Source organism: Perognathus longimembris, chromosome 11 (genome assembly GCF_023159225.1).
Source record: "Perognathus longimembris pacificus isolate PPM17 chromosome 11, ASM2315922v1, whole genome shotgun sequence".
NCBI classification, from domain to species: Eukaryota; Metazoa; Chordata; class Mammalia; order Rodentia; family Heteromyidae; genus Perognathus; species Perognathus longimembris.
The window spans coordinates 3095529-3146075 of NC_063171.1; the positions used below are offsets into that span (position 1 = coordinate 3095529).

General features: G+C 42.0%; 1 protein-coding gene and 1 long non-coding RNA gene across 3 annotated transcripts; one reads left to right on the forward strand and one right to left on the reverse strand.

Annotated features, from left to right (window-relative positions):
- The first annotated feature begins 2580 nt into the window (after positions 1-2580).
- LOC125359008 lies at positions 2581-8648 on the forward strand. Its single transcript, XR_007212470.1, has 3 exons — positions 2581-2591; positions 4784-4788; positions 8520-8648. It is a non-coding gene; the product is annotated as an uncharacterized LOC125359008 (long non-coding RNA).
- Positions 8649-8689: 41 nt separating this feature from the next.
- Aldh7a1 (aldehyde dehydrogenase 7 family member A1) lies at positions 8690-47963 on the reverse strand. 2 transcript variants are annotated; one of them, XM_048356435.1, is made up of 18 exons: positions 47745-47963; positions 45976-46029; positions 40161-40226; positions 36875-36955; positions 36105-36228; positions 33523-33655; positions 31960-32004; positions 28113-28190; positions 25883-25980; positions 24486-24527; positions 23375-23469; positions 20891-20975; positions 18505-18611; positions 15381-15497; positions 13590-13687; positions 13348-13421; positions 10733-10808; positions 8690-8830 (listed from the first exon to the last, which is right to left on the reverse strand). In XM_048356435.1, exons 1-18 carry the CDS (start codon positions 47934-47936, stop codon positions 8776-8778), a joined length of 1620 nt encoding a protein of 539 aa, XP_048212392.1. In that variant the 5' UTR covers positions 47937-47963; the 3' UTR covers positions 8690-8775. The 2 variants fall into 2 exon arrangements, with proteins under 2 accessions (XP_048212392.1, XP_048212393.1); XM_048356436.1 differs by lacking the exons at positions 8690-8830; positions 10733-10808; positions 13348-13421; positions 13590-13687 and adding an exon at positions 15185-15270 and having other exon boundaries at positions 15327-15497.
- Positions 47964-50547: the final 2584 nt, after the last annotated feature.

Here is a 50547-nt window from a genome sequence, read left to right on the forward strand (position 1 = left end):
ACAATAATAATAATAATAATAATAATAATAATAATAATAATAATAATGTAATAATATGAAGAAATAAAATTTCCTTGTTTATTCATGTCTAAGAAGATATGCTAAACATACTTAGGCAATCAGTATATACAGGAAAGTTTCTGTTAAGAATAAAGAAACATTCTGGTCTCAAGGAAGTTACTTACATGAGAAAAGTTTACCTAGGAAATAGAGAAAATATTAATCCTTTAAAGGAATCCAGGAAAGGGAAAGTGGACTCTGCAACAGAAAAATAGCACAAAAATATTTTTATAAGAATGCTTAATGAGTGTCTTCACCTTATATCTATGGGTAAAAAAATAATGATAATATTAACCAGGGTGTCTTCATTTCCTTCTGTGTTGCTGCAGTGTGTAAAAGCTGCTTTTGCTGGACCCATGAATTAACTAAAAGCAGGAGCAAAGCTTGGCATGGCTGCCTCCATTCTGTTCTCCACACTTGTTCTAAGCGTTTCTCTCTGCAGCTTTCTGTGCAATCAGCTTGGAATCTAGGAAGGATAGGACTAATCAATAACTTCTTTAGACAAGGGACTGAAAGTAATCCTAAGGAACAAGACAAACCTCCTCATGACAGACCTCCCACAATGACAACTTCTCTGGAACACCTCCTGACATAAGGATCAACCACACCTAGATATGACCATGGGGTTTGTGACAACAGTGCCAAAACACATTGGAGAAAGGACAACTCTTCAACAACTGGTTCTAAAAAAAACAAACACCCACCTATAGAAGACTGAAGTTAGATTTCCATTGAAATCACTTCAAAATGGGTCAAAGACATTAATTTAGGACCTTGAAACTTTTATGGTACTAGAAGAAAATATAGGGAAACACTTCAAGATTTAGGAATATGGAACTATTTTCTAAGTAAGATTCCTATAGCTGAGGAAATAATAATAAGAATTAGTAAATGGTATTAACTCAAATTTAAACCTTCTGCCCAGCAAAGCAATCAACATAATTAAGAGACACCCTTCAAACAAGTGACTAATATATATAACATACAAATGACTAAAAAAATTAAACACTAAAAAAAAAAAACAGTCTCATCAATGAAGGGACAAATGAACTAACAGACAGGAGTACAGTCAACAAGAACAGGACAAAAATGTTCAATGTTATTAGCCATTGGGAAAATGCAAATCAAAAAACTTCACTGAGATTTCAGTTCATCCAGTCAAGTGGTAGAGTGCTAGCTTTCAGCCAAAAAGCTCAGTGACAGTGACTAGTTCAAGCCCTGAGTTCAAGCCCCAACACTAGCACCACCCCCCGCACCCCCCACACACAATGGAATTGTGTCATGTACAGAAAAAAGAACTAGAGATCATTGTATTAGGTGAGGTAAGCCAGACTCAGTGTCTGGAGACTTGACCCAAGTTTGAATGCTAGCCTAGCAATCATGAAGCCCTGAGCTCAAAACTTAGTACTACAAAACAATCATGTACAAAAAAGAAAAAGAAAAACTAGACTCAGAAAGCCAAATACCACATTTTCTCTCATATATAATATCTGGTTCTTTAAATGAAAATAAAATTTAAAATAAATAATAAATAGATCTGAAAGTAGAAAGGGCCTAGTTGGGAAGAGGGAGGAAGCCACTGGGAAGGGGAACAAGAGAGGGTAACTGGGAGTTAATATGATACATTGTTTACATGTATAAAAATGTCATCATGAAAAGTATGATTTTGTGTAATTGGTATATGCTAATAAAAAACAATAACCATAAAAATCATTTTAAAGGATTTCAATGTTGTTGTTTTTTTCAAAAGATGTGTTCCTAAGGTGGTATTTCCTCATATTATCCCCAGAAAGGGCAAGGCAATGTATCATTTAATCCCCAGTAAGAGCACAAGGTCTCAGGTCCTACAGAAGAGAGGAGCAAAGCTATACCAGGGCAATGGCTCATGCCTAGAATCCTAGCTATTCATGAGGCTGAGGCAGGGGATGGTGAGTGTAAGGACAGCCTGGATTACAGAATGAGACCTTCTCAGTCTCAATTTAGTGGGGGGGCCCACTAAAGGAGATCAAATTATCTCCTCATTCCATTTGGGATTTTCACAAAGAAAGCCAAACAATCTGAATATTCAGTGACCCATTTGAGTTCTAGACATACAGTTTCAAACTTAATCAAAAGGTGTTCAGCTCACCACAATCTAAGATCAAGTCTGGAAACTATCTCCCCTAAATAAGTCCGTTTGGTATGAGGATTATTGTGAGCTGCAGACAGATTTATTATTTTTTTTAATACTCTCTTGTACTCCCTGTCTTATCTGAAAGCAGGCCACAAACTCACTGCCCTTTCTACTAGGAAGGACAGGATAAATGTGGGAGACAGCACCAGAGAAAGCCATGTCCCCAACTTCACTCACCCAACTTCACACAAGCTCTTTTCCTCTGTCTTGTCATTTTCTAAAGTACATTTCCTTTGTTAGCATGCCATGATCCCACAGTCTAACCAAACCTTGAGTTACTCATCTCTGAGTACTGCTCCACTGCCCGTGTCATCACAGCACTCATGCTAACAAAATGCTGCTTGTTTTCCTCTAATGGGTCTCTCAATAGTTCCCTTTACAGCAACCCTGTCAGACAACCTCTAGAGTAGCAGAAATAAAGGTCGTTCTGAGGAGCCTCACAGGATGACTTCCTGAACCCATTTGGCATAGCCAAAGGCAGCTGTGGCAAGCTTGCCATGGTTCAGGACCCCGCAGGGAACCTCCTGGCTCCCTGCACTGTGCCTACCCAAAATACACTCCAAAGGCCAAGGCCTTTGTCAGCCAAAGAGGCTAAACCCAACTATGTGTGCTCCCTTAGGCTTTGTTTGCTAAAAACTACGAACCTTGGATTGTCAGTAAGCCCCAACTGTCCAGATTTCTATGCCCCTCTTATGGCAATGCTGGGATTTATACACTTGGAGCTTCTGCTTGCCTGGCTTGCTTGCTCTGCTGGAGATCTATCATTTGAAATACAGCTCCACCCTTACATTTTACTACTTATTTTGAAGATGGAGTCTGGAAAATGATTCTGCCAGGACCAGCCTCCAACTGTGATCCCATAGATCTCAGCTCTCCTGAGTGAGGGACCTAGGATTACACATACGAGTATCTGCACCCACACAGACTTCTGGGCCTCTCTCTTTATAAAGCTAGTGTCCCAGGGATGATATAGGCCAAGACCAGCTCAGCACACAAAGTGGGAAACCCTAAGCACCTCCACCAGTAGCACCATGTGTCTAGCACTCATTACACAGAATGTTTGCACTTTCAGTGTCACATCTGTACTCCTTTGGAAAGAAAAGTGTGTTGGTGAGATTAGCTCCATTTTATGGGAGTGTATTAGGCATTCCCAGTGCTATACAGCCCAGTGCTGGGAATGAAATCCGGTCTCTTGATAACCCTAAGACTATATAACATGACAAGCTGCTGAACCAGAGAGTAGGAAGTGAGCAGAGAGGCCAAGAAAGGGGGAAGCTCACATACAGGTCACACCTGCTCCAGGACTCTCACCTCCCTCCCCTCACAGCTGCTTTCCATCCCGCCCACTGGCTGCCCAAAGCCAGCATGGCCAGCTGTTCCCCGGTCTAGTCATCTCCTCCACCTCCTTCTAACCAACTTGGAGATTTCCCCTGAAGGCCTGCCTTCAGACACTCACAGCTTGTATTTTTTGCTGCAGGCTGAGGGATGGGTAGCTCTGAAGAAAAGACAGCTGAATCCAAATGAGTCATTAATTGGCAGGTAACCAGAGTGGGAAGGATATTCCTGCTAGCAAGTAGAGCTTAAGGGCAGCACGTTTTCCTCAGCACCTACTCTGCTCTCTGGGGCTTCCCTAGGCAAAGGCTTGTTTCTGCACCCTCCCTGGCCTGACATGCTGTGTGACTGAGTTCTGCCAGTGCACGTGATGTGAGCCACTTCCAGTCACACTCTGAAAGGCAAGGGGTGACCTTCCCCCAGCTACTAGCTGCACCACGGATATGGCTGGGAGCCACCCTGGGCTATGCAGAGGGACAACAAAGGCTTGGACACCACATCCTTTGCTCTTCTTTTATCTAACAGTTCTGCGGCCACGAGGCAGTTGGGAAAGCGCTCTGGGTAGAGGCACGGTGTGGGGGACATGTACAAGCCACGTGAGGAAGGCCTGAGAGGAGAAACAGGGCCAGCACCACCAGACTGGAAGGGTTGGGGTGCAGGTTGGTTACAGGGGGATGATAGGCAGGAGAATGAGCCAAGGTAATGGCAGCATGTTTCTCACTACTGGAGACAAGAAGAGGCCAAATTAAAATGGTTCCCATGATGCTGATGTGAACACATTGCCAAATGATCATCCATGCGCATGCCCTCCTGCTGTGGACCAGGGCAGGGCCCCACATCAACGGGCCCACCCACTGCAGTCTTAACTTCTGACAATGATATTTAACAAGAAAGACCAGGACTCCTTGGAGAAGTGTCTGATTCTAAGCTGGGGCCTGGAAAGGTGCAAACTCAGCTTTGTGTCAAAAGGCTGGGGACATGTCAGAAAGACACAGAAGCCAACTTTAGGGGATGCTGCTGAATAAATCAGGGACATTTAAGTTTATTAGTAGTAGTAGCCAGATGCCAATGACTCACCCCTGTAATCCTACCTTCTCAGGAAGCTGAGACCCACAAGATTGAGGTTCAAAGCTAGTCTGGGAAGAAACGTTTGTGAGACTCTCTCCCTCCAATTAGCCAGCAAAAAGCTGGGCTGAAGACATGGTTTAAGTGATACAGCACAGGTCATGAGGAAGCTAAGCCAAGCAAGCAGGAGGCACCAGGTCAAACCCTGATACCAGAAATCTAATCCACAGTGCTGAGATCAAACGCTAGATCTTGTGTGTGCTAAGCAAAGGCTGACTTATGTTTCTCAAATTCTGAGCATCAAAACATGTAATTAAAAAAAATAAGGGCTGGGAATATGGCCTAGTGGCAAGAGTCCTTGCCTCATATACATGAAGCCCTGGGTTTGATTCCCTAGCACCACATATAAGAAAACAGCCAGAAGTGGTGCTATGGCTCAAGTGGCAGTGCTAGCCTTGAGCAAAAAAAAAAAAGCCAGGGACAGCGCTCGGGTCCTGAGTCCAAGCTCCAGGACTGGGGGGGGGGGGGGGGGGGGGGGGAAGGAATAAGTGGATCATATGCCACTGGATAAAAAAGGAAAACATAAGTATATGCAAATATAAATTCATGAATAAATGGAAAGTTTGGAATATATACATCGTTTTCAAAATACTCTCTTGCAAGGCCTAGTAATTTATAAAGAATAAAAGAAATCCTGACCCCAGCCAGTGACTCATTCCAGCTACATACTCAGGAAGCTGAAACTTGAGGATTGTGGTTGAAATCAGCCCAGGCAGGAAAGTCCATGAGAATATCTTATCTCCAATTAATCACCAAAGAAGCCTAAAGTGGAGCTGTGGCTCCCTGTAACTCCAGCACACTGAGGCAGAGGTGGGAATATTTTGGAGACCAGGGTGGGCTACATAATGAGATCCTATTTCAAAACTTAAAGCAAGATCTGGACACCAGGTCATGCCTATAATCCTAGCTAGTCAGGAGGCTGACATCTGTGGTTCCAAGCCAGCCCAGCAGACTCCTATCTCCAATTAACCAATAAGTCAGAAGTAGAGTTGTGGCTCAAGTGGTAGAGTGCCAGCCTTAAGTGAAAATCCTAAGACAGCACCCAGGCCTTGAGACCAAGCCCCAGTACTGGCACAAATGAACCAATGAATGAATGAAGACAACACAGAGGTTTCTGCTACAAAGGACACCATGAGACAAGTAGCAAGAGTTGACTAGGATCTGAAATGTAAATGCTGCATCATTCATTCATCCATCATTCTTTCATCACTGTACTGTAGCCACACAGGAAATATCATAATTAATCTATCTTGGACAGTTAGGGGAATAAAGGAGTATCAGATTGACAGAGCATTCTCAATAATTTAAGGGGGAAAAAGTTCTAACTACCATAGTTGCAATTTTTAAGTTTATGCCAAAAATAAAAATACTACCATAGTTGCAATTTTTAAGTTTTTGATATTAAAAAAACTGTTTTTAAATCCTAGTTACTAGGGAGGCTAAGAACAGGAGAATTAGGGTTCAAAGACCAGCTAGCCAGAAAAAAATTGAGACCTCCCTTCTATAGCTGGATATAGTGGCATGTTGCATGACATCCCAGCAATGTATGAAACAGATCAGGAGGACCATGGTTCAAGGAAACCCAGGCAGAAAATTTATTGAAATTCCATGTCAACAGAAATGGAATACAGTGTTAAATGCTTATAATCCCAGCTAAGATGGGAAGCCTAAAATAGATGTATCAATTAGGAGTATAAGAGTACCACAATTCCCAGTGCACTATTCACATTCATAAGTGCACCAATCTTGCTACTTAGATTCATAATTTAACCCTATCACATACCAGCTGTGTGACTTGGGGTAAATTCCTTAACCTCTCTGTACCTGTTTCTTTTCAAATAAATGGGAACCATTACAGTATCTGCTTTGTAGGACTGTCATAACAATTACATAGACTTACATTTTTGAACACTTGATGTGAATAAAGCAAAAAGAACATCCTATGAAGCTGTTCAAAATGGAAATCTCAGGCATGATCACTGTAAGGATGAGAGGAGACTGGTAGCTGAGTGCTAGTGCTATAATCCTAGCTAAAGAGGCTGAGATCTGAGGACTGAGACTTGAAGCCAGCCTAAACAGACAAATCCAAGAGACTCATCTCCAATTAACCAGCAAAACATCAAGCTGGAGGTGTTCCTCAAGTAGTAGAGGACCAAGCAAGAGCCTGAGGCCCTTAGTTCATACCACAATTCTAGAAAAGTACAGGAAAACAGAAAATAAAACAACTTAATTATATTTAAAATAGAAATCTGCAATTATATGCAAACATTGAGGTTTGTTTTTATTCAAGATCACTAGGTGAAATCTGCAATTATAGACAAGCATTGAGGTTTGTTTTTATTCAAGATCACTAGCAGAAGTAGGCTACAGGAAACAGCATAGCAACCATGCTGGGAAGGAAAGCTTAGAAAAGTAGGAGGCTGAGTTCATTAATTCTCCTGCTACTGAAGTCACCTCATTCCTGGACAAGCCAGCTCAATGCATGTTGCTCCATGGAGAGGCTTGCTTTGGTCAGCAGTGCCACCTACAAGTCAGTATAGTAAAGACAACTGCCCAATATCAGCCAGAGTTCCAAACCCTACAATTGCCAATCTAGAAGGATTTGCAAGCAAATAGCAAAATGTGAGTGGTTAGTTGCCAGATGTTTCATATTTAATCGATCTGTGGAAATAAACAGCCTCTATATAACTTACTCTAGTGTGGTTTGCTCTTTGGGGCTGACCTCTAAGGACTCATTTATTTGAACTTTGTCTTCTGGATTTTTTTTTTTTTAAGTCTAACAAGCATACTTTCCAAAACATCCCTTTACTGATGAAGCAAGGATTGGTTTACTTTGTAACAGAGAAGCCAAACTGCTATATCCTGTATTAAAGATAAGAAGTTAAAAAAAAAATACCAAGTGCTATGGCTCACGTTTGAAATCCTAACTACTCAAGAAGCTGAGATGTGAGCATCTCAGCTTGATGCCAGCCTGGGTAGAAAAGTTTGTGCAAGAAATGGCGAGACAAAGGATGAAAAAATTAAACAGCATCACTAGACACTATGTTGAAAATGAACTATACAACTTATTGGGGTGGGGGACCAGGGGAAAACTGGGAGAGGTGATACTGTTCAGAGAAATGTACTCATTACCTGTACATCACTTTTACAATAACAATAAATAACTGTGCAACTCCATCTCCAATTAATCAGCAAAAACAAGACTGGGAGTGTGGCTCAAGTGGCAAAGGGTAAACTAAGCATGCAAGCCAAAGGGTTTGAGATCATAAGTTAAAGTGCCAATACCAGCAAATAAAATTAAATAAAAAGGTCAGGTCCAAGGATCATTTGGATAATATGCATAGAACTTTAAATTGAATCTAACAGGGAAGGTAAAACTCATTTGTCAACTGGGAATGGGGATTATAACATATACTCAAAATCAAACTGATTAATAACTAAAGTATCAATAGGCTACAGAGAGGAAAGACTTGATTCTTTTAAATCCAGAATTCTATACCCAATCAGTCAGTATGAGGACTACGTACCTCCCTGTTGGAGTGCCACTCCTACTTCTTGCCAATGTTGTGACTTGGCTGCTTCCTTACCCTGGGCTCTGATAGACTAAAACAAAACTCTTCCACTGTGAGACAGTCTCTGTATAAAGTATTCCAGTAAAAGAAACATACAATAGCTGGGAAACATAGTATCCAGGGAAGAAGAGGCTCTAAAAGAGCAGAGCAGCAGAGAGAAGGAGAATGACAGCTGAGCAGCAGCCACACTGAAACAAGGGACCAAGGGCACCTGGAGAGTGGAACATGGTGTACTCCTCCACAAATTATAAAGTGAGTAACTCTGAGAAAACACAATAGACAACTGGTGATATAAAAATCCATCCAACCTGGTTTTTTGTTTTAACAAATGGGGCTATGTGTTATAAACATTTTATTCTGGTTTGTTTAGTAATGACTGTCTCGATTTGGTCAGGGATTCAGGGTCCTTAGAGATGATTAGTCACACTCATGTTCAAAAAGCTGCATTTTATTCAGGGTAAACCTTCATTTTCTCAGTCCGTCCTCCTTGGAGCAGCCACAGGAATGCACACGTCACTGAAACTTGATTCCCTGGGCTAGTGGGAGGTCCTTACTGTAGTTGATTGTGCTGACAGAAACAGGAAAGAAATTAAATAGACATCACTCACATGATACAGAAGGCTTTCATGCCACGAAAAAAAATGCAGGTGTGCTTATGTTAAGCTAAGTTCATGGAAAAAATAGGATATAAGACAACATTAGTATGAATTCAGCTTTATAAAAATATACACACAGCCTGGAAGCACATAGCACACCCTAACTCAGCTTTTCTTTTGAGCAGGACACAGAATATAAAACTGTTACTGTCTTTCTTTCAATAAATGGTGTTTTGGGGGCTGGGGATATGGCCTAGTGGCAGGAGTGCTTGCCTTGTATACATGAGGCCCTGGGTTCAATTCCCTAGCACCACATATACAGAAAACGGCCAGAGGGGGCGCTGTGGCTCAAGTGGCAGAGTGCTAGCCTTGAGCGGGAAGAAGCCAGGGACAGTGCTCAGGCCTTGAGTTCAAGGCCCAGGACTGGCCAAAAAATAAAATAAAATAAAATAAATGGTGTATTGGATTATGAGGAGAAAAAACAAATATCTTAGTTGGGCAGAAAGAAAACAAACTATAATAATATAGAAAATAGAAGCTTCTTTGTAGCTAGTCAGCTGGAGCAGAGGAAAAGGACCCCACTCAATGGGTTTGGAAAAGTCATCACTAAGTATTCATCTAAAGGAATGCCATTGATCACAAATGGCAACACCAGCAACACTGCATGTGTGTGGGACTCAGTGAGCCACAGTCAAAGCTCTTTGGATGCACCCAGCAGGGGCACTGTGGCTAAGGCCAACAGAGCCTAGGATGACAAAGCCAGCCAGGTCACAGCACTGGCAACAAGCAAGGAGTGACACTGGAACAGTGGCCCAGGGTTCCTCCTAGTACCCCTTTAACAACCCAGCCCACACAACCCAGCACCCACATTCTGCTACTGTACTTAAATAAAAGCTATTTTGTTTTTTCCTTTTGTCCCTGTCCTGAGGCTTGAACTCAGAATCTGGGCACTGTCAGTGAGCTTTTTTTTCAAGGCTAGCACTCTACCACTTAAGCCAGAGATCCACTTATGACTCTTTTGTGGGTAATTGGGGTTAAGAGTCTCAGACTTTCCTGCCTAGACTGGCTTCAAACATGACCCTTGGATATCAGCCTCCTAAATAGCTAGGATTACAAGTGTTAGCCACCAGTGCCTGGAAATCCAAGCTATTTCTATGCCAGGTTCAGTGGCTCATACCTGCAAATCTAGCTACTCAGGAGGCTGAGATCCGATGATTTCAGTTTGAAGCCAGTCAGGTCAGACAAAGCCTTGAGACTCTTACCTCCTATTAACCATCAAAAAAGCTAGAAGTAGAGCTACAGCTCAAGTGGTAGAGTGCCAGTATTGAGCAAAGAGCCAAGTAAGAGAATGAGGTCCCAAATTCAAGCCCCAGTACTGGCATCAAACCAGTACTGGCATCAAAAACACCAAAAGTGGGGCTGGGAATATGGCCTAGTGGCAAGAGCGCTTGCCTCGTATACATGAAGCCCTGGGTTCGATTCCCCAGCACCACATATATAGAAAACGGCCAGAAGTGGCGCTGTAGCACAAGTGGCAGAGTGCTATCCTTGAGCAAAAAGAAGCCAGGGACAGTGCTCAGGCCCTGAGTCCAAGGCCCAGGATTGGCAAAAACAAACAAACAAACAAAAAAAAAACCAACACCAAAAGTCAGGAAATGGTGGCTCATGCCTGTAATCCAGAGCTCACAATTTTTCTGACTTTGGAGCATTCTGCTGTTCAAACTGTAGTACAAACAGATTATTTAAATAAAAGGAGAGAGCTGTGGAACACAAACTAAAATGAAGTAAAACTGAGCAGAAACAAAACAGCAAGTAGAAGAATGTGACAGCCCACCCCCAGGTGGTAGGCCCACCGTGACCCAAGCCCTCCTCACCAGGTGGAGCGCCTCATGTACTGCTTCCAGGCGTCGCTGCCAGACTCCCTGCCGCCTCCCGTGTGCTTCTCTCCCCCTAGGAAACACAGAGGAAGTGTCTGAAGGCAGGAGCTCGTACTCTCTCGGGCACTTACCTGGTGCGGATGAAGGGAGCAGGAAAGCACCCTACCCACCATTTCCACTAGCTCACAGAAATCTCCACATACCCACACCAAAACACACGGAAACGGGACATGAGAGGAATATAACATGGATGGAGTTATGAGGAAAAGCATCAGGAAACAAAATAAAAATATCTATATAATTAAACTAAAGGATTGTGCATGGGAACCTTGAGACATTGGAAACAGAATTTTATTTTCCTAATGTTTTTCTAAATATTCTTTCTAATATAGATAAATATATATTAAATAGATAATACATATATGCTAAATGTATAACATTTTTTAAATCTCAAGTGTGTTGGGCTTACGCCTATAATCTTAGCTACTTGGGATGCTAAGACGGGAGAACCACAGTCTGAAGTTAGCCAGACCAAAATACAAAACTAAACAATGGCTCAGTGCTTCCACAGCTGCATTCCAGCTACCCAGAATGCTGAAACAGCAGGAACATGATCCAGGCTAGCCAGAGAAAATGAAAGACCCTGTGCTTTATATATATATATCAAAAAGTGCTGGAGCCACGGCTTAACTGGCAGAGCTTAGGAAGTGTCACGGCCTGAGTTCAAACCCAGTACTGCCAAATCATAGTCTCAAGGTCACCTCTGGGAGTGAAGGATAAAGAAAATCTAAGTGGATTGCTTTTCATGACAAGATGTTTTCACAACTCTAAGGAAGTAGAGCCACGCGGATAAAGTGAGCACACATGGGCTAATGTAGAGACTTGTCGGGAGCCTAGCTAGCAGCTAAGCTCATCCTGACCTCTGGCTGTGCCGATGTCGCCAAGATGTCGCGAGCCAAACCTGCACCTAGGTTCATTATCACCTCTGGCTGTGCTGTTACCGCCAGGATATGCTAAAGGCAAAGTCCACAGCCACTGTCCGGAATTGCTTTGTTACCTTGTGTTTACTGTAATCAAATGTTGTAAACTTCAAAGCCTCTTTGTGTTCTGGAATTTTAACAACCCTATGCTATTACCTGGTTCCAAAACTGCATATAAGCTGGGAGTTGAGAATAAACTGTTGCTGCAGTCTTGAGGTTCAACCTTATGGCTGCAGACCTCCTGTACCCCATCTTTGTCTCTTGTCTTTTTTCTCTTGCCTTATTTTTCCTTTTCCTTATCCCTGCCGCCCCTCAGTCAGGATTCCTGCTCCCCTGCCGGCTGGCCCGGCAGGAGACTAAAGGTCCACAAACTCACAGTAGGGCAGAGATGGGGCTGAAAGGGAAACTTCACTTTCTGCAAGGCTTGCACATTGAACGGTGATTATATATCCAAAATAATTAACAGGTCTTTGGATAATTTTTAATAAGTAAACCTTAATATATGCTTGTATAGAAGGCATTTTTAAAAACTTATTTGAAAGTTTAAGCATTAATAACTCATTGCTTATGAAAAGAAAAGAAAATCAGGACCAGAAAAGAAAAATAATTTAGTATTTCATCTACACAAAGATAGTCTGTGGCAGTGTGTTCCAGGATGTGGCAGTGGAGACCTATACTCCCAGTACTCGGAAGACTAAGGCAAAAGGATCATGCGTTTGAGGACAGCCTGGGCTGCAAAGCAAGATATTATCTTAAAAAAGACAAAAAAGGGTGGGGGGGGGGCTGGGAATATGGCCTAGTGGTAGAGTACTTGCCCTGCATACATGAAGCCCTGGGTTCGATTCCTCAATACCACATATATAGAAAAGGCCAGAAGTCGTGCTTTGGCTCAAGAAGTAGAGTGCTAGCCTTGAGCAAAAAGAAGCCAGGGACAGTGCTCAGGCCCTGAGTTCAAGCCTCAGGACTGGCAAAAAAAGAAAGAAAAAAGAAAAAAAAACTGAAAAAAAGGGATATGTTTTGCAACTAAACACAGAATAGTATATGTAAAGTTTTCTGGCTTTGAAGCAGGGGTTCTTTGTTTGGAAGAATGAAATCTTCTCCTGAGAAAAGAATTGCTACATTTCAGGGGTTTCCATATCTTGGATTGAGGATTTCTGCTCTGATGTGATGCCACATTTCAGCAGAACACATAGGACTCTGGCGATAACTTCAAAAGTGGAATTTACATTTTATTATAATCACATACTATCATTTCAGAAAACAAATCCTATTTTGATTTCTTAACAGTTCTTTTAAAAGCTACCACTGCTTGGTGCTTATGGCTTACACCTGTTATTAGAGCTACTCAGTAGGGTGAGATCTCAGGATCTCCATGAGAAGCAGCCCAGGCAGAAAAGTCTGTAACTCTTATCACCAAATAACTAGCAAAAAAAGTCGCAAGAGGTGCTATGAACGAAAAAGTGAAGGGACAGCACCCAGGCCTGGTGTTCAAGCCCCAATGCTGACACAAAAATACACACACCGATAAATACAAACACACACACATACACACATATACACACACTGCAAGTAAATAAATAAAGCAAGCTACTTTCTGGCCAACATGAAAAGAAGCAATGGTTGACTACATACCAAACGCGCCTCCAATCTCAGCCCCACTGGTTGGAATGTTGACATTTACAATGCCGCAGTCAGAACCTTTAGGTCTGTATGGAAGGAGAGGCATGGTGAGAATGATAGGAAATTTTTAAAAATCAAAGTAAATAAAGCCCAAAGACTCTCAATGTTAAAAAGCAAAGCAATTCAATGCTTTCAAAATCCATTCATCACACAAATGCGACCCACATGAATATTTGAAAGAGACAAACTTATACCCAAGCCAGCGGAAGATTCTGCCCAGATCCTTGGTAAAGATGCTACTTGAAAGTCCCTGCTTCACTTCATTATTCCACTCAAATACCTCCTCTTCATTCTAAAGGAACACATCAATAGAAGGCTGTTAGATGTCACAGTGCTCAGGTCAGAGTTCACTGCTGTAACTGGACACTGGGGGCTCACACCTGGAATCTTAACTACTCAAGAGACTAAGACCTGAGAATCATGGTTTAAAGACAGCTCCAGCAGACAAATTAGAGATACTCTTATCTCCAATTATCAAGCAAAATAATAAAAGTGCAGTATTAGAGGGAGAGTCTTGAGCCAATAAGCTAAGGAAGGATACAAAGTCGAGTTCAAGCCCCAGTTTCAGTGCACACGTATGCATGTGCCCACATGCATGTGCATGCACATGCTCACACACACACAAAATTCACTAGCATTAATCTCATTTAATTGATGTAAACCAAGAACCAGTGTTTCAGTTGACTTTGACTAATTTTACTAGTTCTATGTTTCTCTTAGATCATATTTTAATAAGTAAGACATGTAGTGGTTTTGCTTCAATTCTACTTTAAGAAGCAAAGCTTAGTACAGTCTTCCATTCAGGCTACTGCTCTAATGGCTAATGTTTATTCCATTTTTATCCTATACAGCACAATGATCTCTGCATTTAATTAGTCAGTCCCAAAGACACAACATTTATACTCAATCACCAACTCACAGATCTGCCAACTGAAGCCCCAAGAAGCAAATTCATTGGTTCAAGAGCTCAAAATCAAACACACATATCACAAAGCACAAAATGACACTCACGGGTCACACAGATGAAACAGGGAAGACATTCTAAAACATGGTATATATAACATAATGCAATTCCCACAATCATTTACCTGGTCACAATGGCACATTCAAACCTGGATTCAGTTTATGAAGTCTTTAAACTAAAATTTGCTGGCTTGGTCAGAGCCTGTCTCAGGTTAGGAGGATTATCTTGTTAAAGTAACCACAGCCCAATCCCTGATTGTAGACTATAGAAGTATATCCTTAAATTGCCCTTTACCTTCTCATTGTGTATGCGCACAGGACCACAGCCCTCAGGCTGTCCAACTGTCTAGTTCCTTTGTTAAGAGACCCTGCCTCACCAGGCTCCAGTTGCTCACCTGTAATCCTAGCTACTCAGGAGGCTGGGATCTGAGGATCACAGTTCAAAATCAACCCAGGAAGGAAAATCTGTGAGACCCTATTAAACCCCCAAATAGCTAGTAGAAGAGCTGTGGCTCAAGTGGTAGAGTGCCAACCTTAAGTGAGAAGACTAAGGGACACAGAGAGGAGAGAGAGAAAGAGAGAAATACAGGATACAAATGTATACATTCCATAAACACCAATACCAGTCAACTCCCCATCTCAGTTTCCCTGGCAGCCAGCCTGGTATGCTTTTTTTTTTTTTTAAACAATTATAAAGAATTTAATCTTGAGTTTCTATCTCCACTGTCCCATATAACCTGAATAATTAAAATAATTCTGTTTGGTTTTTTTTTCCAAATTTTTATTATCAAACTGATGTACAGAGAGGTTACAGTATGCTTTTTTGAAATACTTTATCTGGTATCTTTAAATGTTTAAATGCTCATGACTTTAAGATGCTTCCCCAAAGGCTAATTAAGTGAAATGTGCCATACTTCATTTCCCCCCAGTCTTACCATTTATTTATTTCAAATTATTATTTATTTCATTACTTACTATTGTTAATTTCAATTTTGGACTGGAGAAACAGGATGGATTTCTACCTTGAATTGGAAGACATAGAGAATGGGAGCAAAAGTCTCCATGTGTACGATGGGTGCGTCATGGGCAAGGCCTGTCACAATGGTGGGCTCCACATAATTTCCAGGGCGGCTCATCACCTCAAAGAAAGAAAGAAAATGAAAGGATTTAGATTTCTAGTAAGTGGAGGACAGATAACACCATCTTTGCTTACATTTCTGAGAAAAAAGAAAAAGTGTTTATATGTTATTTCTTATCTTGAATAAAATCTATCACTTCCTCCTATCGGGTCTAATTTAGTTGATCAGAGAAAAGTAGCAAATAGGAAGAGTTGCAGAGGAGAGTATCCCATGTATCACAACTGACTTCATAAAACCAATGTTACCGGTGCTTTGTTGTGTTGCTGGTACTAAGGTTGAACACAGGGCCTCCTGCATGCTCAGCTGGCTTGCTCACAGGCAGTGTTCAATCACTTCAGCCACAGCTATAGCCTACTTTTTACTGCTTATTTTGGAGACAGAGTCTTGGGAAATTTTCTTCCCAGGCTGGTTTTGAACTTGAATCCTCTAGATCTCAGATTTAACAGGCATGAACTACCAGCACCCAACTGCAAGGAGTTATTTCAAAAATAATTTTAAGGTAGGTACTCTATACCTACTGTGTTATAGATTGAATTTTGTTCCATCTCAAATTCATATGCTGATACCCAAAGGCCCCATATTTGGACACAAGACCTTCCAAGTGGTGACTACAGTCATCAATTCATCAATGAATAAAATCATCAGGGAGAACCTAATCTAACAGGACTGTGTCCCTATTAGAAGTAGAAGGAATTTGGAGAGCTCTCTCTCCTCTCTGAGAAAAGTCATAGAGAACACAGCAATGGTGAGCCATTTATAAGCAAGAAAGACTTCATCAGAAACCAACCCTTAGGCCAGGGGCTGGTATCTCCCACCCATAATCCTTGCTACTCAGGAGGCTGAGATCTGAGAATCAAGGTTCAAGGTTCAGAGCCAGCCCAAGAAAATAAACCCATAAATTCTAATAATCAAATAATCAGAAAAACAACACAAGTGAAAGTGTGGCTGAGTTGCAGAGCAACAGCTATGAGCAAAAAGGCCAAATGAGAGGTCCTGAGTCCAAGCGCTAGTACCAGCAAGAACAAGAAAAAAGGAATGAGGAAGGGAGGTAGGAAGGGGGAAAAGAGAAGGAAGAAGGGAGGGAGAGAGGGAGAGAGAAGTAGGAGGAGGGAAAGAAGAAGGGAGGGAGGGAGAAAGAGGGAGGGAAGTAAGGGAAGGAGGGAGGGAGGGAAACAACCCTCAATCTTGCCAACCTTGATTGTAGATTTCAATCCTCCAGAACTACAAACTTGAAAACACACTTCCACTGTCTAAAGGATCCAGTTTAGGGTATTTTGTTACAAAACCCTTAGCAGATTAATACACATTGTAACAAAGCAAGAACTCCAGAAGGGTTCATTATAGACACTCTCTTAACCAACCTCCATGCAATCAAATTTCTAATTAGTCTCCATGTAACTTCATGACTGATTCTCTTTCTATGACATATCCTGAAGCCACTGCAAGTGGCTCCCAGTGTGGTCCATCTTCTAATGAGAATCTGAAGTTCTGTCTTTCCCTGTGTATGTTTATGAAGAGTCCTTGTATTTAATCTGTTTTTTTGTTTGTTTGTTTTTTTGCCAGTCCTGGAGCTTGAACTCAGGCCCTGCACTTCTTTTGCTCTGGGCTACACTCTACCACTTGAGCCATAGCGCCACTTCCAGCTTTTTCTGTTTATATGGTACTGAAGAATTGAACCCAGGGCTTTATGCATGCTAGGCAAGCCCTCTACCACTAAGCTACATTCCCAACCCCCATGTCTTTATTCTTAATGCAGTGCATGGAGCTGTGTTAGGTATTATAATGGCAAAGGCTGTTTCTATAAAGGTCAAGTTGACTGCATTGGAACAGAATTTTTAAGAGCCTTGTCCAAATAGAATTGAGACTTTAATTTTCAGATTCATTGAATAAAATGAAACTACACTGTGCAGACAGTAAATCACATGAGTAGCTTTTGCACAGATAAAGACAACAAAATTCCAACAATCCACAAAGAAAACATTTTTGCTGTCCATCATAAAAAAAGATTATGAATGGATTAGACACAGAGGCTCATTATCTGTCATGCCAGATATAAAGAAAGGGGAAATAGTGTCAGGGTTTTTAGCCCCCCGTGCTCCCCTGACCCGTGGGATAGACGGGGAAGGCACGCCCTGACCAGAGGAGCCAAGAAAGGAGAAGAGTCAGCAGGCTGCCCACACCCAGCCCTCCCTCACTGGAGGACAATCAGACAGCCTGGGAGTCAAGTCAGCCCAAGATCTCGTTTATTGGGGAAGTACGTGCCACTAATATAAGGCACAGGAGCCAATCAGGTCTAAGATCAGCAGGAAGGGGAGGCATGGGCTGTCCATCAAGGGCGGAAGAGCTGGGGCGTCACAGCCCACAGAACCACCTCTAGGTTATAACCAAAGACACTTGTAGCAGCTGCGCGTTGTTGTTAGGCGTCGCCATCTTAGCCACACGTGGCCCCAAGACTGAGAAACAGGCGGGGCCAGCTAGTTAACTTCCAGGTGTGCCCACAAAATAGGAGGCACACAGTCCAGACTCTCCCAGGCACAAACTCAAGGCTATTGTGAAAAGGACAGGGGGCGTGGCTTAAACAGTAGAGTGTCTGCCTAGCAAGCATGAGACCTGGTTCAAACCTTAGAAAAAAAAAAAGAAGAATCATGAACAAATGCAGTTCTACATTAGCTTAAAATAAAATAGGGCCTATTTTTGTGTTTCCCTGGCCTAACTGCCTGAAATAACCAATAATTAAAGAGTCTGGCAACCCTGAATACAAAGTCTCTTGTGGTACCATGACAAGAAGTCCCTTTTGTACAAAGTCCTGGGAACTCAACTCGAAAGGAACCAAGACTCAGTTTCTTATGTGTCCTCCAGATCTACTACATGCAATTTATGTCATCACTCTTTACAATCTTCCTTCCTCCTTAGAACAGGGCTGAGGAGTTGAAGGTGAGTGGGACCCTTCACCAGTGTTCTGCAGGCTTGCTATGCTGAAGAAGAAGGAACCCAGAGCTCGAGTTACCTTGCCACCATACACCACTGTGCCACCCGCTTTCTTGGCTTCTTCCACAGCTCCAAGAAACATGCTCACTGCCTGCTGGGTATGGAGTGGCCCATAGAGAACCTCCGCTGGGGAGAGAAAATAAAAGTTCTTCATTTTGCACTAAGCAGCAGCACTGAATTATTATAACAGCTTTTCTAATGAACAGGCCAAGCCCTTCCTATACCCGCTCAATTGAGAACAGGAATCAATAACTTGCTTCTATGATGGACCAGATGGAAAATATTTTATGCTTTGCATCACAGATGTATTGTCCATCACAACTACTCAACCCTGCTTTAGTATTTCAAAAGCCATCAGACACTATGAAAATGAGTAGGAGTGGCTTGCAACAGATATAAACAGATGGCAGAGATACAAATACAATGGACTAAATCTGTTTGCTAACCCTGCTTTTGAGCAATGACACCAAACAAAATGCCTCATTAAAAATACAGAATTGGACCAGGCCCTAGTGGCTCCTGTGTGTAATTCTAGCTACTCAGGAGGCTGAGATCTGGAAGATCAAGGTTCAAAGCCAACTCAGGAAGAAAAGTCCTTGAAACTCTATATCTAACCAGCAAAAAAGCTGGTCTGGAGGCATGCTTCAGTGGTAGAGAGTCAGCCATGAACAAGATAGCTGAGCAAGAGTATAAGGCACTGAACTGGAGCTCCAGTAGTAGAAAAAATAAATAAATAAAAACCACGGCAGAATTGATAGAATTGGCTTATTCATTGCAATATCTCCAAAACATCAGTTTCTGGAGCTGCTATGCCATTAAAGAGGGGGCAGTTTAGGAGGGACAGGTAGAAGCTGACTGTGATAGCTGTGAACAAGAACATTAAAGTAACCCCAGGGATGAAGAAGATACAGGTATGCCCCTATGAAGAGAGCCAGCCGTGGGAAGACTGGATGAAGGGCATTCCCATCAGGAAAAAGGTAGGAATGTTCCAAGTACTAAGAGGGTTGAGGAAGCCAGAGCTCAGAGCCAGCAGGCAAGTGGATGTACGTGTAGTAGGAAAGTAGGCTAGGCAGGAGGCAGCAGTAAGATCATGAAGACTGGGAGCAAAAGAGGCAATCAAGGAATCCATGTGAGTTAGTCTCTAATGGCTCATGCCTGTAATCCTAGCTATTAAGGAGGCTGAGATCTGAAGATCGAGTTCTAAGCCAGCCTGGGCAGAAAAGCCTATGAGGCTCTTCTCTCTAATTAATCATTAAAAAAAAAAAGCAGGAAGTGGTGCTGTAGCTCAAGTGGTAGAGTGCTATAGCCTTGGGCAAAAGAAGCTCAGAGACTGCACCCAAACCCTGAGTTCAAGCACCAAAAGTAGCACCAAAAAAATCCACGTGTGAGGAGCCAGGCAATGGTAGCTCTCATGCTTATAATCCTGAGATCTAACAGTCTCAGTTCTAAGCTACTTTGAGCTGGAAGAATCTTGTCTCCAGTTAACCAACAAAAAGTAGGACATGGAGGTATGTCTCAAGTAGTAGAGTAACAGCCTTCAACAAAAAAAACCAAGTTGAAGGCTCTAAGTTCAAGCCTTAGAAGAAGAAGAAGAAGAAGAAGAAGAAGAAGAAGAGGAGGAGGAGGAGGAGGAGGAGGAAAGGGAAAGGGAAAGGGAAAAGGAAAGGGAAAGGGAAAGGGAAAGGGAAAGGGAAAGGAAAAGAAAGAAATTCAGATTTTAGTCAAAATACAACAAGCTGCCACTGGAGTATCCAAAGCAGAAGAATGAACTATCTGGTTATACCTTTAAAACTCTTTTACAAGCAGGAAAGTCTGATCAGTGGCTAGGACAAGGGTCAGAGTGGTAAACATCACCTCATCCAAACAAGCTCTTCCAGAGTCACTCAGGAACACACACCAAGCACTTGGGTCACTCAGGCATCTAGTTTCCTGTTCATTGTGCCACCCTGGACCTCTCAGAAAAGTTAAGTATGTATGTAAACAAACAAATAAATAAATAAGTCCCCAAAGCATAGATCAGAAACACTGTCAAAAAAATAGTACCAAATGAAAACAAGAGGGTTTTTTTCTGTTTTTCTGTTTTTGTTTTCTTTCCTTTTTTGTGACTTTTGTTCATTTATATGTCTTTGGGAGGGTAAGGGGAGGCACAGAAATGGAGCGACAAAGAGTGAACAAATGGAGCAATCTTACTCACTGGCCACTATGTTGAAAATGAACTATACAATTTATGGGAGGGGATGAAAGGGGAAAAAACTAGGAGAGAGCAAGGGAAGGGGTGCCATTGTCCAAAACGAAATGTACGGTTTACTGACTTATATAACTGTAACCCTTCTACATATCACCTTTACTATAATAATTAAAAAAAAATTTAAGCGGTGCCATTGAAAACACAACCTGATACTTACAGTCCCATGGGTTCCCAACACGGATCTGCGCATAGGCCTTTTTAAGTCTGTTTACCACCTCATCATGGATACTTTCGTGTAGAAACTAAGAGAAGAGAGAAACATTCAGAGGAATAGAAAGATTACAGTACAATAGCAAAGAATAGTTTCTGCTAACACTTTACCACTTGAACCAAACCTCCAGCCCAACTTCTTGCCGGTTAATTGGGAATGGAGTATCTTGGACTTTTCTTCATGGGCAGGCTTTGAACCACAATCCTTCAGATCTCAGCCTCCTAGCTAGTTAGGATTGATTATTATAGATACAAGCCACTGGCACCTGAAATTCATTTTCCTAATAGTCCTGATTAATAGTTGTTAGTAATTACTGAAATACTGAAATCTGAAATTAATCCATAATAGAATTTTTTTTCATTATTTAGTTTCTAACTTTAATATGAACTGCAGGAAAACAATTATTCGTCTATGCAGATGTTAGAATAAAACCATATAAACTGTGACACTGATCAAGATCTATTGTATTCAGAACTTGGACTGAAACCTCTTTGTACAATTAAAGATAACTTAAAAAATATAATTTATTTTCAATTTTAAAAAAGCATGTTTATTAGCAAGTTTCCAAGGATCTGCCAGCTATGCTTCACAAATCTCTCATGCCTCTTTTCCTGCAGATATGACATCTTAATTATACCCAGCCCCCCTGCTGTACACGCTGACCCTCTCAGTGAGCACAAGAGAACAGCAGTGGAGTCAGGCAACCCCTGCTGCATCACCAGGATCACTTAGTTTTGGGCTCCATCAGCTTCTCATATGAGCCTGCCATCAAAGGAGACGACTCAAGCCCTCACTCCAGGCACCATGTAACACTAGAGTTTAATAGCCATACACTGTCTATGTTAGTCTGGATTCATCTTTATATGACAAGTGAATTGTCATTTTGAGAACTAGTCATTGAAAGGCCATAACACTGTGATTCTTTTCATTTGTGTCACTAACTATTGCTATGGAAGTCAGTTTGAATAAGGACTAATAGTGTTCTTTACTATTTAGCACTAAATACAAAGCATTTGTTCCACGCCGCAATGGAAAATCAAAGTAGGCTGGAAAAAGCGATGATTGTCTTCCGTGTCATTGCCTATTTTCCATGTAACTGTAGATTAATGTTATTTGTAACTCCTGTTTCTCTTAGCTTGAATATGTTTACTATAATTTAATAGTAATGAACAAAATAAACTGTAAATACTATCATAGCTTAAGTTTCTTTTCCAGAACTTCAATGAACTGTGTAAAAATAAAGACTACAGCCAGGTGCCAGTGTGTAATCCTAGCTACTCTAGAGGCTGAGATCTAATGATCGTGATTTGAATGACTTTATCCAATAACCTAGCAAAATGCTGGAATAGAAGTGTAGCTCAAGTGGCAGAGTACCTAAAAACATGAGCATGAATAAAAACCCAGAGTTCAAGTCATGGAACTAGCAAAAAGACTCTCTTTCTTGGACAGAATGCAGACAAAAATAAATATAGAAAGTATGAGAAAGATAGCCAGGTACTGGTGGTTCACACCTGTAATCCTAGCTACTCAGGAGGCTAAAATCTGAGGATCACAGTTCAAAGCCAGCCCAGGCAAGAAAGTCCATGACACTTTTTCCTTTTCCTTTTTTTTTTTTTTAATGCTCATCCTGGGGCTTGAACCCAGGGCCTAAACACTGTTCTGCCTTTTTCTACATATGTGGCACTGAGGAATCAAACCCAAGGCCGTATTCCCAGCCTCCATAAGATTCTTATCTCCAATTAACCATTCAAAAACTGGAAGTGGTGCTGTTGGTTCAAAGTGGTAGAGTGCTAACCTTGAGATGAAGAGCTCTGGAATAACGCCCAGGCTCACTCTAATTTAGATTTATGAGTTTAGATTAACAATTTATGATTTTGATTTGAGGGCCAGATGTTCCTCATCCCTGCTATGTGATCATGGACTTTTGCCTACATATTATTGTAGAGAAAAAGACTGAAAAAGACGTCACAATCCCAGTCCAATTTCAACTGCTGGACTCATATATCCCTGAGACCACCACTAGCTTACACTGGGAAAAGGCCAAGTCTCTAGTTGACTTATATATACAAAAGAGAGAGTTGCTGGACTACATATTTGCAAATCATGTCTAGGGGATATATTTTTCTAGCAGTTCCTCTATGATACCTAACCAACAGAAGATATTATAACATAATGTATAAAAAGCAAGATCAGGGGCTGGGAATATGACCTAGTAGTAGAGTGCTTGCATCATATACATGAAGCCCTGGGTTCAATTCCTCAGCACCACATAAACAGGAAAAGCTGGAAGTGGTGCTGTGGCTCAAGTGGTAGAGTGCTAGCCTTGGGCAAAAAGAAGTCAGGGACAGTGTCAGGCCCAGAATTCAAGCCCCAAGACTGCCTCCCCCCCAAAAAAAGTAAGACTGAAAAGAACCAAAATAGAACACTCACCAATCGTCTTGTAGTGGTACACCTCTGGCCAGCTGTTCCCACGGCAGCAAAGAGGGCAGATGGAACAACTAAACTGAGGTCTGCGTCCTCAAAAGCTAAGAACACAAACATGCATCAGTGTGACAATGCAGGCAGTGATGTATCAACTAATTGGTACCATGCGATATCTTTAGAAAACAAAAGTACAGCCTGGGAGTGTAGCTTAGTGGTAGAGAGCTTGCCTAGCATGCATGAAGCCCTGGGTTCAATTTCTCAGCACCACATACACAGAAAAAGCCAGAAGTTGTGCTCTGGCTGAAGTGGTAGAGTGCAAGCCTTGAGCAAAAAGAAGCCAGGGACAGTGCTTAGGCCCTGAGTTCAAAGCCCCAGCTGGCAAAAAAGAAAAAGAAAAGTACATCAACACTAGCATTTAAAGTACGCATGTCCAGCCAGGTGTCAGTGGTCATAACCGTAATCCCAGATACTCAGAAAGCTGAGTTCTAAGAATCTCAGTTCAAAGCCAATCCAGGCAGAAAAGTTCATTAAACTTTATTTTACTCTAATTAAATAGCAAAAAAGCCAAAAGTGGAAGTATGGCTCAAGTGAAAGAGCATCAACCTTGAGCAAAAAAGCCAACTGAGAATACAGAGTTCAACCCTTAGCAGGTGAACAAAAAATAAATAAGAAAAAGAAAAAAGAAGGAAATCTTCAAACCCACAGATTAAATAGCAAAACAATGCCTTAACGCCATAAAAATGCTTAACATTCCATTAAAGATGAACCAGTGTTTCTGAAAGCAATCTTCAAGTTAAATAAATCACTGCTACTTTAGAAAAACTAGTGTGTAGCCAGTTTTAAGAAAACAAGGTAAGAAAAAAATGAAAGATGGCAGTATTTTGCACTACTACAGATGATCAGACTCATGTACAAGTTCTAGACCCCAGGTAGCATTTTCCAAACACAAATTTTCTTCCTTTATATCTCTGCCATTCAACGCAAGCCTATGTCCCATCTCCTAAGCAAAATTCCTGAATGTGGAAATTAAGTGCTAGGCCCACATAACAGACAGTATGTTCAAGATGGCAGTGACAGACATATTAAACGAACACAAAGCAAAATAGGGCTGCCTTACCAATTATTGCATTATTTCCTCCAAGTTCTAACAAACTCTTCCCTTAAGGAAAAACATAAATATAAGTTAATTCCCTTATTAGTATACTTATACTGTCACTATCTCAACATTTAAATTTTTTCTGATTATTAAAGTAGCACAACTATTGTATCAACATGAAATTTACTGATTTTGATACCTGTACCCTGAGAAAATGAGAAACAGTTTTTATGAAATACACCCCAATATGTAGAGGTAAAGGGACACATCTTCCATTGCCACAAAATTCAACAATAACATACATATACTGTGTTTGCATAAGTATTTCTAGAGAGGGAAAAAGATAAATGGGGGAAATGCAAGCAGCTAATAAATCTGATGAAAGCATGTAAAGAATTCCTTATGCTAGGCATAACTTTAAGGTACAGTATAAACAGGGGAGGACTGCAATAGTGTAACTCCTTCAAATAACTTACATGTTAACAAAATCAATACCAGGAGCTAGAACATGTGTTGTCAGGAGGAGAGGAGGTAAAGGGGAGGCAGGGAGGGAGGAAGAAGGGAAGGGGGGTGCAAATGCAGTCATAATATTAAAAATATTAAAAATATACATGTGAATATTAAAAATATACATGTGAAAATGGAACTGGGTAAATTAAAGAGAGGGGTTGGGTTGGAAGAGATGGAGCAGAACGATGGAAGTGGTCACACTGATCAACATGCACTGTACTCATAATCTGATAAGCTGAACTGAAACCCTTTTGTATAACTACACAATTTTTAAATTATGTTAAAAATTTATTTTTAAAAATAGGCCACCCACTGCAGAAACTGATAGTGAATTCCCTCAAAAACAAAATAAATGAACACAGAATTTCCTATGAATTTAGCAATTCCACTGATGGGTATGAAACAAATTCTTACATGATCCTATCATCCTTTACTGGAGAGAAAAGGGACCTCCTACTTAAAAGAGTCCCCTGTTTGATAGGAGTCCCCTACTTAAGAGACTTCCTTAATATTTGATCACGAACAACCATGCACTTTTCTTTTACTTAAACATTTAAGTAAATAAAGCACTATCTCCATGGAAATGGGTCAAGGAAAGAAACACAAAAGACAAGGTTTAGATTTCTCAGCCTACTTGTGAGTACAATCTTCATTACAAGTGTTGGGCTGGGAATATGGCCTAGTGGTAAAGTGCTTGCCTTGTATACATGAAGCTCTGGGTTCAATTCCTCAGCACCACATATATAGAAAAAAGCTGGAAGTGGCGCTGTGTCTCAAGAGGTAGAGTGCTAGCCTTGAGCAAAAAAAAAAAAAAGAAGCCAGGGACAGTGCTCAGGCCCTGAGTTCAAGCCCCAGGACTGGCAACAAGAACAAAACAAATTAAAGATATTACAAGTGTTAACACTTACCAAACCTCTCCTGAACCATCAGGGCCACCTGCTTCCCAACCTGTGTGCTCCCTGTGAAGGACAGAAGGCTCACACGCTCGTCCTTGGCCATTGCTGTGCTGCAGGGGATAGACATGGTCACCCAGGCAGTACCAGAGCAACAGCAAGAAAGCACGGAAGGGGTTCTTACAAGACAGTCAAGGCTATATGGAAGTCCAACCAAGGAAACTCAAGGTAAAGCCTTGAAAATTGAGTCACCTTGAAACAAGTAGATTCACACAGGAAAACAAGCCAACCTGTGTGTTATCAGCCAAAGAAGTTTTTTCCTGGACAGAAGGGGGTGACAGGATGTTACAGTCCTGGTGAGCACTTGGGGGATTTTTGGTACCTAGTATATGATTGATCTAAAAATTAAAAACACAGACGTCTAGGGGGAAATAGCCTAGCATATCCCTTAAAGGAGCTGACTTATAAAGGTTATTCCAGAATTTCCAGTTACTTCTAAGGAATGAAGATCAGACATTACTGATTTGTTCCTGGCTCAGGGCCTCAAGGGCTTCATTGGGAGCCCAGCAGGGAAGTCCCAGCATTAGTCTAATGCGGGTCTGGACAGCTTGATTAACTTCCCCAGGTTCAACACACATCAAGTGGGATGCTGCTCAGTGCAGGAAATTCCTGAGCAGTTCCAAGGCCAACATCTAGGACCAAAAGCCCAGAGGGCCAGAACAGAGCAAGTCAGAGAAAACAATGCTCATGTTTTAGTGACATTTAGAAAACACCTCCCTGTGGGCTGTGCAGATGGGAGTTGTTTCTAATAGATTCTCAGCTATAAAAATAAGAGACTAGCTGATTGCTCCTTTTTCAGACCGCCCAATAAGTACAGTTGTACGGTGAAGTGTTGGGATGAAACTATCACCTTAGCAATCCTAGTATGGTTGTAAGACCTAACTGCTAAGAAACCTCACCAAGCCAAAGTCTAGGCCAATTAAAAACCAGCTCGACGTACACTCAAATTCAGAACAAGTATGACCAGCCCCAGCTTACAGAGGCTATGACACTATGTTCCATAAACCAAGCAGGCACGCAAGGCCCCTAGACAATGGTTCCGTTTATAACTGTAACCTCTCTGTACATCACCTTTATGAAAAAAAATACTTAAAAAAAAAAAGTGTCTCAGCCAGGCAAATTCACAAAGACTAAGTCCATCAGTGGTTCCAGAGACTGGGAGAAAAGGATAGTGGGAAATCATTCCTGGTGGTATGGGATTTCTTTCCTGAGTAACATCGAGAGTAAGAGTGATGATGGTTGTGCAACTATCAACTATGTATTAAAGATTATAAAGATTTATTGACATAGCTAAGATATAAAGATCAATAAGTAGGGTGCGGGTATATAGCACACTGATAGAGCACTATGGCCTAGGTCCAATCCTCAGTACCAAAAATAAATGTTTGCCAAAACACATTACAGTAATTTCATACTTTAAAAAGGAGAATTTTATAGTATGTGGGTCCAATGGCAGTTAAAAAGAATTTTTTAAGTCAGGTGCCAGTCAGGCGCATGGAACCCTAACTACTAAGGAGGCTGAGATCTGAGGATCGCAGTTCAAACCAGTCGGGGAAGGAAAGTCCATGAGACTCCAATTAATGACAGAAAAAAAAAAAACAAGGAAAAACAAAACAAAACCAGAAATTGAGCTGTGGCTTAAGTGGTAGAGCTCTGGCCTTGAGCACAAAAGCTCAGGGACAACGCAATGCCCAGGCTCAGAGTTCAAGCCCCAGGGCCAACAACAAAAAAGAAAACAGGCTATGTTCCAGGGCTCCCTTTTCTGGTCCACTGAGAAACTCAGACAACAGGCTAGTTCCTCAGAAAGAAGTGTGATCCCAGACTATAAATCCAGCACTCTGCTTTTGTCTACAAGCACCTTCAGAAATCAAGTGCCAGGAAGTCATGAATAGCAGTTTGTAACTTCAGAATATAAACATCTTACAGCTGGAGATGTAGCTCTGCATAGAGCATTTACCTAGCATGTACCACCTAAATAGCCCTTATAAACAGTAGCAAATAAAACAAGTATTCCTCCTCCAATAGAGGCCACACACTGCTAAAGCAGGAACTTGAGGTGCATAACAGAGCTATTCACGAGACCATCTCATTTCCTTAGTGGCTCTCATTTTGTCACATGGTAAAGGTGGTTTCTGCTCATCCACCTGAGTTTCTTCAGCTGAGCTATTCTCCACTGTCCACCTACCCGATATCTGCTCCACCACATGTCAAGGAACAAATTGCACCCGGCAGATTGTTGTCCTCCAGAACCTTGGCCACTATCCTAAGAATGGAAAGGCAGTTACTAAGTAAGGCAGTCATTTAGTGCTTGAAGACCTTTCAAAGGTAAACTCCATGGGCTGAATGTGTAGTTCAGTGGTTAGAGTGCCTGCCTAGCCAAGTTCAAAAGCTCTAGGTTCAAACTTCAGAGTCACCGATAAGCAAATAAGTAGATTTCAACTACCTAACCTTTTCCAACTTCCTCTCATATTTTTCAAATATTTTCTTGCAATAAACACAGAAACACAATAGGTAGAAATATTTTGGTTTTTTTTCCTTTTTTTTTTTTTTTTGGCCAGTCCTGGGCCTTGGACTCAGGGCCTGAGCACTGTCCCTGGCTTCCTTTTGCTCAAGGCTAGCACTCTGCCACTTGAGCCACAGCGCCACTTCTGGCCATTTTCTGTATATGTGGTGCTGGGGAATCGAACCCAGGGCCTCATGTATACGAGGCAAGCTCTCTTGCCACTAGGCCATATCCCCAGCCCTGGTTTTTTTTCCTAAAAGAATCTTAAAATTAAAAAAAAAATGTCAAAAACATTGCTAAAGTGGTTTCAAGAATTTTTTGCCACAATAGCTCAAAAGCTATGTATGTATGTTCATATAAGACAAGGATAAGCAAACTCTATGGTTGACGTTACATTTAAAGTCCTAGGTGAATTTCCTTTGGCGTAGGCCACGTGGCTACGTATATGTTTTTGGTACACTGTGTAATGTATATATGTCTACCTGATCTAGGGAAGGGAAAGAAAAACAGGGTGTAAGATATCACAAGAAATGTACACACTGCCCTATTATGTAACTGTACCCCTTTTGCACAACACCTTGTCAAAAAAATTGTTTAATTAATAAATAATTTTTTTTTTTTTTTGGCCAGTCCTGGGCCTTGGACTCAGGGCCTGAGCACTGTCCCTGGCTTCTTCCCGCTCAAGGCTAGCACTCTGCCACTTGAGCCACAGTGCCGCTTCTGGCCGTTTTCTGTATATGTGGTGCTGGGGAATCGAACCTAGGGCCTCATGTATCCGAGGCAGGCACTCTTGCCACTAGGCTATATCCCCAGCCCAATAAATAAATTTTTTAAAAAAAGAATTTTTTGCCAAAATGGCAGATTGGGAGCTGGGAGAGAACCTCAGTAATAATGTGAATGCTTTACAGGTAAGACCCTGGGTTCATAAGCTTTGTATTTTTTCTTTTTGACATAATACATTTGAACACATTTGTGCAAGTCAGAACTCTGAGAGAATAAAAGAAAAAGTGAAAAGAGGAAAAGATCTCCCAACCAAAAACCATGCTCAGGCTGGGCTCACGCCTATAATATTAGCTACTCAGGAGGCTAAGATGTAAGGACCACAGTTCAAAGCCAGCCTGGGCAAGAAAGTCTGTGAAACTCTTATCTCCAATTAAAAACACCAAAGGCTAGAAATGGAGCCATAGCCAAAGCAGTACAGTGTTAGCCTTGAGCACAAAAGCTCAGGGACAACACTCATGCCCTGAGTTTAAGCTACTGGATCAGTATAAAAATGTTAACTTTAAAAACTTAAAAAAAAGAAGAACCATGCATGCTCAGGCTGGGCACAGGGTGGCTCATGTCTATAATCTCAGCTACTCTATAAGATAAGATCTGGTAATTGAGGTTTGATGCCAGCCTGAACAGAATAATCCATGAGATTCTTATCTGCAATTAAGCAAAAAAAGCTAGAAGTAGAGCTGTGGCTCAAGTGCTAGAGCACCAGTCTTGATAGAGCAAAGAGAGAATGCCCTAGACCTGAGTTCAAGCCCTGTGACTGGCACACACAAAGAACCATGCCCAGCAGGTATTATGCTTGACAGCTAAGCCATTCTCAATTTGTACAATTCTTTTTGTACTATTCTTTTGGTGTAAAAGCATGTGCACAAGTCTGTTTAAAGGCTGGGGTTTTCCTTTGTACTAAAGGTGGGGTTAACAAGATCCTTCACCTAATGTATGGGAATCTAACAGTGGGTAAAATTCTTTGTTCTCCTGGCTACATGACACTACACATATTGTTACTCATAGTGAGACACTGTAGCTCACATCTGTGATCCCAGCCAGCACCTGGCAGGTGGAGGCAAGATGACTGAGCATTCCAGGACAGCCTATATTACACAGTATGACCCTGCTTAAAAAAGAAAAACAACAGGCCAGCCTCCAGTGACTACAGTCTATAACCCTACCTACTCAGAAAGCTGAGATCTGAGGATCTCTATTTGAAGCCAGTCTGGCCAGGAAAGTCTATGCGACTCTTATCTCCAATTAATGACCAAAAAGCCAGAAGTGGAGTATAGTTCAAGTGGTAGAGTGCCAGCCTTGAGTAAAAAAGCTAAGGGGCAACACTCAGCCCTTGAGCTCAAGCCAAAGTACCAGCACACACAACAAAAAAAGTTACTTAAGCAACATGGCATATGGTAAAAATGACTCAGATGCAAACCATGGCAACTATCTATGAACTATAAATGAAATGCCATGTTCTCTGGGACACCTGTAACTGCATATCCCTTGTGGTGTCTGTACAGCTTATAAAATTGTGGGGAAAAAAAAGATTGATGTGGCTTCTGTGAGACATAAGGCTTTGGAGCCAGGGCAATGCCAACACCCAAACAATAAGGAACTCAAGTTCTGTGCCTTCGGGAGAGCGCTGGGTGAAGAGGAAAGCCCAGTGCCATTGTCCTGCAAGCTCCATTCCTGGCCCACATCCTTCTGTATCCAGTGGTAGGGAACACGCAGCCCACCATGTATGGCCTGCAATGGCATCTGGGAAGCGACAGGAAAGACACACATGCTCCTCAAATGCTTTTCTCCAGCTGCATCTACCTGTACTGGTAATTTTGTATGGGTTAAAAATGATGTTATATATGTCCAAAAGTTCCTTGGCAGATACAAAGTTCTCCACACCTTGTTAGCAATAAGCTCCCTATACACAATTCTTAAATCAGAGAGTGCTGACCATTCAACACCAAGAGTACATTCTCTAAATTCCAGTTGATAATCCATAGCACTTATTTTATGACCTTATCAGAGGTTATGTTCTCATAAATGGAGAAATACAATAGTAATAATTGTGTGTGTATGTGCATGCACACGTGCACCAATACCAGAACCTGGCACTTTCCTCAAGCTATATCTCTAGAGCAGCATTTTGCTGGTTAACTGGAAATACAGTCTCAAACCTTTTCTGCCCAGGCTGACTTCCAAAAGCTGACTTCCAGGTCTCAGCCTCCTGAGTGGCTAAGGTTACAAGCATGAGAGATGCATACCCACAAATACAAATAATTTTTTTAACCAATTCATTTTATATCTTTTAAATAGTATCACACAAATCAATGACAGTGTGATCAGGGTAATAATCAGTTCTTCCTGTGCTGTTGTTAACAGTTGATTAAGCAACAGCAATAAAAGTACTACCTGGACAGAAATCTGTTCTCAAAACCATTAATTTATTGAATGATTAGCAAATACAGCTCCTAAACTGCTGGAATCTTTCTTCTCCACTACAGATGTTTTTTATTTTCCAAGTGATTACAAAAAATGCCTAGATGAGTTCAACAGTGATGTCACCACCTGGCATGTTTCCAAAGTATTGCTTGGAAAGAACTGTGTAGACTACAAAATGATAAAAAATGCTATTGCAATCAAAGGACAAAAAGGTTATCCAAACTCCATCCTTAAGTAAATATGACATTTTACAGCAAATTAAAGACACAGGCCTATCAAGTCATCAAGATTATGCCTTACCCAGCAAAGAGCCATGTGTACTTACTTAGTGACTGCTATGCTAATGAGTGAAGTCGTTGGTGCTCCTTTCCTTCAGATAGTAAAAGAGAAAAGAAAAGAAATTCAACTTGAGGGAAACCATAAATACGGGGGGGGGGGGGGGCGCACGGGGGGGGGGGGGGGATTCCTAGGACCTGAACAGGCCTGGGCATGTCCCTAAGCTTTTTACTCAAGGCTATTGCTCTACCACTTGAGCCACAGTTCCACTTTCAGCCTTATTGGGTGGTTAATTGGAGAAAAGAGTCTCATGGACTTTCCTGCCTGGCCTGGCTTCAAACTTCAATCCTCAGATCTCTGTCTCTTGAATAAATAGGATTATAAACATGAGTCACCAGTACCTAGCCATATATACCTTTTTTTACCAAGCATTAGCAAAAGTGTTCTTGAGGGGGAAAACTGAGCCTATGGCTGCACTGGTTATAGGAACTTTTACATTCACCTCTGTCAATTATGGGAATGCAGTGAAGCAGAAACCCATTAAGCACCCAACCAGCCACTTGGATTTAAATGTGGAATGCATTGATTTCTTTGAAAACAGGTTCCAACCCATTAATCTTTTCATATATGCTTTGTTTTACAGATTGACTTTCAGAATACCCAACTGAGGGCAGCATTTAAGATCAGTACACCTATCTAGGCATGGTAATACATGCCTATAGTCCCAGTACTCAAGAGGCTAAGATTGGAAAATCTTGAATTCCTGGTTAGCCAGGCTAACCATGTATCAAAAATAAAAAGTAAAAATAAAACACACTTGTAGAGGAATCGGTTATATAGTGCACTAAACCTTTAAGGAGCCTGTCAGTAAATGTGAGTAAATTAATATTAGAACTGAAAGACAGCACAGGGGGGAACATGCCATACAAAACTGAAAAAAAATTTAAGCAAGTGGTAGACAGGTGCCCGTAGCTCACATTTGTAATGCTAGCTATTCAGTAGGATAAGAGCTGATGATCTCAGTTTAAGGCCAGCCTGAGCAGAAAATGTCTGTAGAATCTTGTAACACTCTATCTCCAATTAACCAGTAAAATGCTGGACTGGAATCCTGGCTCAGGAAGTAGAGTGCCAACTATGAGCAAGAAAGCTGAGAGCTCCGGGTGCTCGGAATATGGACTAGTGGTAGAGTGCTTGCCTCGTATACATTAAGCCCTGGGTTCGATTCCTCAGCACCATATATAGAAAAGGCCAGAAGTGGTGCTGTGGCTCAAGAGGTAGAGTGCTAGCCTTGAGCAAAAAGAAGCCAGGGATAGTGCCCAGGCTCTGAGTTCAAGCCCCAGGACTGTCAAAAGAAAGAAAGAAAGAACAGAAAGCTGAGAGCTCTGAGTTCAAGTACCACTTCTGATGCAAAAATAAATAAGTAAACTGGATAACAGTAAAATGGATAGTGATTAAAAAGTAGTGCTGCACAACTCGCACACGTGACTTAATGTTAACTGAAAAAGTGTAGAAAACATTTCAATATATGTAAGATACTTTTGGGAGCTATGAACACAATTACATACTTATGTTTAATTACTGATCCCTGGGTAGGAAAGTGAGCAGACCTTACCAAAGGCAGACATTCCCAGCAATCATTGCGATGGCATTATTCCAGCCATACACTGCTACAGGGAAATTGAATGCGGTGATGATCCCAACCAGGCCTAAAGGATTCCACTGCTCAATGAGGGCATGGCCAGGTCCTGAGGATGGGGTGGACATGGAGCATGCTCAATACCAACAAAATAACAAGAACAAAATCTGCAATTGCTCATCTTTATAACAATAGCACATATTATACACCAGAGAGGATGCAAAGTGCTTTCCAGTGACCACTTACACAGCTGTGAGATATAGGCAATGACTTAGTATAAAACGGAATTGTTTATTACTGTATTAGCTTATCGACCACAATGACAGTCACTGTGCTTCTGAATCTCATAGGAGCTGCACAGATAAAGCAAGATCAATCCCAGCTGGGAGACAAGGAGACATTACATTAGTCAGAGGCATCTAAGAGATGTGACTGCATACAACTCTTGCCTCTTACTGCTACATTCTTTGCGTTACCTGTTAAGGCACTGGGCCAACCTCTTTAAATTAAGACCAAGTGTCTCCTAAGACTTAGGGTGAATGAATGAGCTACAACTTATACTCACTATGAGAAAACTAAAACTACAGGGGCTGGGGACATAGTTCAGTGGCAGAACCCTTGCCTTGCATGTGAAACTCCTAGGTTTGGTCTCCAGCATCACCATAAAGAAAAACAAAAACGAAAAGGAAAAATAGATAAAAATATAAATATATTTTAATAATTAACTTTAAAATCAATCTTAGTCCCACAAAGACTTATTTTCGTTGAAGCCAGATAGAACGGAGAAGAGCCAGAACAAAGGGTGTCTGTTCATAGACCCAGGAGAAAGCCACAGCTCTGCTGGCATGTCAGAGCTCTGATGGCTCTGGCCACATTCACACTGTTACCTAGGACTGGGGAAGGCCCCAAGTGTGGCACCTCACTCCCATGTGCCTGTAGCTAGGCAGGGTCTTTCTCCTTCTCTCCTGTCCCTGCCCTTCTGCCTTGCTGACCTCCCTTCCTTTGCTTACAACTCAATGCTCTCTGGATCAATGCTGTGAGCACTCTTGATAAAATTCGAACACCTCTAACAACGACTCCTCTCTGCTTGCCAGTCCCTTGCCCCCACACTGCACCTTCCAACTGCACTGAAGCAAAACTGGGCCCAGATAAGACAAACTCTCCCATCTGACGTGTGTGTGTGTGTGTGTGTGTGTGTGTGTATGCATGCCTGCTGATCCTGGGGATGAACTTAGGGCCTAGGTGCTGTCCCTGAGCTTTTGTGCTCAAGGCTGGCACTCTGCCACTTAAGCCACAGCTCCACTGGCTTTTTGCTATTTAATTGTAAGTCTCATGGACTTTTCCTGCCCAGGCTGGCTTCGAGCCACCATCCTTAAATCTCAGCCTCCTATGCAGCTAGTATTACAGGTGTGAGCCACCAGTGCCCTCCTCCCATCTTACACTTTTACACAGGTTTCTTCCCTATTTGAAGCAACCCCTTACCTCAGCCCCAATTTATTATCTCTCGAGGCCTTAACTTCAGTTATCTCACTTGAGTGATCCTACCTGAAAGCACACGCAGATTGGGGTAAGGACACCCTAATATTCACCTCCTACCCTCCACCTGCAGAACATTTGCCATGCTCTAGCATAACCACCCATTCAATGATCTCCTGCTCAAAACACAAGGGACTTATCTGCAAGCTTAGGAATTCTACGGCTACACCTTATGGGCTGCAGAACACCTATTAGACAACCTGGAATACACTTTGTAACATTTACTGAATTAATGAAGTTCTAGTTATCCCCAAAGCTCTACATAAATGATTTCTTTCATGTGCCAGGTATGGTGGTGCACAGCTGTAATTCCAGCACGCAAGAGGCCCAACAATCATGAATTTGGGACCAACCTGAGCTACATAGCAAGACCCTGTCTCTACCACTTGAGCCATGCCTCCATTATTAAGGGATATATAACTTTTATAAACATTTCAAGACATGCTAATAGCCTACAAGAATTAGCTTAATGTTTTAGATTACTAGATGCTTAAAACTTGCTTTAAGGCTCTTTGGGAGTACATTTTCTGACTGTCTTCTGAATGAGTTAAAAGAGTGTGATATCTACAGATTTCCCAAAACTAGGTTTTATCTTTAAAGCAAAATAAAAATGGTTCTTTACCTAATGTTTTACTTTGCTTTCCTAGAAAATAAAGTTATTTTTAGCCAGGGACTGGTTTCTGGCACCTGTAATCCTAGCTACCTGATGTATTGCTGTTTAAGTTAGCCCTGTTAAAAAGCCCAAGAGACCCTATCTCCAATCTGCCAGCAAAAACTCACACTAAAGGTGTAGCTCAAGTGATACAGCAGCAAGCTGAGCAAGCTAGCCAAGTAAGAGAAAGCCCCTTAGTTCAAACTCTGGTGCTGGCATCAAAAAAAAAAAAAAAGAAAAAAGGAAGTAAAGGTATTTTCATTTATTATATCTTGTTCATAATTCCTCTCTTGCAAAGCTGTTCACAGAGCATTTTTGTAGTTCTCTGCATCAGCACAAAGCTCTTAGCCACAACAACTTGCCAGCTTACTTTCAGAAGGTAGGATGGGTCCGCCAATCATCCGCGACAAGCCCACGGCAAAATCACAAACATCCACGTACTCCTGAACTTCTCCCACGCCTTCCACTAAGATCTTCCCCATTTCCAAGGACACCTACAAATAGAAGGCTAGCAATGTGCCCAACAGAACTCATGTAATTAAGAGCAAAGTAAAACACTGGTTTGTGTCTTTTTTGTGAGGGCAATACACCAAAGAAAGTATTATTTTTATGAAGAATTTTAAAACCATATACTTTTCTTTACTTTTTCCTCTCTATTTCAATCTTTCCTCTAAAATAGGCTCTTTTTTGTAATGCTAGGGTTTGAATTCAGGGCCTTGTCCTTGTTAAGCAGAAGCTTTACCATATGAGCCATACTTCTAACCCTAAAGCAAACATTTTTTAAGTTTACAAATTGCATTTATTAAAACTTCACATCTTCTACACAGAAATACTTGGACTTTCTTATTCCTCAATGAGAAGCTTTTTTATCTATCTATTTGTGTAATTTTTGTACCAGTACAGGGGCTTAAACTCAGGGTCAGGGCATTCTCCCTTAGCTTTATCACTCAAGGCTGACACTAACACTTAAGCAATGGCTCCACTTTTTGCTCATTAACTGGAGATAAGAATATCAGGGACTTTCCTGCCTGGGCTGGCTTCAATGTAGGATCCTCAGATTAGCCTCCTAAGGAGCTAAGATTTTAGGCATGAGCCACTGAACTGGCTAGAGAGGATTATTTATACACACAGATACTTTACCAAGCTTCCCAGAACGTGGATCTTCTGCCGTAAGGCATCCCCAATCTGTCGTACGATCTCCCCACGCTTCGGAGCAGGAATCTAAGAAAAGAGAGGAATTTTGGTTTCTGGTGTAAAGTATACGTTCATGTCTATAATATGTTGGATGGATATTGGACAGGAACAAAGTACAGTCACATCAAACAACACTTTTTCTGGTCACAACAGAGACTGCGATATGCTAAACACTGCGACTACAATTACAAGCAACACATCCAAGGAGCTAATATCCATGAAGAAAAAGTATAGAGGGAATTAAAGTGACAACAAATCATCATAAATTGCCAGCAGAACTGTAAAGACCAATAAAACCCAATGGGACTGAACCACAGAAAATAGCAAGACAATAGACAGAGAAAATTGCTGGAGAGTAGACTTGAAGCCTGAAGGATGGAAAAAGTCAACCACAGGAATATGCTTCTAAGGGAAAAGACCTCTTTGAAAGCAGAGTCTGGAAAATGAAAGGGGTGATTGATGAGAGGGCCAGTGTGTCTACAGCTAGATGCTTTTAAGGAGTCAGAATCTTACCCCAGATACAATGTGAAATTGTTAGTGGTCTTTAACTCAAATGAACTCAATGAATTTAGTTTGCTGTAACACAGTCAACACTCTCAGAAAGGATGAAGGTGGCAAGACCAGCCCCACTAGGGAGGATCCACAAGGAACACCTCTTTTAGAGTGCAACAAGCTGTCTGTGTTACTCTTATTGTTGTTGTTGCTTTACTGCTCTAGTTTGGTTTCTGAGACAGATCTCAATAAATCTCTTAGGCTGACCAAGAATTAGGTAGTACAGGTTGACCTCAAATTGGCAATCCTCCTGCCTGAGATTGCTGCTGGAATTAAAGGTGTATGCCACCATGCTCAGCCAGCTTAGCTCTTGTCTGAGGTACCAACGAGCTACCTCTCTGCATCACTGACAACAGTGATGTACATCATTTGCCCACAGCCACAGATGCACAATTAGGAACAATACTGTCTCTACCTTAAACTCTGAACTTGAATGCTTAACACCAATTCTAATAAAGAAATCCTCAACTGGCCCAACCTACTATCACCAGGGAGTAATCTGCTCTAAGCCTGCCCACTCCATGGAGAGGTCTAAAATAAAAAAGCAGCATAAAAAGGGATATTTAGACATTTAGAGAGAAGCTGGCATGGCTGGACAAGAGGTTTCTGCCAAATAGATCCTGAATGTACAATAATACCATGTATTTGTGTATGTACTAAACTTGTATTGAAGAGAATGGGATTAAGGAGACAAAATCTGATCATGATACTTACTGCAGTAACATGTTTTTTTTCTATGCTGGGGCTCAAACCTAGGACCTAGAACATATTCAACAAATGATCTACCAATGACTTACAGGCCCACATCTCTAGAGCTCTTTTTTTTGGGGGGGGGGGAGCAGGCAGTCTCACTACATAATCTCAGGCAGGCCTTGAACTCTTGATCTTCCTACCTCAGTCTCCTCAGTAGTGAGATTATAAGCATGTACCACAACATTTGTCTTCAGGTCCTCCATTTTAATTTTCGTTATCTGTCTATTTATTTTGTGTGGATCAGAACTGAGGTTTAAACTCAGAACACATTAACTTTTCTATTCACTTTTCTTCCCAGACTGGATTTGAACTGGGATCCTCAGATCTCAGCCTCTTAAGCAGCTAGGATTAAAGGTATGAGAACCAGCAACCAATTCCTTTCTTATTTTAAAAGAGATAGGCATTACTTTTATGTTAAGAAAAAATTTTTTTAAATCCTAGTACTTCTGCTTGAACTCAGAGCCTGAGTGATATCCCTTTACTTCTTCACTCACAGCTGGAGCTCTACCACTTAGGCCACACCTCCACCTCCAGCTTTTTGGTGATTAATTGAAAATAAGAATCCCACAGACTTTCCAGTCTTGTCAGTTTCAAACTTTGATCCTTAGAGCTCAGCCTCCTAAATAGAAAGGATTGTAGGAATGAACCACCAGTGCCCAGCTCAAGAAAGAAAATTTTATAAGTAAGAAGTAACACTGTTTTACCCACAATCCTCTACCCAGGTGGATGAGCTACGATCTATACATTGATGCCCTGAAGAAAGAATGTTTTTCCTTGTGAACAACACAACTCAGGATTAAAGAGGAAGAAAGGTGTTAACACTCCCTGCTTTGCAGGGGACAGTTCTGGCTGACCACAGTCTGCATCCAGCCCAGGGCTCTCAGGAGAGTCTTCCCTTTCTACCCACCTGCTTCTAGCCCTCTTGTAATCATTAACGCAAAGAAAACACTGTGGCTCAAAGTGTTTCGCAAATCCAGCAGCACATAGTTCTGCCACATGCTGAACCTTGAACACACTAGGCTCTCCTGTAAGCACTTTCAATAATCAGTCATGTATTTAATCCTCACAACAGCCCCCAGGAAATGGGTACTTCAGCCTCACTCTGACCATTCTGAAGATGGACGGCAAAGGGAGACTGGAAAATCCAAGCTATCTCTATGCTCTGTCATTGTCCCCTCCGTGGGAGCTGGCCCACACCAAGTGACAGATCAGTGCCTTAGCCCAATGTCAGCTGCAGATTCCATATTTCCTTTTTTTATCTCCTTATGCAGATTCAGAGATCGAGGAGGTAGATTGTGCCTCACAAACCACAGATGCCCTGTCCCTGAGAAAAGCATATAGGCCTTCTTTGGAGAGATCCCTCCCAGGTAAATCTGGAGGGGGAAGAAAGAGGAACAAATACATGTTTTTAATATAGAAAATCTACTCTATATACTCCATCATAACTTAAGTAGAGGATAAGGTGTTCATAGCTGCAGCTTATATGCCATCAGTGCAGAGTTCTAATCCAATAACAATTACCCACTCACTGGATGCCAAACCCAGGAAATACACAAGCCCAAGATCAGGTAGAAATTGATCACAGTTCTAAGCAGTGCACATTTCAACAATATCATATGTGTGTCCTGCATGTGTGTGTGTGTCAGTACTAGCACTTGAACTCAGGACCTGGGTACTGTGTCTTAGCTTTTTCATTCAAGGTTGATGCTCCACCACTTGTGCCACAGCTCTACTTCTAGTCAATTGTAGATGAGAGTATCACAGGCTTTCCTGCCTGGACTGGCTTCAAAACTCAATCCTCAATCTCAGCCTCCTGAGTAGCTAGGATTAGAGGCGTGAGCCACCAGTGGCTGGTGCACATGTCCACCTCATCACAGCTGTCACAGATGACTCTTCCCATGCTTCCCATCACAAAGCCCACACTTACATCTGCCCAGACTTTCCAAGCTTCTTTTGTTTTCTTCACGGTTTCTTCATAGTCTGACATACTGGCCTAAATTCAGATTTAAGGAAAATGAAAAGGAATTAAAAATGGATGATCTACTTCCAGAACATAATGTATATTTTTTGGATAAGTGAAAAATATCTATATTTCTAAAAGCTATCTAGGGGCTGGAGATCTAGATAAATAGCAGAGTGTTTACCTAGGATGGGCAAGACCCTGGGTTCTATCCCCAGAGCTGCAAATACACAAATTGATGGAAAATCTGGCTAGAACCCAGTGAGACAGGATGGAATTCTACTGTGCTTTAAAACCTCGCTTTTGGGGCTGGGAATATGGCCTAGTAGTAGTAGAGTGCTTGTGTTGTATACATGAAGCTCTGTGTTTGACTCCTCAGCACCACATATATAGAAAAAGCCTGAAGTGGCGCTGTGGCTCAAGTGGTAGAGTGCTAGCCTTGAGCAAAAAGAAGCCAGAGACAGTGCTCAGTCCCTGAGTCCATGCCCCAGGACTGTGGGAGGAACCTCGCTTTTCAAAGCAAGTTCCTCTATCTTCATCGGGGAAGACACCTGATCTGCATTTGAAAAGTAGAACCTCTAGCTAGGCACACAGGCTCATACCTATAAACCCAACTACTTAGGAGGAGGAAATGAGGAGGATCTTTTTGCCTGGGCAAAAAGATAGAAAGACTCCCATCTCTATAGACACCCCTGATATGGTAAGAACACTAATAATCACAGTTACTGAGAAGGCAGAAGCAGAAGGATAAGTTCAAAGTCAGCCTAGGAAAAAGGTAAAGAGATACTATATCAAAGACAAAATAAAGCCAAGCACTGGTGGCTCACGCCTGTATTCCTAGTTACTCGGGTGGCTAAGGCCTGAAGATCGCAAGATCTGAGGACTGTGGTAGCAAAGTCCATAAGACTCTTTTTTTTGCCAGTCCTGGGCCTTGGACTCAGGGCCTGAGCACTGTGGCTTCCTTTTGCTCAAGGCTAGCACTCTGCCACTTGAGCCACAGCGCCACTTCTGGCCGTTTTCTGTATATGTGGTGCTGGGGAATCGAACCGAGGGCTTCATGTATACGAGGCAAGCGCTCTTGCCACTAGGCCATATCCCCAGCCCTCCATAAGACTCTTATCTCCAGTTAACTAACTATCAGAAAACCAGAAGTGCCTCCTTGAGCAAAAGAGCTGAGGGACAGTGCCCAGACCGAGTTCAAGCTCCAGGACTGACCAAAAAAAAAAAAAAAAAAAAAAAAAAGACAAATAAAAGTAACCAATGGAATAAAATTAGAGCTCAACACTAAAAGCCACTATAGAAAACCCTGCAACTCATGGACATTGAGCAACACATTGTTGAACTGCCAGAAAACACTAAAGTAACCAGAATGGAAATTCAAATGTTTGTGGTATTTAACCAAAATGAGCACACAAAATACCAGCTCCTTTGGGACACAGCAAAGGCAGTACTCAGAGGAAAATTTACACCTCCGAATGCCTACAACAACAAATTGGAGAAATCTCAATCCAACAATTTAATAACGCACCTGAAGGTCCTTGAAAAAGAGCAAGTCAAACCCCGGATGGAAGCAAGCACTTAAAATTAAATTAGAATTAAATGAATTAGAGTGAAAAAAACATAGAATCAACAAAACAAAGAGTTGGTTCTTCAAAAAAACTAACAGTTGGGGCTGGGGATATAGCCTAGTGGCAAGAGTGCCTGCCTCGGATACACGAGGCCCTAGGTTCGATTCCCCAGCACCACATATACAGAAAACGGCCAGAAGCGGCGCTGTGGCTCAAGTGGCAGAGTGCTAGCCTTGAGCGGGAAGAAGCCAGGGACAGTACTCAGGCCCTGAGTCCAAGGCCCAGGACTGGCCAAAAAAATAAAAATAAAAAAAAACAACAAACTAACAGTTGACAGACCCTTAGCAAATCTTACCAAAAAAACAAAGAGAACACACACACAAATAAAATCAGAGACAAGAATGGAAATATCACAACAGAAACAACCAAGATTCAGAATACTATAAGGGATTATTTCTCAAACCTATATGCTAACAAATTTGAGAATCTAGAAGAAAGCATTTTTAGCAAATATTGATATGCCCAAATTTAACCAAGATTTAAACCAACTAAACAGACCCATATCAAGTAATAAAATAGAAACAGCAATAAGATCTCCCATCCAAGAAAAGCCTAGGTCCAGATGGATTCACAGGAGACTTCTATAAAGCCTTCAAAGCAAAACTCACACAAATACTCCTCAAACTCTTCAATGAAATTGAAAGAGAAAGTTCACTCCCAAACTCATTCGATAAAGCCAGCATAACCCTTATCCCAAAACCAGACAGAGACTCATGAAAGAAAGAGAACTATAGACCCATTTCTTTGATGAACATCAATGCAAAATTCTCAATAAAATTCTGGCCAGTTGCCTGCAACAATTATACACTATGATCAAACCGGATTCATTCCAGGGATGCAAAGCTGGTTTAATATACGCAAATCAATTGATGTAATTCACCACATCAATAGGAACAAGGACAAGAATTGCATTATTATTTCTATAGATGTAGATGATGAAAGCTTTGGAGAAACTAGGAATCAAGGGAACATTCCTGAATATAATAAAGGCTATGGATGACAAACCTACAGCTAGCATTATACTTAGTGGTGACAAATTAAAGCTATTTCCTTTAAAATCAGAAGCAAGACAAGGATGTCCACTCTCTCCACACCTCTTCAACATAGTACTAGAATTCTAGCCGGAGCAATAAAGCCAAGAGGCAAATATAAAGGGGATCCAAATAGGGAGAGACAAGTTAAACTCTCTCACTCTTTGCAGATAACATGATCCTGTACTTAAAGTACCCCATAGACTCTACTCCCAAGTTAGTTGAGCTGATCCAAAACTTTGGCAAAGTAGGAGGATATAAAATAACTCCTCAAAAACCAATGGCTTGGGCTGGGAATATGCCCTAGTGGCACACTACTTGCCTCGCATACATGAAGCCCTGGGTTTGATTCCTCAGCACCACATATATGGAAAAAGTCAGAAGTGGTGCTGTGGCTCAAGTGGCAGAGTGCTAGCCTTGAGCAAAAAGAAGGCAAGGACAGTGCTCAGGCCCTGAGTTCAAGCTCCAGGATGCCCCCCCCACCCCCCCACACACAATAGGTCAGGGACATTACCTTGATTAATTTTTATAATCCCCAATTCTCCTCCCAGCCTCACATAAAATATTTGTTTTCAAAGAGATGAAGGCTCAGCTAGACTTCAGATGAACAGATTAATGAAAGGGCAGTAGTGGGAGTGTTGATGGAGTCTAAATCTCTACAATGTTGGCAACCAAGAGAAGGTCCTGAATATCTCCTGCTTGTAGATTCAAGCATAATTTCAATACCTGTATGCCAAAGGATCAAGCATAATTTCAATACCTGTATGCCAGAGGAAAATGCCTAATACTGTGTTCTGTCATCAATCATTCTATCCTTGGGGGTCCCAAGTACAGGTGACCAGAGGCTTCTAGAATTTAATCTGTTGACTGGAAGGCCTGTTATAAGTGAACAGGAATGTACTCATTACCTGATTTCATGAAACTTAACTTTATGTATCTTTATGTAAACCTGACTTATATAACTATAACCCCTTTGTATATCACCTTTATACTAATAATTTTTTTTTTTTTTTTTTTTTTTTTTTTTTTTTTTTTTTTTTTTTTTGCCAGTTCTGGGCTTAGACTCAGGGCCTGAGCACTATCCCTGGCTTCTTTTTGCTCAAGGCTAGCACTCTGCCACTTGGGCCACAGTGCCTCTTCTGGCTGTTTTCTATATATGTGGTGCTGGGGAATCATGCATAAAAGGCAAGCACTCTTGCCACTAGGCCATATTCCCAGCCCCTATACTAATAATTTTTTTTAAAACTTTAATTGTTTAAACATCTGCAACAAACTAAAGCTAGATCCTTATATATCACCCTGCACCAGAATCAATTTCAAATGGATCAAAGACCACCAGATAAAAGCAGATGCCCTTAAAACATTGCAGAAAGGATTAGGAGAAACACTTAGAACAGGTAAAAGCTTTCTTAATAAAGATCCAAAAACACCAGAAATCAAAGAAAGCTTGGACAAATGGGATTGCATGAAACTGCAGTGCTTCTGCACGACAAAGGACATAGCTTGCAAGATAAATAGAAAGCCCTCAGATTGGAGATGATCTTCAGTGGCCATACAACAGACAAGGACCTCATACCTGAAATATGCTTAGGACTCAAAAAATTAAGTTCCCCCAAAACAAATCCTCAAAGAAACAACTGCTCCTTAATAAAAGGGATAATGACTGAAAGAGAGACTTCTCTGAAGAGGAAATGAGAATGGCCAAGAGGCACAGGAAAAAGTGTTCAATATCACTGGCCACAAAAGAAATGCAAATCAAAACAACATTTGAGATTATACCTCACCCAGTAAGAATGTCCATCAAGAAAACTAATAATAGATGCTGGGAGGGATGTGGCCAAATGGATGGGAACCCTCCTACACTGTTGGTGGGAGTGTAAACTTGTTCAACCACTCTGGAAAGCAGTGTGAAGGAAGGATCCTCAAAAGGCTAAACATAGAGCTCCTCTATAACAACGAGCAGCTCTGCTTTTGAGCATTTACCCAAAGGATTACAAGCAAGACCACACTAAAGCTACTAATTATGTTCATAGCAGCACAATTTACCATTGCTAAAATATGGAACCAACCCAGATGCCCCTCAGCAGATGAATGGATCAAGAAAATGTAGTATACATACACAATGGAATTCTATACTTCTATTAGAAAGAATGACATTGCCCCATTCATAAGGAAATGGAAAGACTTGGGGGGGAAAAATCATACTAAGTGAAGTAAGCCAGACCCCACAAAACCACAGACTATATAGTTTCCCTCATTGGTAATAATTAGTACATGTCTAGGATAGTCCTCCTAACAGATCACAATAGCTCAATAGCTATGCACATATGTACATGTAAGATGATGCTAAGCAAAATGAACTCCAAGTTAAGGAAGTAGGTGGTTTATCATTGTTATTGTTATTTTCAACGTACAATGTGAAATTAGGCCTTTTTCTTTTGTCTTTCTTCCCCATGGTTTTACCCCTGATGTCACTGTAACTGATTTTGGTGCCCTGGGTATTGTATATATGTTTATCAGAACTAGGGAAAGGAAGGGAACATCAAAATAGAGAGACAACGGGTAAAAGGCAAACCAATGCAACAGCATACTTATAAGACAATATCCTAAAAACCAAATGTACCACTATGGGGGAGTTTGGGAGTGGGGGAAGGTGGGAAAAAATGAGGGGGAAGTAACAAGTTTGAAATGTACTCACTGCCTCACACATGAAACTGTAACCCCTCTGTACATCACTTTGACAATAAATTAATAAAAAAAGTAACAGTGCTAGTGACTTAAGTGGTAGAACACTTGAAAAAGATAATACTCTTTATTTGTACACACATCTATCTGTATTAGTTTTCCTTTCCAGTCACAAGGCTTGAACTCAGAGTCTAGGCACTGTCCCTGAGCTCTTTTGCTCTACCACTTTGAGCAACAGCACCACTTCCAGTTTTCTGGTGGCTAATTGAAGATAATAGTCTCACAGAGTTTTTGCTGTCCCATTTGGCTTTGAACCATAATCCTCAGATCTCTGCCTCTTGAGTAGTTAGGATTACAGGTGTGAGGCACAAGCCCAAGGCTTGTATTGCTGTTGACTACACAAACTCCCTGAAAGCAGTTTGAATTTTAAAAACTCACCTGTCGCACTCTTGCTATTGGTTCATTGTTAGCAGGACAGTAGGTTGTAATAACCTGAAAGGGGGGAAAAAACATTATATGTAGGAATCATAATCCTCCAAATTCTCCCCTACAAATAGGGAGAAGAAAACATGTCTAGGATAGTCCTCCTAACAGATCACAACCTTTCCATTAACTTCTGTTATAATTAAACCACTCAGGTCTTTTGATTTCTAACCTAAACATTAGGAACCACCTCTCTATGAGATCTGTAAATACTTGCCATATAGAAAAAGAAAAAAAAGCCCTAATGTGGGGCTGGGAATGTGGCTTACTGGTAGAGTGCTTGCTTAGCATGTACGAAGCCCTGGGTTGGATTCCTCAGCACCACATAAACAGAAAAAGCTGGAAGTGGCGTTGTGGCTCAAGAGGTCCAGTGCCAGCCTTGCTCAAAAAGAAGCCAGAAACTGCTCAGGCCCCGAGTCCAAGCCCCAGGACTGGCAAAAAAATAGAAATAAAAATAAAGCCCTAAATAACCAGTTATTTCAACAAATAAGGGTAGACCTGGTGGCACGTTCTTATAATCCAGCTTCTCAGGAGGCAGAGGCAGGTGGATTGTGGCAAAAGTCTGGGCCAAAGAAAAGCACAAGACCTATTTGAAAAATAAGCAAAAAGCAAAAGGATTGAGAAGTGACTCAAGTGATGGTGTAGTGGCCAGGCAAGAAGGCCCAGACTTAAAAAAAAAAAGCCACAAGAGAAACAGGATGAAACTTTGAGTTACAGGAGTTTGTGAAACATTTAAAGTCATTTGTACCTCATACAATCACAGATAATCAGAAAGCCATACTTCCTCCAACAAAGCAGGTTCAGTATATACTGGTTTTTATTTGTGCCAGTACTGGGGCTTGAGATCAGGGCCTAGACACTGTCTTTTACCTCTTTATGCTCAAGGTTGGCGCTCTACCACTTGAGGCAGAACTCCACTTCCACCTTTTTGCTGGGTAATTAAAGATAATAGTATTACAGACTTTCCTGCCTAGACTGCTTCACACCGTGATCCTCAGACCTCATCCTCCTGAGTAGCGAGGTACAGGTGTGAGCTACCGGTGTCCCACAAACATATGTTGTACAACATCTGAGAAAGCTTCCTTTTGTTAGTTGCTCTCAAAAAAAAAAAAAAATCCAGGCTGGATGTAGCTCAGTGGCAAAGTGCTTGCCTAGCAAATGCAACGTCCTAGGTTCGTTCCCCAGTACCAATAATGAAAAGACATATAGATAGGTATAGATAGTTTAAATAAACAACCAAAAAATCCATTTCATTCTACAAAATATTTCATGGAACAGTAGCCAGGCACAGTATCGGACTCTGGACAATAAAGGGTAAAAATCCCCATGAAAACAGATTTTTAACAAGTGTGGTCTGCAAATTCAGAAAAGAGCACATAATAAAACTACAGTGCGGCGCCTTGCATTTTAAAAGCACAACCAAGCTCCGAGTTAAGGTCAATTGCCCTGCAACACAAAGCACGTGCTGTTTCTCCTTACAGGGCCGTGAGGAGTTTGCCCTAAGGTTTAAATCTACGTGGCAAATGCAGCTGGCAAACCAACATCGGCTCCTCCTGGTACAAAACGCGCAACATCTCTTCAGGGTTTCTGCTTTGCTTTTCTCAATGTTCTCCGCATAAGAAAACTTCCACCATGGAACTCCTCACCGGGTACTACAGCTTAGGCACCAGCCGTTGGGTAGTGGTGCGAATCCGGGCTGCAGAGATTCCCCGGAGCCAGCCTACCTCGCCCCGGCCGCCCCAGCTTCCATTGTACACGCCCTCGTTCTCCTCGCGCAGCCCCAGTTCTTTCAGCCAAGCAAACTGGGGCTGATGGATCAGCAGCGTAGACATGAAGGCGACTGGCCTGCTCCGAGGTCCGGGAAACGCGCAGCACCTCACAGCCTGCACACCCAGCCCGCGGGCCGCACGCCACATAGTGAGACCGCCTCGCCCGACTTCACCCGGGCCAGGAGCGCCGCTGAAATAGCGCCCCGCCCCACTCTAGGGAGAGCCCATTGGCCAGGCCCCGCCACGCCCGAGCCCCCCCCCCCCTCCGGAGAGAATCCATTGGCCGTACCCCACCGAGCCAAGTCCCGGCCCCGCCCCCCTCCGGGGAGCGACCATTGGCCGGGTCCCCGCGGCGCCTCGACCTCGCCGTGCTAGGACCCGCTGCGCCGGGCCCCGCCCCCACGGTGCCCTCCTCTCCCTTACGCCCTCTCATTCCTTCCCGCCCCGCCCCTCTCCTCCCCTCTCCACCGTCCCTGCTCAGCCCCGGGTTTCGGCCGAGGAGCCGACCGGGCGCTGCCGGGGGAGCACGAGCCTGGGCTCCGGGGGAGGGACCGGGACCTTGGCCGACTGGAAATGCTTCCAGCAAAATCTTGGCTCTAAAGTACCAGAGACTCGAGCGGAGCCAGTCCGGCTGCAGAGGGGCCGCCTGTTCACATTGATTCCACTGGGCCTGGACTGCATCTGAGAAACTAGTTTCTTTTTTTTTTTTTTTATTTAGCGCGCGCGCGCGCGCGTGTGTGTGTGTGTGTGTGTGTGTGTCAGGACTAGGGCTTGAACTTGCTTTTTCGCGTGTGTGTGTCAGGACTAGGGCTTAAACTTGCACTCGTGTTTGGCTTTTACCGCCCAGAGCTGGCACTCCACCACTCAAGTCACAGGTCCACTTCAGCTTTGTGCTGGTTAATGGAGATAAAAGCTTTCTTCGAGCTCTGCGCTGGTGGCTTACACTTAACCATTCCTAGCTGCTCTGGAGACTGAGAGCTAAGGACTGCAAGAAACCAGTCCAAGCAGGAAAGTCCATGAGTCTCTTATATTAACTATTCATAAAAGGTTGAAAGTGGCACTGTAACTCAAGTAGTGGAGAGCTAGCCTTGAACAAAAGAAGCTCTGGGACAGCACTCAGCCCTGAATACTGGGGGAGTGGGGGGAGTCTTGAGTTTTCCGCCTGAGCTGAGTTCAAACTGCAATCTTCAGATCCCAAGGAGCTAAGATTGCATGTGTCTTGTCTTTAAATTTGGTACTGAAGTTTGAATTTAGGACTCAAACCTGCAAGGACCACACTCTTATTTATTACTTGAGCCATGCTCCAGACCAACTTTTTATTGATTAATTCACAATACTGACACAGAAGGTTAGCTTCTTTTTCTTCGCCAAGTCAGTGACAGGTCCATGAGCATCTTTCTAAACCAGTTCTGAGAAAGGAGAACCCAGCAACTGCCCACCTTGAAAACTAGGGTATGGTGTTTTCCACCTCCTCTTTACACAACTCACATAGCCCTGCCCGGTGGAGTCAATGAAAGGTCTGAAGCACTAAGTTATCTGCCAATGAATACAGAGGATGACCCCCAGGGCCTGGTGCTTATTAATATGAACTCTACCACTTGGCTACATCCCCAGTCTCAGGAGCAATGAGTTGATCCTCAGAGAAGGAAAAGGTGGAACTGAATGAGTCACAAGTGAAGCCTTATGACAATGCAAACCCTGTAGAAATGGAAATGTATTCACTAAACACAGAAGCTCTGAACGAGTTCTGAGTTAAAAGTGGCACAATTTGTAAATGGCCTATGGCCTTTCCTAATGACCATAAAAGATATCCAGGGTGGTGATTAAGCATAGGTACAAATCACAGCTGACAAGCTTTCTTTCAAAAATCTAAACAAAGCTACTTGCCCCACAGCAGTGTTAAATTGGGGAAATCACTGCCACTCATTTTCTAAAGCTCAGAACCTATTCTAGTGACACTTTTTCTGGAAAGCTCCTACTAATCAAGTTCTTTTAAAATGATACATACTAGCAGATTAGTATTATTATTATTGTTTTACTAGTATGCCAGTCCTGAGGCTTGGACTCAGGGCCTGAGCACTATCCCTGGCTTCTTTTTGCTCAAGGCTAGCACTCTACCACTCGATCCACAGTGCCACTTCTGGCTTTTTCTATATATGTGGTGCTGAGGAATCTAACCCAGGGCTTCATGTATACAAGGCAAGCACTCTACCACTAGGCCATATTCCCACCCCCACTAGCAGATTATTTAAGAGGGAAAATTATCTCCTGAGAAGACTAGCTATTCAAATCCTCTCTGGAGGAGAATGTTGTTTAAGAAGCCTAGATTCAGCCAGGCACCAATGACTTATTACTTGGCCAAGAAGAAGAGCACTGGCCTTGAATGAAAAGATCAGGGATTTTGTTAGGTAAATTTACACATGTTGAGATAGGAGAGGTACAGCAGCTAAGGTAGAGGTAGGCACATTCCTGAGCATGCTCAATGCAGTGTCCTAGTCATGGTTTAATCCTGGAAACAGGAAGCCAGGTGTTAGAGAGCCTGAGGCAGGAAGATCATGAGCTCATAGTCCAAACTACATGACATACCAAGATCCTATCTCAAAAGAGAAAAATAAATAAGTAAATGAAAGCATTGGGACCCACAAGTAAGTGTCTGGCAGGGAACTAAAAGAAAGATAAAAGCTTGGCATTTCTACTTTCTGCCTTCTGTTTTCATGTCTCCTTTACTACCTTTGAAGCTTGAGTTCAATTCCTGCTT

What these genes read in the sequence shown, in the direction of transcription:
- Aldh7a1 (XM_048356435.1), bottom strand. Translation starts at nt 47,936, where the DNA reads ATGTGGCGTGCGGCCCGCGGGCTGGGTGTGCAGGCTGTGAGGTGCTGC. An exon ending in TGTTGGGAACCCATGGGACT is followed by an intron (nt 18,612 to 20,890) that starts GTAAGTATCAGG and finishes TTCTCTCCCCAG; the next exon opens with CGGAGGTTCTCTATGGGCCA. An exon ending in TGAGATTGGAGGCGCGTTTG is followed by an intron (nt 10,809 to 13,347) that starts GTATGTAGTCAA and finishes TGTGTTTCCTAG; the next exon opens with GGGGAGAGAAGCACACGGGA.